Here is a 54750-nt window from a genome sequence, read left to right as displayed (position 1 = left end):
TCAAATTGAAGCCCACACGCTAGGCGTCAATAGAACAAAGCTATACAATTTGCTTTCTTTTTCCATTATTTAGGTTTCCAAAAAAGTGGAAAGCAAGATAGTTTATCGGACCGTTGAAATATAGTTTATTTCTTTTAAATTTTAACATTCACATTTATTTTATGAAATATCTAAACCTATTGAAAATTTGAAATGAAAGATCCAGGGTAAGTAATTTCAAGTCACACAGCACGGAAGAATTCAGTAACTACAGAATATATATATATATATATATATATATATATATATATATATATGGTATTTAGTGAAAAAGGTGTGTTTATATGAGAAATAAGAGCGTTTAATTATAATTATTAAATTTAAATAAATAGTTAGAATTAGACTATAAAATTTAGAGAAAGAATGTATATGATTAATGTGCTTAAAATTAGAAAAAAGAGATTATTAATATTCTTAAAATTAGAGAGAATAATTAATTTTAAAATATATTTATAATTTATATATTTTTAATTATATTATTTAAAACATAATTCAATATATAAAGAGTTACTATGAAATAAATATTGTAGTAGGTAATTTATTTTATTATTCTTTAACAAAGAATGAAAAGTTACTTTAATTATAAAATTATATCCGTTTTATTTTTTTAAATTGACAAACATAAATTTTTTTAAATGATTTTATTTAAAAAAATAGGTCTTAAAATTGCATCCCACTGTTTTGAGGGTTACTTGAAACAGTGATTTGAGTCTGAATTGAAGTTCAGATTCATTGGTAGTGTCGAGGTGCTGCCTGTCCGAGTTTCTCGTGAGGAGGTTGGGTGGTACTTGCAAAAGACTCTGATGCTTAAGTTAGTAGGAGTTTTGAGCAGGTTTCTTAGTAGGGTAGAACGTGTCTTATACCTGAGAGGTGTCAGTGTATTTAGTGTATTTATAGTAAAGTAGATAACCACTTTTATTGGAGTAGTTCCATCTTTTCGGATGGATAACTGTTCCCTTTATATTGGGAGTTTGTTGGGATCTATTTTTTAAAAAAGATAGAGATAATACGAAGGATTTGGAGGTAATTATTTGCCTTGAGTAGGTAGAACTTTGTCTCTTAAATCTGTGTCTAATATCCTTAAAGAAGTTGGACGTGTTGTGAGGACCACCCTTTTGGGTGGACCTTTTTATTTTATTGGGCCTGACTTTTATTTGTTGGGTTAGGGTATAAACACCCACTATAAAATAGATTTATCTATAATTCTATTAAAGAGCGTGAAATACACGGTACATATTATATAGAAGTAACGATGTTGATTTGTGAGGATATATCTATATGTATTTATTGATGGATCGTTTTCACAATGTATTTACAATAATTTTTTGTTTACAAATACTATGTGTACAAATTTTAGTATTATAGTTATTCACATAAAAATATGTAATAGAAAATTGCATGTAATTATGTTTATATAAAATTAATAATTAAAATTTTATAGTTGATTTTTTTAAATATATTAAATTATTTAATAATTATTAGGTATTAATTTTTTATAAAAATAATTTTATATATTAAAAATAGTCATTATATATTTATATATAAATATATATTATTTAACTTATTTTTAATGTATAATTTAATATATAAATTATAAAATAAAATACATTGGTCTATAAATAAATAATATATAAGTAAATATTATAAATAAATACAATTTTACTGCATGATTAAATTTTATGGCATGATAAAATTAAGAGTAATAATATAATGAGAAGTTATAAGTTTAAATTAATTTTTAACTTTATAAAAATTTATGATAAACATTAATTAATGATGAGAATCATATAAAATAACATCTGAAAAATTTACTTGAATAAAATAAAAGAGAGAAATGTTTATTCAAATACAACAATTGTAATTTCTTTATTTGCGTGTCTTGATTCATTATTATCTAAACTGTGGTAAGTTACCACGTTTTACCATATACACATAAACCGCGATAAGTAACCACGGATTATGCATGAATACGGTCGGTGAAAACCGTGCTAGGTTAACACGGTTTATGAGTAAACTGTGTGAGCATAAAAATCTCCTAAGTTACCACGGTTTATGCTTAGAGGTGTATAAATACATAATCCGCGTTAAGTCATGACGGATCTCATATGTGGTGGGGCAAAATTTGCAACTCTGAGAGTTTGAGAGAGAATCCGGAAAAGTCTTTGGGGTGGTTTTCACGGCAAAATTTCTGTTTGTCCCACGACACAGACATCTATACAACCAGGCCAGTGCGGCCGAACCCTAGCTATATCTTCCCAAGTCTTCCATCGATGCCAAATATGGCAACCAGCGAAGGTGAACCCGGTTTGCGTTCTTGTCCGCAAACAACTGAGACGACAACAACATCATAATATAAACACGCGCATAGATACGCACGGTCTCTTCACTCGCATCTGCTGGGAGAACCCGAAACATCTCATGAAAATATGTGAAGTGAACCGTCATCTGCTTGACTTTATTCGGTGGCGGTAACTTGCCAAACAACTCCCGAAATCACTCCCATGCTGGTCTTCCGTTCTCCATCAGATTCTCAAAGTCAGTCAGGCACCTACTAACGACCTCCCCATCGATGGACAAACCTAGCTGATGTGCCACATCTTGCAAAGTGATAGTGCACTCCCCAAACGGAATGTGAAAGGTGTGGGTCTCAGGGCACCACCTCTCAACGAATGCGCTAAGTAGAGGCTCATCAACCCAGAACCACTGATTGTTCAGCCTAGCCAAGTGATACAAGCCTGCGGTCTTCAGATACAGTATAATCCGTTCGTATAAAGGCATATTCTGTTGTCTCCTAACATAGGTAATAACCCTAGTAGGCTGCAACATATGGATAAGGAATTATTTCGACACTCAAAAAATCTCTAAAATGTATGAATCATTAACGACAAAACTAATTTGCCACACATCAAAACCCCAAACAGAGTGGTTCACATATATAATGTAATCATCATCATACTTGCAATATTAATAAGAGTAAATCTAATTTAAAAAATTTAGTATAAACATATAACTTGAGCATATATATTCTTTATCCTATTTTATCTAATAATAATAACAATAATAACAATAACAATAATAATAAAAAAATCATAATAAAAATAATAACAATGATAATAATAATACTAATAACAACAACAACAATAATAATAAGGTAGTATAACTAACCTCTTGGTCGATGTTTCCAATCACGTGCGCAACGCCATTTAATCGGTACATGCGAGTTTCGTCTTCCATGACTCCACCACTCAAAGGCTGAAAACCACCCCCAAAGACTTTTCCGGGTTCTCTCTCAAACTCTCAGAGTTAAAAATTTTGCCCCACCACATATAAGATCTGTCATGACTTAACGCGGATTATGTATTTATACACCTCCATGCATAAATCGTGGTAACTTAGGGGGTTTGTTGCTCATACAGTTTACTCATAAACCGTAGTAACCTAGCATGGTTTTCACCTACCATATTCATGCATAATCTGTGGTTACTTACCGCAGTTTATGCCCATTTTTTTCATTCATAAACCGTGCTTATCTGCCATGGTTTATATGTAAATAGTAAAACCGTAGTAACTTCCCACGATTTACATAATAATGAATCAGGACACGCACGTAAAACTATTACCATTATTGTATTTGAGTAAAAATTTCTCCTTTTTATTTTATTCAAGTAAATTGTCCTAAATTATAAGTTCATAAATTACATAAACACTAATTTAATGATTCGTGATACATTTTTTTTATATTGCCATCAAGAATGATCACAAATTATAAATTTGTAACAAGTCATACAAAAAACATCTCATAACTATAACACTTAAAGCATAAAAAATGCCAACACACAAGTTAAAGTAATAACTCATTTATAATCTACCAAATTAACAATTATCTCCAAACACATAATTATAGTAACAAAATTTCATATCCTTGATTGTTACAAAACAGAAAATAAAAGTAATAATAAAATAAAAAAGTGAAGTATCAGGAAAAATTATATTAAATTAAAACTAAATGAATAATTGATTACCAAAATTTAAAAAGAAGTCTTTGTGGAGATCATGGTTTGCATATTGTTTGCAGGTCTTGCAAAGTCTTATTTTTTTGGTGTTATTCAATTGCCTTCTCTTTTCTGCTTTTAAGTCGTTTTCCACTTTCTTTGGTGTTCGAAGAATCAGGGCAGAAGAATTTTAACTTCTTGAAAAAATATTAGAGCCAATAAAAAACTCTAGTTCACTTTTCTTGGTCGGTATGATTTCATTTTTCTCCTCGGCCAATTGCATCTCAATAGAAGAAGCTCCATTTATAACTAGGAGCAATTTCTCCTTAGATCTTCTAGCCATATGCATATACTTAAATAATTGACCCCATGCAATTGAAATTAATTTGTTCTCATTTTTTTCTTTAGAACGTACCTTCAGCAGCAGTGGTTGATTTAGTCTATTTATCTATTTTATTTATTCTATTATATAAAAATAGGATTTATGTATTTAATGATAAAACTGACATTACATGTTTTTTAAAATATTTTTTGATTTATTTTTTTTAATTCATTGAATATAATTTATTACAATAAATTAATTATATCAACTAATTAATTTAATTAAATATTAAACTATCACATAATTTATTATAAGTTATGTCAATTAATTAATTATAATTTATTATATCAACTATTTTGGTTATTAATTTATAAGTACATGATAACATAGATAATTTGTTATTTATTTTAATTGAATATAATAAATACAGATTAATTTGATTAAGAAATTCATTGTTACTAGATTTTTTTATTTTTTAATTCATTAAATTCAATTAATTATAAATCACAGGCCAAAACTGGTAAGAGTAATAATTCTCCACATACAAGTGATTTTCAATACAAGTCATACAAGTCATTTATGTTTTACGTTTTTTTTTTTGTGCCTCTTTTTCTTCTTCTTCTTCTTTCTCCATGCTTCCTCTTCCTCTTCCTCTTCCTCTTCCTCTTCCTCTTCCTCTTCTTCCTCTGTGTCTCTTTTTCTTCTTTTTCGTAATTTTTCTCTCTCGTTATCATCGTTATCAACACCACCTCTTTTTCTTTCTTTTTTTTATTGAAATTTCTTCTCCTCTTTTCGTTTTCTCTTTCTCCTTCATCAAAATCACCAGAAAAACGAAGAAACATTATTAAAGATACTGTTTTACTGTTCTTCTAGATTTTTTTTTCTAGATTGTCTCTGTCATGTGCCTCATCCTTAACCAGCAAAACATTAAAAGATTTCAAGAAGAAATATACTGTCTCCCCCTATATTGGGTGTATTTCTTAAATCCTTTGGGTGTATTTCTGTAATTCTTTGGGTGTATTTCTGTAATCGTTTGGTTTATTTCTGTAACTATTTGGGTGTATTTCTGTAATCCTTTGGATGTATTTCTGTAATCGTTTGGGTGCATTTTTGTAATCGTTCGGGTGTATTTTTGAAGTCCCATCATCTTCAAAACAATTTCAAAACTTAATTTCAGAAACAATGAAAATCGAAAAAAAAAACAGAAGGAGATCGAAGGCAAAGAGAGAACGCTTTTCCATACAAATCATACAAGTCATTTATATTCACGCTGTTTTCACGTTTTTTTTGTACCTCTTTTTTTTCTTCTTCTTTCTCCGTGCTTCCTCTTCCTCTTCTTCTTTTTCTTCTTTTTTTTCTGTGTCTCTTCTTCTTCTTTTTCGTAAAAAAGAAAACGAAGATAAACACGCGAAGATGATTCAATAACGCGAGTGTTAAACCCAACTTGTAAAATTTGTAAACAAAAATGACTTGTATATATAACACTCCTCAACTGGTAAAATCAAAGGATATTACTTGAATACTACTGTAGGTACATAAAAAAAATAATAAAAAGAGCTTTAGTTGCTAGAATTATAGAACATTGGACACTTCTATCATAATGCACGATTACTCAGGATTTTGATCCGTTAGTCTACCATTTTTTTGAGAGAAAAAATAAGAAAATGATTCTATGTGCTCTGATTTTTTATTTTTATTACAATAAAAAAGTACTACCGAAGAATTTTAAAGAATGGAGTTATCCTGACGTAAGTCTTCTTATAATCTAGATCAATTTAAGTTTAATGAATTTTTTATTGAACTACTAAAAAAAGAAGGGAAAGTATTTCAAATGGTATAGTCTCTTTATATTTAATTAAGAGGTTGTGGATTTGAACTAAAAACGATATCTCTTATTTTAATTCAATAGAATTGTTTGATTCCTATCTTTGGTTAAAAAAAAAAGAATATAATAAATACAAATTAATTTAGTTAAGAAATTCATTGTCTCTTATGTTTCTCTTTTTAATTTTTTAATTCATTAAATTTAATTAATTATAATAAATTAATTATATCAAGTAATTAATTCAATCGCCAATGAATTATATCTTAAATGACATAATCTCCTCATATTCATGTAAGAAATCTTGGATTTGAGTCTATCTATCTTTAGTAAATAAAAAAAATAATTTAATCAACTATTTCTTAATTTATTTTGTTTGAATTCAACAAATCAAATCAAATTAATTATATTAATTATTTGTATCAACTAATTAATTTGATTAATTCTTAAAAATATTTATTTTATTTATTTAAATACATAAATTACAACTAATTAATTATTTAATTTTATTAGGATAAATGTCAAATTCGATTCCTGATATAAAAATATAAAATTTTATTTCTTTAATTTTTATTTTATCACTATAAAAAGTCATATATACTAGAAGAAAATATCATTTTTTTGCCAATTACTCTTTCATTGAGTAGTTTTTTCAGCAATTTTATTCTTTTTATGAGATGTCGTCTCAAAAAAACAACTATCGTGAACACAAGCCATCTCACCCTCCAACTCTCATTAATGAGTGCTTATCATTCGGAACTATGTATGATATGTTAGTTATAAAGCATTCATGGACTATGGTATTATCATGTATACATAAATAAAAAAAAAGTTTCGTGTTTGAATTTACTTAAGTTATTTATCTATTTGTGACTTTGTGTAGTGTATTGTAGTGTAGAATTACTTTCAATTTGTGTTTTGCAATGATATTATGGTCTAATTTAAACTTTTACTTTAGAGCTATATTGTAACACCCTACCATACTTAATCTTATGCTTAAGTTATAAAATTGAGGTGATGAGGTATTACGACCTTTAAAAGTAAAGTAATATAAAATATAGTTAAAAAGGAGGTTTATTTAGGAACCTTGAAGAAAAGTTATTGAAAAAAATACAAGTAGAACAACGCAATACTCACGATAGGATAGAATTAGAAAGGTGGATAAGGTTGAACGGAAAAGATAATATATATATATATATATATATATATATATATATATATATATATAGATAAGAGTTCCAAGTATGCAATTAACAAATTCTAGACTCGGCCTGCGAAGCAAAGACCGACCAAAGTATACATATACATATATATACACCCCAAAGTAACCCAAACCAGAAAACCGACAACCTGTTTTTTTTAGTCAACCTCTAAGAGGAACAAACATAAAATACAAGGTGGAGAATCTATACACATATATAAATATAAACAAAATACATCCATGAGTCCCAAGAGTTCTTCGCTTCCTCAAAGTCTCTCTAGAATACACAGTGTGGTGTTTCTCAACCTATATCTAAAAAACAACAACACATATGGAATGAGAACCGGAAGTTCTCAGCATGGTAGTGGTGCCCACATACATAATATATAAGGTCTCAAAAAGTCAGAGACAATCTTAGAACTCCGACACTCAGTTTTTAAAACTTAAAGATTTAAAATAGTAGTCATAAGTGGGTAGCTTTCTAATGTTCTTAATCTTAAGTAAACTCTAAGTTGAACCCACAACTATTTACCTTCCTCCACCATCCTCCAAAATACTGGTAGAATCACACAGACAAATAAAACAGACAATGACAAACATAAGCAGGATACAGTTACAGCAGGTAGTGAATATAATAGGTAAGTATGATAATTATATAGGCAAGCCCAATTAAATGCACAATCAAACAACACACGCATATGCACATGATGTATGCCTGCCCTATGGCTGATGATATCATCTGTCGGTTATATAGCCAACCCAACACGTCTTGGTAGCTAATCATGGATAGAAACACCCATCGCGAAACAAGTAGATTTGAGCTACAATCCCCTTGCTACTACCCACTTAACCCAGAGCAAGTGGAAGAACCACTACTACCGCTACAACCCAAGCGGGTGTTTAAAAGCTCAACCTGGAGCAAGTAGAATAATCCACTACTGCTGCTACTACCCAAGCGTCACAATCACTGATGACCTAGAACAAGCGGGACGAACCACAAACCTTGCTACTGCCCAGATATCACAAACATACATCCATTCATTCTTAATCAATTATCATTATTATTACATTTCTGATATTGACCCAGAGTAAAGGGACGAGCCACAATCCTTGCTACTACCCATGTATCACAAACATACATTCATTCAATCTCAATTCATATTATCAACTATAACTCATCAACATTTCGGCATTCTCATTCAGGTCATATTCATTATTCTCAACAATTCGTCGCAAGACTCAGCATTTTCCGCACTTCTCAACTTACATCACCCCTTTCACAATCTTTCTTCACTCGTAAGTTATTATCCTCTTAAGGTTCAACTCTCTCACTATAATTAAAACTAAGTTTTAGGGTCTTAGAGAGTAAAAATAGAGGTTTAAAATCTTGAAATCACGCTTAAATCACAAAAACTCACTCTTGCTGAAAACAGGGTCCTGCATACGCATGCCATGCTGCGCGTATGCGGTGGTATAAATTTTCTCATTCGCGTATGCGACTCCTGCTTGCGTACGCGAGCCCCCTTGGCCCGAATTGATTACTCGCGTCGCGTGCATGTGCCCGCGTACGCGAGTTCTACAGGTTAGGTAAAAATTTATTAAGTACCGCATAATCCACTTTACACACCAAACTTTCAACGGGAATAATTTTTTTGTTAGAAATTATTTTTAGCCCGTTTTTTGAACGACATAAACTTCATAGGCACAGTTTTCATATGAAAAAAGTTTGGAAAAGATCGGGAGTCTAGAAGCCAAGTTATGGCTTGCTGAAGTTGGGCCAAAATTCTGTTTTTTATAAAAAACATCGACCTCTATTTTTACCAAGTTTTCCAACTCAAAACCAACATTCCAAGTTTTTAATCAACGCAAAACAAGCTAAAATCAATCTTATCCCTTCTCATACATTTCACAACCCACCAATATACTTACTCATCAACTTCAACCCCAAGAACTCATAATCATACGTAATTCCATACTCAAACATTAAAATAGCATTATTATTCATTCAATACATCATCTCATCAACCTTCCACTGCACTCATATATTAGCCAACACAACATAACTCAGAATCAATCTTATAATTAATCCTCAACATTCACATTCTTAATCCCGACAATTCAAAATCACACAATATATTTAGTCATCTTTCATAACTCTTCCATATTCACATACATATATCAATTTTCAAATTCATTGCACACATAGACATATTAGTTCCCTAATTACCTCAACAACAAAACATTCAATCCAAACTTATCCTATGGTCATTTAGCCTAAGTTTTCACGACACCTTACATATTATATAGGATAAACCAAAACTATACCTTGACTGATTCTTCGTTAAATCCAGAATACCTCAAGCATTCACGCACCACAAGCTCCACCACTCCAGTCTCTCACCAACAAACCCAACCTCCAAAGTTAACCGTCTAGCTTCCAATTTCTCAAATTGACTCCATTCAACAACCAATTTCAATCTAACATCATAATTGTCACTATAATCAACATAGAGTTCACTAATTCAATAGTACACAAGGGTTTTGAGGGTGCTTACCTAACCTACAGTTCAAAAAAGCTAAACTCGACAATACCCGTAAGTTAATTCGAACCTAAACATCGAAATTACACAAAATTCAACATACTTGTTCATTGAATTTCGAAATTGGGGAGAGAATGACTGAGAGAGAAACCGCGATTTTCTTACCAAATTTTTGGGTAGGTGTTGTATAGAATTCCGTGACGGTCGCTGACGGCTCGTCAATCGGAGCTCCGATCAAAAGTTATGTGAGATTGAAATCTAACCAAGGATTTTGTGATTTTCTTTGTTCCTCCCCCTTTCTGAAATTTCCAGCGTGTTTTCCTAAGATTTGAGGAAGAAAGAGCTAAGCTCTTCATTAATATGAGGTTTAAGTTGGGCCTTGGGCCCATTATGGGCCCGATTTGTTTGGTTCAATCCGCTTGGTTTAATTTTGGGCCAAATTCTTTAAAATTAGTGTAAAAATTCTTATTTTAATTAGCTCGATCTCATTAAACTATAAAATTTAATTTTCCTAATTTTTTTATTAATAATTAATTTGTTAGTTAATTATCTACTAATTTTGTGGGTTTTACATGTATTATGATTTTATTTCATTATTTTTCTTGGATATCAAGTTGACGTATTTTTATTTATTATTATTGAAACGAATGTGATATAAAATTTACAAAAAAAAATCTCACACTCAATTTATTTTATTGTAGTTTATCTCTTTTATTTCTTTTATTTTCTTCTTATTTATTTTATTTTTTTTAAATATCACATAATTTATTATAATTTATATCAATTAATTAATTATAATTCATTATATTAATTAATTTAATTCATTAATTTATAATATGAATAATAAAATATATGATTTATTACTTATAACATTAATTCTTTTAACAATCTAAATTTGGATAATTATATTTTTACTTTTGGTTATGATCAAAATATTGTTAATAATGAATAATAACCACTCATACTTTTAATCAAAGTATTTGGATGATTGTTTTTATATATTAATATTAATTATTGATTCTTTTTTGTAAATAAAGTGTATTATAATTTTATGTTAGTTCATAATTGATTAACGATTAATGTTCATGAAGCTATGTTACTCTAAATTTTGTATTTAACAAATATTTTATTTAAATATAATTTTTAAACATAAAAATTTATTATTTTTAATAATATCATATTTTTACTTCTTTTTTAATTCTAAATGAATATTTTATCGATCGAATACTAATTAAAATCATTCTCCCATTTGCTTTTACTAATCTATTATCTAACTATTATATAAAACTAAAATCGTATTAATGTATTTAATATTAAAGTTGATTTGGCTTTTTATTTAGAATGTTTTTCGATTTTTTTTATATTTTTACTTTTGGTTATGATCAAAATATTGTTAATAATGAATAATAACCACTCATACTTTTAACCAAAGTATTTGGATGATTATTTTTATTTATTAATATTAGTTATTGATTTTTTTTTGTAAATAAAATGTATTATAATTTTATGTTAGTTCATAATTGATTAACGATTAATGTTCATGAAGCTATGTTATTCTAAATTTTATATTTAACAAATATTTTATTTAAATATAATTTTTTAAACATAAAAATTTATTATTTTTAATAATATCATATTTTTACTTTTTTTAATTCTAAATAAATATTTTATCGATCGAATACTAATTAAAATCATTCTCCCATTTGCTTTTACTAATCTATTATCTAACTATTATATAAAACTAAAATCGTATTAATGTATTTAATATTAAAGTTGATTTGGCTTTTTATTTAAAATGTTTTTCGATCTTTTTTAGTCTAATTCACCAAAATTATTCAATTATGAATAGTGACTTCTATCTTATTTTGTATTATTAACTAATTAAAATTACTAAAATTCAATAATATAGTTCTATTTTATATTTTTATATTTAGCCCAATCTATCTAAATTATATAATAATCACTTCAATTTTTATATTTTATAATGTAATACTAGATATGTTAATAGTAAAATAACGTAACATAGTAAATTATCATGTTTTAATATAAATATAAAATTAATATGAACAAAAATTTACACAATTAATTATACACATTTTCTTTTTAAATTATATATATATATAGTCTAATCTTAGTCATTTATTTAGATCTAATAGTTATAATTAAACTCTTTCATTTTTCATATACAAATATCTTTTTCACTAGATACTACTTTTATATATAAGATTTTGCTATCATATGTCCTAAAAGTATAAATTAAGCATACCATAAAAAATATTTTAATATTATTTATTATAAAAATATTTTTTTATATTTTCAATACATAGAAACAATAAATAAAATTAAAATAATTTCTTTTATTTTAGTATTCAAGTGTAGTAGTTAGAACACATAATTTAGAATTGACCAGTTTAGAATTTCAAAGTTAAGACATAAAATTTAAAGATAAGATCAAATGTTTAAGTAGAATGATGATCCTCTTGTATTTGAGATATAGGGTTCAAATTGCAAGACTTGTAGGATTGTTGTTTAAGTATCGTATTTAAAAACTAAGATTTAAAATTTTAGCCTTTAAATACGTAAGTTTAAATTTTAATATTATAGTTTTAGTAAAATTTAGGGTTTAAAATTTAAAGTAAATTTTGTAAATAGAACCTAATGATTATATTTTACATTCTTAAATTTTAAAATGATAAGTTTTGTAGTTTAGTTATTTAAATTAAAGAATTGAGTTTTATATTTAAGTTTTATTATTCAACAATGCCACGGTTCTTTCTATCGTGGCTTGCACACCAAGGATTAAACGGGATAACTTGGCATAGGATTCTTTTCAATCTGTGCAACTGCCTTCTATTTTGTCATCCACACCTTCCTATAACTAGGCTTGAATCTATAGGTTTCCTCAGTAGCTTCTTGTAACACCTTTATTGTAACCGCTGCATCCGCCCTAACTAATGAAAAGATCCTCGCACAAATGACGTGGTGATCGAGCTATCGGTTGTCGCTCGAAATCGAAGTGGCTAAGCAAGTGTGAGGTCCGTTGTACCTTCTAACCTCTCAATTACCCTTACGCTGCCGAAGCGTGATGCGAATCATCCACATGTAACCATTCTCAAACTCCTTGCATCTCCCATGATACTTCAGATGATCTAACTCCATCACCTGATATTCAACTCCACGATGGATGCTATAATCCTTAACACTTAACACAGCTTCCTCCTTAGTTTGGAAAGATTGGCCAATTTAAAATTTTCCAGAAAAATTTTCCTCATGTAATCCTTGACTTTCGAATGTGGGATCTATGTCCAGTTGCTGGCCGACAGTTTCCAAGTTCAACGTCAAAAAATGTGGCGGGTGTTGGTGGGACCCAGAATTGGATAGCCCCTGACGTGCTGGTGGTTCCTAGGAGTAGCATCGTTACTGTCCCTCAATATGTGATCTGCCTCATCGTTTGAATCATCCTCTCGCATCGAATTTTCACCCTATCCGGTTTATCGACACCTAAAAGATCGGGAATCAAATCGGGTGACTTAGCTAACCCAGCTGGAACAGATGAAGGTTCAGCCAACAGACAACTAGGTGCAACAACAGGCATCGAGGTAGAAGCACCCCCACCGTCGTCGACTGAGGATTCGGCGCTAATGCCCCGGAACTGTTGACACCAGCTTCCAACTTGCATAGAGCTCGTATATTTTCACTTCCGAAAAACTGCGCCGACAATGAAACAAAACCTACATGTCTTCGTCCGACCCTATCACAAATATTTCATACTGCACACCATTTGATACAACTGTAATCGGAATTTTGTAGAACACATTCTTCACCCACTGGGTCCCACACAACCTTGCCTTTTGCAATATGCTCGTTTTTTAGCTCTGACAAAGTATTTGTTGACCGGATAAAAACACTCACCGATTTTTTATCATTGAACTAGACACTATGCCTTTTGTTTTTTTTTTTTTCCAGAACAATGGACTAGATCCAAAAAACTCTCCTCACTATCCATTTGTAAAGGTGTGAAAATAACCTTTTACCATCACACCACTCCCTCCTAGTTGGTATATATAGGCGTTTTTTGTACAAGCATAAACCGTTGAACCCCTGTCGCGGTTTATGCATGTTTGACCAAATACACAGAAATTGCAAAACTCTTGCCGTAATTTTTAGCCTTTTTGCATATCAATATAAACTGCTTGAGGAGTCTGAGCGGGTGTAGCAGTTTATGTTCATTTGAAATTTGTGAGACCCTTCTCACGATTTATATAGTTTAATAAAAAATTATATCTATATATGCAATATACAAAAATTGTATTTCGATAAATTTAAAGTCCAATTTTAGTCATTTGTTATATATATATATATATATATATATATATATATATATATATATATATATATATATATATATATATATATATTATGAGAAGGTTATTGATTTATGGATGTACTTCATTCTTTACGGTAGAATAATAAATATTAACTAGTTTTTGTAGCTTAAAATATAAAATAAAATTATATATAATTGATAAGGGTTTATTTATTTTATAATTTAAAAGTACATGTTAAAATTATAAATTAAAAATATTTTATTAAAAATATAAAAAATTTAAAATCTTCTATAAAAGTTAGTTAAACTCAATTGTTAATTCATAATTAGTGTATGTTTCCGTATCTTATATAGGATAATACATAATTATTATTATAAATATTTTATAATTTAAAAATATTAAAAATAATTAATATTTATTTTAATCAATTTGGATTTATTGAATGATAATCTCATTTGTCCGTTTAAACAAGTATTTAGAGTTCGAATTTCGTCTTGTGTGTATAACAATTCATTAGTTAGCGACAAACCCTTAATAAATAGAGCATCAATATGTGGTGGATTAGTTCTCGACTTACCGAATTAAGAAATCCGTTGAAGAAAAATTGTATTTATCTTTAAAATAAAATATTTTTTCATTAATAGCAATACTTATGAATTTTTGTCTTTGTTAAAATTTACTTGGGATAATTTTATTTGTTGGTATGATATTCATTCTTAAAGTCAAAAAAATATGATCAACATTGTTACTTGTTAAAACTTCACATTTTATAAAATAATTTTTAAATTTTCAAATTCATAAACTTATGTCATTACAAAAGTTATTAGATTGATTAATATTTATTGATAACATGGTGTACCGAAACACCATCGTTGAGTATTAGTTAATGTAAAAAAAAATCAATAACAACTTTTGTTATTCAATACATAATTTATTCTATTGAAAAATAAATTAATATTTCTTAAACTTGTAAATATATTTTCTTCTAATTTTTTACACCATTTTATTTGACAATATTTACCATTAAAAAATAGTAAATGACCATACTATTTTACAATATATATGATGTATAAAGTAATTTCTTATCTTGAAATAAATCCTGATTAGTGAGATAAAATTTAAAATATTTTTTTATTTTCTTACTCAAATTTAAATTTAAATTTAGAATTGATTAACAACTCTTCTTTTTTTAATTTCAATAAAAAAATAAATTGGTTAGATACAAAATATTCAACATTTAATAATTTCAATCATTTAAATTTAATTACCAAAAATTGGATTAAAAATTAATTATAAACTCAATAATTAATAATATATATATATATATATATATATATATATATATATATATTATTAGCACGTAAATAATAAGATCCAATGTATTGATTATTTATTTTTTTGACAGAATTAATGTATAATTTATTGAGAATTAATTTATTATTCAAAATATTTTTCATAAACTTTGTAATATGTGATAATAGTGATATTATTTTTTATTATTATTTAAGAAAATTTTTATAATTTTTTAATTATGTAATTAACTTAATTAATAACCTTTATTATTGTTTTTATACTAAAAAATATCAATTTATTTTATTAACATATTTTTTTACTACTAATAAATAAATAAGTTACACTATTATACTTATTGTCTTAGATGATGACTTAAGTTATTTATTTTGTATGTTAAATAATATTTTGTATGTTAAATTTATTAAATATTAAGATGAAAAAATTATTTAATAAATTATACAAATAGTCATTACAGAAAAGAAAAAAATTATATATCATATATAATAATCCTTGATATATATAGTGTCATGTATATATTAAGATTATCTATTTTAATTATGTGAATGATTATTGTTATTTTTACTTTTTCGTTACATTATTAAATAATATTTAAAACTTAAAAAAAGAGAGATAATTAATTTTTTTAATTTGAATTAAAAAATGTCTTGTAAATATATCCGACTTGTATATATACTAAGTGTTATAATATTAAATAGTATAGTATTTGTTATAACAATGACTCAAAATATTAATCCAGGATATATTTGGATCTAGTAAGACCTCAATGCAAGTAAGATCAACTAAAATCCATTGTTAGGGTCTCAAATCCGACTTAGATTCATTACCTTAAAGGTCCAATGCAGATAAAGTCCATGTGTCTGCTCTTAAATTGGCTCAGATTGGATCTCCGTTGCTAGTTAAATATGGTAATGAGTATTCACGAGAGCGTGAGAAGCCCTCTTTCCATCCCTCACACCTATTTAAAACAAAATGTCCCGTTCTTTCTCTGTCATTACAAGTTCCTGTTTAATTACCCCTTAGAAAACGTAGATCTTCTCGGATATCTACGAATATTCTTTGATAATTTTTGAAAAAAATTAACACAAAAAATATAATATAATAATCATAAAATAATCAATTCAATATAATTCAACATAATTTATAACATATTCGTTATGAAAAATAACATTTCAAAAGGAGAAAACATAAAAATATATTCCAATATAATAACATAACATAATTTTTTGGAACGATATTGAGCAACGTAGTGACGAATTTGAGAGGTAGAGAAAGTGAGTTAGAGAGAGAGGATTGAGGCTGAGAATGAGTCTTAAAGAAAAAAATTTTTTCGAATTGGAGGCAGAAAGTAGGGTTACTAAATTCAAGAAATGGATTGATGTATATATAAATTAAGATAAATTAATAATTTTATATTCGCGTATATTTAATAGGTTCCATGGGGCGGGTACTTATGTCTGTGTCCCTATTAAGGGTGACAAACGGGAAAGCCCACCCTGTCTCGCCAAAAGTCTGTCATCTGGTAGGCTGGCCCACCCCGCCCTGCCTAATAAGGCGGTCCTGAATTTCTCTACGCCCTGCCTAATGGTAGGCTGGCGGGCTCTCTTTTTTTTATTATAAATCATTAAATATTAAATAATATATATATATATATATATAATTTCATAATGATTTCAATAAATTTATAATTTCTAAAAATATAAAAAAATTATAATTTGTAAATTTACACACATTAAAGTCTTTATAATTATAAATATATAATAAACATAATTATAAACAAGATTTTTTGAAACCAAAATAATAAAACTAATATTGCCTAAAGTAAAACAAATATTATCCAAAATATATAATTAAACATCTTCAAGTTTATAATCAATCAAACATGAAACATAATCCAAAATATAACTTAGAACATCTTCAATTATCATCTTCATCCTCTTGTAGATCAATAACATCATAGAAATTTGTAAAAAAATAACTCTGATAAAATAAAAGCTTGGCCCAGCAGAGAAGTCTGTCCCACCCCGCAAAGCCCATGGATTAGGCGGTGCGAGGGTAGGCGGATTTTTTATGTTTGGCAGTCTGAAATTTCCAGCCCAACCCGCCTTTTTTGACGGGTTATGCGGGTCAGTCCGACGGTTTTAGCCCGTTTGTCACCCTTAGTCCCCATCTAGCCCCAAAACACGAGTAATCTCTGCAAATACCCGTTTTGGTTATTTTTGTGATCATCCCTATTGCTAGTATTTATTGGTTTGTGACGTAGAGCTATTCTAGCCACTCAATAAATTCTTAGATAATCAAAGTTTAGGTTATATCATTTTTATAAAGTCACATGTATTCTTATTATAACAATATTAATATTAATAAAAGATAAATGGATAAACACTAAACTATTATTTGGATATAAGATGAAAAATAAGAGGAAAGAAAATGGAAAGAAAGAAAATGAGAGGAAAGAAAATGAAAAGAAAATTATATTTTTTTGTGTGTTGTTTAGATGAAGAAAAAATGAATGAAAAGAAAATAGAAAAAAAATTTTCTTTTGCTTGGATAGAAGAAAAAATAAGAAGAGAAAAAATTATAATAGAGAAAAATTATATTAATGTTTTTATATATTATATATAAATTATAATTCAAATGGTAACTCTGTATTTTTATGCATGTTTGCACTTCTGCATTGGCTTTTTTTGCAACTTTAAAGAGAAAAAATTTATATGAGCTTTACATACACTTTTATTTTTTCCATTCAATTTCTTTGTTGATCCAAACAATAAAAAATTGATTTTTTCATCCATTTTCTTCTCCAGTATTTTATTTTCCTACAAATTTTTCTAATACAAACAATGCATAAATAAGTCACATTTTTCATACATATAACAATAACTAATATCACATATTAGGTTAATTTACATTGATAAACTAAATCCACCCCAAAATTACCTGAATCACCAAAATCTAAAAATGTTACCTAGTTGTCTCCATTTATATTTCTATATAAATCGAATTTAATGAATTTGAATTAGGGTAATAAATAGTAAATTGAATCTATAGGATTCGAATTACTTGATATTGTGATTCGAAATTAAATTGAATTTAAAGAATTCGAATTATGTCATCCCCTATTAAATCGAATCTATAAATTTTGATTTATATGGCCCATGCTAAATTAAAGTAATAAGGTTCGATTTATACTCACTTAGTAGCAATCCAGCTCATTATAAATCGAATCTCCTTCATTCGATTTAGTAGAATAGATAGCATCCAAGTAATTCGAATCATATAGATTCGATTTACTACAGAAACACATAATTCGAACTTCATAAATTTGATTTATATAGATATGTAAATTGAGACATGCATGTAACTTTTTTTTACTTTGGGGAATATTCGTAAAATTAGTTTGCAAATAGTTTATAAAGATGATTTATCCCACATATTATAACTTGTGAAATCATAATATTTTGAGAAGTAATGTATAGACAACTTAAATGTTGATAAGTCTGAAAAATTTTAGAAAAAAATAAAAATATAAAAAAATTACATGTTGATCCATAATATTTTTGTTTTAAAAAATTTGTCCATAATCTATGATTAATAACTTTAAAATTATATATATGTTATTTATTTTATATATTTTTTATTTTATAAATACTTATAATTTTGATATCGACGATGTTAGTGGTTATAGAAAGATTTTTACCTTTAAATAAATTATAGAAAAATTAAAAATAAAATTGGTTGCTATTTTTCTGATAATTTTTTTAATTTTTAGTTTAAATTAAAATTAAATTATATATTCAATTTATATTTGTTTGTTTATCCTAATGATTGTATATAATAAATAATATATTTGAACATATTTTGAAAGAAATTATTGAATTTTATATAATTAAATGTAAACTATGAAATTAAAACTAAGATAAAGTGAAATACAATAAACATATGAAGACATGAAAGTAAAATAAATAATTAAAAATAAGGTAATAAAATAATTAAAAAAATAAAAAAAAAACAGAAAAAGAATGTATGTAGTTAATAAAAATAAACTGTAAAATAATTAGTATAATCAATGAATATAAAAGATGAAAGACAAAAATTAAGATATATTTTTGTTAAAAAATTCAAGAAAAACATTGTGAAAAAGAATTTATTAATCAAGTTTTATGAAAATATTATAAAAAACTTAAAATATTAGCAAATAAAATAGTAACTTTTTTAAGAATTATTAACAAAATACATAAAAACACATTCTGATTTCTAGATATAGAAAATAATAAGAAAATAATTCAAATTAAATTCACTTATTTTATTTTTTATTATTATTTATTAAATAATTTAATTTTTATTTAATTTTGGTCAAATCAGATAATATAATTGATTAGTTATAATTAATATTGTTTATCCTAATGGTATAATTGAAATATATTGAAATTCTAAAGGTAAAATTAAAACTAAATATTAAGGACAAAATTAAAATAAAAATGTATTTGCTATCTTGTAAATTTTTTTTAATAAAAATCTCATTTATACATCTTTAAAAGGGTAAAAAACGTTATTAAGCCATGGGAGGATACAATTTACGCAATTCAACCAAAATGAATTCTGATACACTATTCCACCAAATATGACTTTTATATAATTCGAATCAATAAAAGTCGAATTATATTTACACGTAATTCGAATTGAATCACATCGAATTACTTCCAAGCAATATTCGAACGTAGTTCGAATCAAATTGTATCGAATTTTGCATGCATAGTTCGAGTTATATTAACTCGAATTACTTGGAGCACGTGGCCTAGGGTAGTTCGAATCAAATTGATTCGAATTATTCACATTTCGAATCAAATGGCTAATTACACATTGTACAATAAGATATTAGAAAAAATACTATATAATATAAAAAATATATACTAAAAGAAGTATAAAATAAGATTATAGTAAATTAATTTTAGTATAAAATTATTAAATATAAATTAATTTTAAATCCTATTAGTACATTGAATTAAAAATAACATATAAAAATGTACTTGTATTTATTAAATTTTAATAACATATAAAAATTAATGACTTTTTAAATATTTTTTTTATAATAGGAGTACATTTTTATATACTTTAAATACTTTGTATAAAAATGTACTTTGTATTTATCATACAAAAATAAAGGGAAAAACAACCATTTGTACCCATGAACTTTACGAACGCTGACAAAAGTACCCATTAAAGAAGGAAATTAACGTTGTATCCATCAAAGATGGATTCCGTACGACAAAAGTAACCAAATCTTAAATTTATGTTGACTTTTTAATAAAATTCCAGAATTACCCCCACCATTATCTTCAACCCCTTCTCTCTTATTTCCCAAATCTCAAATACCTCCATTGCCTAAAAACCCTAATCTCAATACCTAAAAATCCCAAATTATCATTTTTCTAACCCTAATCTCAATACCCCTTTCAACAAATTTCAACCCTCTCTTTATTCTTTTCAATTTTACCACCTCCTTCACCAACACGTGTTGATGGTGTATTGAGTTTGTGCTTCCATCACTGCCGCCGGCAGAGCCTTCTCCTCCTCCTGCTGTAACTTCCGGCTGAGAGCAGTTTTGGAAGAGGTAGTCTCCCAATGAGTTAGCACCGTAATCATGATGATGATCGGCGAAGGAGTGTCCACCGAGGAAGTTCTCGAGTTTGAGTTGTTGGTGATGGTGGTGGTGGTTGTTGTCAACATTATTATTGTTGTTGCATGAAGTTTTCAATTGCAGGTTTTGGTTGATGTAGTTATTCTCCTTCCAATCTATGATGATAAAGGAAAATTAAAAAAAAGAGTAATTTATAATAATAATAATAATAGAGAAATTAAAAGAGAAAAGAAATTAATAAACCTTGTTGAGTAGAAAGATGATGATAATTGTTGAAGGGTTCTTGATAGATGGGAAAAGGAGGGAGGCTGAGAGTAGTAGCGGCATGAGTGGAAGGAGTGAGATCGAAGCAGTTTCCATCATCACCAACAGTTACATCATCTTGTGCAGTGGGATTGAATAGCCCAAAACGAGTTTGATGATGATGAGTAGTAGTAGTGTGTTGTTCTTGAGAGGAAAGAGAGAGAAACCCAGCAAGTTCATTGAAGCCATAGAAGAAGAAGAAAGGTTAAATTGCTGAATAAAGAGAGGGTTGAAATTTGTTGAAAGGGGTATTAAGATTAGGGTTAAGAAAATGATAATTTGGGATTTTTAGGTATTGAAATTAGGGTTTTTAAGAAATGGATGTGTTTGAGATTTGGGAAAGAAGAGAGGAGGGGTTGAAGATAATAGTGGGGGTAATTCTGAAATTTTATTAAAAAGTCAACATAAATTTAAGATTTGGCTACTTTTGTCGTACGGAATCTATCTTTAATGGATACAACGTTAGTTTCCTTCTTTAATGGGTACTTTTGTCAGCGTTCGTAAAGTTCATGGGTACAAATGGTTGTTTTTCCTTAATAAAGTCTTGTGCCAATATAATAACATTATAACATTTTAAATCAATTTTTTTCTAGGATTTTAGATTAAAAGCAGCACATGAAAAAACATTATTGGTATTTTAAAGCTAACTTAATTAAAAAAGATAGAACTGTAATTTTTAGGATTTTATGTACATAATTAGGCTAATTTTTTTTAATATTGATCAAAGATGTGTGTTACACTATCTTATTTAGTTTCAGGTAAGTTTTACTCTACTATATTTTTTTTTTTACTTTTCAAAAATACATAAATCTAAAAAATTTTATAAATTAATTTAAAAGAAAATATCATTGACGTTTTATAAAATTTTATAAAATTTTATAATTCAAAAGACACAAAACTAAAAAATTTTATAAATTAATTTAAAAGAAAATATCATTGACGTTTTATAAAATTTTATAATTCAAAAGACACAAATCTACAAAATTTTATAAAACGTCAATGAAATTTTTTTTTAAATTAATTCATAAATTTTTTAGATTTGTGTCTTTTGAAAAGTAAAAAAAATATAATAGAGTAAAACTTACTTGAAATCAAATAATATAGTGTAACACACATCTTTGATCAATATTAAAAAAAATAAGCCTAATTATGACATAAAATCCTAAAAAATACAGTTCTATCTTTTTTAATTAAGTTAGCTTTAAAATACCAATAATGCTTTTTCATGTGCTGTTTTTAATCTAAAATCCTAAAAAAAATTGATTTAAAATGTTATAATGTTATTATATTGACACAAGGCTTTATTTTTGTATGATAAATACAAGTACATTTTTATACAAAGTATTTAAAGTATATAAAAATGTACTCCTATTATAAAAAAATATTTAAAAAGTCATTAATTTTTATATGTTATTAAAATTTAATAAATACAAGTACATTTTTATATGTTATTTTTAATTCAATGTACTAATAGGATTTAAAATTAATTTATATTTAATAATTTTATACTAAAATTAATTTACTATAATCTTATTTTATACTTCTTTTGGTATATATTTTTTATATTATATAGTATTTTTTCTAGTATCTTATTGTACAATGTGTAATTAACCATTTGATTCGAAATGTGAGTAATTCGAATCAATTTGATTCGAACTACCTAGACCACGTGCTCCAAGTAATTCGAATTAATATAACTCGAACTATGCATGCAAAATTCGATACAATTTGATTCGAACTACGTTCGAATATTGCTTGGAAGTAATTCGATGTGATTCAATTCGAATTACGTGTAAATATAATTCGAATTTTATTGATTCGAATTATATAAAAGTCATATTTGGTGGAATAGTGTATCAAAATTCATTTTGGCTGAATTGCGTAAATTGTATCCTCCCATGGCTTAATAACGTTTTTTACCCTCTTTAAAATGTATCATTTCAATACAATGATATTTTTATTAAAAATAAAAATTATGATAAATATCTCATATATTTGTTAATAAATTATATACAAATATTTTTTGAAGCATATCACTTTTATTATATGAAAATAACTTAAATACCTTTAAATATGGTTATGATAATTCATTAAATATTATATTTTTTATTAATTTAGATTTAAGAATTTACCTCTAACTTTTAATTATAGTAAAAATGTAAGATATGATGCCAAAAAAAAGATAAGGCGACATAAATTTTTTACTAATTTTTTTTTCATTTCTTATTAGACACGTATCTATTTTTTTAAGTTATACATTTTAATTTATATAAATTAATGACAATTAAATGTATAAAAAAATACTAATTAATAAAAAATAAAATTTAAGATAAACATGTCTTGAACAAATTAAAATAAAATAAAGACTTTTAATTATGATAATTAATTATAATCACATATATTTACTTTAAGATTTATACTTCAAAAACTTAGTATATTAATATTTTGTATTTTTATTTCTCAATTTTAGACTATCACAAACATTAGTTGCTCTTCAACAATGACAATACTTTTAAAAAAATAAACATAATTAAATGATCTTAAAATTCTATAATAATTTTTAAAATAACAAAAAAATATACAATTACCTAAAATATAATATTTATGTAGTAACTGAAATTTAATTACCAATATAAAAGTAACATATAATATCATTTCGTAATTAAATAAGTGTTTAATTAAAGAATTTAATATTTATATAATAATATGATAAAATAAATTAAAGTTTGAGTTTAACCATAACAAGTGCTCAAGTTTAAATTTTCATAAATTAATTTATTTTTGTTAAAGTGAATTGCGCAACAAAAAAAATTCATATATTAAAGTAAAAATAATTTATTATAAATACAAAATTAAAAAATTATTCTTAAAATTTGAATATACAAATAAAAAAATAAATTATAACTTACAAAAATTATCTCTAAAATTTATTACAATAAATAATAAAAGTGTAAAAATCATGTATCTATATAAATTATATTATATTAAATTATAAAATATCTAGATATTTAATCAAACTAATTAATTAGTTTGTAACTAATTTAATTTAATAATTTTAAAAAAATTGAATAACCTTTTTAGAAATATGTCAATCTAAATGATATAGATTGAAGATAAGAATTATTTTATAGTAGATTTAATGCCAAGATATTTATCATCATATGTGGTATAACCTAATTTCACAATTATTTAAACGTTATTTTTATAAAAAAAATTGCATTATTTATTGTGAAAAAAAATTTACTCACTATAATAATTTAAATGGAATATAAAATAGATATTAAATTAATTTCTTTTAATAATTACTTAATTACAAATATCCATCAAGGGCATGAGATTTAAAAGCATACAAAATAAATATAATACCTACAACTTTTACACTATTACAATAAGATGATTATCATAAGTCTTTTTAGCATAAATTAAACAGAACAACATATAATAATAAAGAAATAATCAAATCCAAAAAAGTTATAGAACACCTATCATACACTACGACTGTTAGTATTGAGAAAATTTTAACCATTTATTCTTTTATTAGCTAGTTATATATATTTTTTTATCAACTCTACACTTTATCTACGAATATGTTAAGGATTAAACCTATGCTTTAATCTTTCAAAATTTCATATATTCTTGCCAAACATAATATTATTATGCCTTTTTTCTTTATAGAAACTATTGAATGAAAAAACCATTGGTAAAAAGATGAGGTTCTCTTATAATATGTATGACTTTTTATGATAATAAAATAAAAATAAAAAATATGAAATAATATTGTATATATTTAAGTTAATTTTAATCTTTTTTAATAACCAGATTTATCATAACGTAACTGATAAACAATAATGACAGTTAATATGGATTGGATATGTTTTGAGTATGCTATACATTTTATGATTTTGTGCGAAATAATATTAGTTTTAATTTATATATTTATTATTGGGTATTAAAAATAAAAAAAGTATTTGTATCGTTAGTATTTTTTAAACTTTACTCAACCTTGACAGTGAATAGGCTTAAAAGATCACCTACTTCGTTGGAAATAAATGTAATCCAATCAATTCTTATTTGATAGTGCTATACATTCGCATAATCATAGGAGAATTAACTTTAGCAAGAAAACAATATAGTATTTAGTTACTACATGAGTATTTTTATATATAGAATTATCAATCAATTATGTATGACTTCTGATGAAAATAATATATTCAACATGAATATTGTTTGTTAGGTAAAAAATAACAGATTGACAAAGAAAATTAATTACAATGGGTATATTCATTTTAAAAAGAATTTTTTTCTATGTAATATTACAAAAAATATTACGGTGAATTACTACAGGTTCAACTTTTATCGACAACAGTAGAATGTCTAAATTGAGACATTTTCACACTATAATATTTGTCAAACAAATAATTAATGAAACATTCATCCATACTTTCTCATTTTGAGTACATTTATACATAAAAAAAAAAGAGTTGAAATAGTAAAAGTGATAAAAATGATGATTTTTATAATTTTGTGTGGTTATTTATATATAGAAGACCAGAAGACTATGATTATCTAATAAAATTAATTTTATTTATTGCATTCAATTTGAATAAGTAAAAAATCATCTTATTTTAATTTAGTTATTAATTCACATGATTTAAATTTAACTCAATAAATATGATTTGATTTGATTTAATTATTAGTAAAAAATATCTCGAGAACCTATTTTATATGGATTTATTATTTTAATGATTAATTAATTAATTAATATAGATAATTAGTATAATTAATTTAATTTAATAAATTAAAAAATACTAACAGAATATTAAAAGAAATAAATTAAAAAATACTACTAAATCAAATTGATATAAATTATAATAAATTATGTGATATTTAAATATCTAATCAAATCAATTAGTTGATATAGTTAATTTATCATAATAAATTATATTTAATGAGTTAAAAGAAATAAATCGTTAAACACTCTCGTAAGTATGTCACGTCAACTCCATCATTAAATGCAGAAACCTGATTTTTATATAATAGATTTTTTCTGAATTCTTATTACTTGTTAGTTGCTAATTTTTACGTAATTACTTAATAATTTCTGCCTATAAAACTATCAACTACCTAATATTATGATTTAATTAATAAGAATAATGACATTAATATTTTTTAATAAGTCTTGTTATTATTTATAATTAGAAAATATCCATAAATAAATTTATTTCCTTAATGAATGTTAATTTTGTTACCAAATTCTATATTACCTTTAAAATTTTAGCGTAATTGAGTTTAATTTTTACATTTTGAAATGAATTTACTCGAAAAAAATTAATATGTAAATTACATTATCATTACAAAATTTCTTTTTTAACATAATTAGTAGTGCTTATTTGAACCATTAGATTTAACTTCTAATGATATTAAAGTCAACCTATTTTATTATCTTGTTCTTTGAAAGAATTTACATGACTCACATAAAAATATAACAATTGAAAAAAAATTCATTACAACGGGTATATTCATTTTAACAAATATTCTTTTATCTAATACTATAAAAAAAATACATCGCCCACTTTGAAAATTTGAGATATATTCACCAAACAAACAATCAATAAAACACGCATTCGTACTTTCTCATTTTAGGTACATTTATACATAAAAAAAATTATACATAAAGAAAAAAAAAAGAAGAAAAGAAGAGTTGAAATAGTAAGAGCGATAAAAATCATGATTCTTATAATTTTGTGTGACCATCTATATATGATAGACCAGAAAACTATGATTATCTAACAAAATTAATTTGTATTTATTGCAATCAACTTGAATAAATAAAAAATTATCTTATTTTAATTTAGTCTTTAATTCACATAATTTGAATTTAGTTTAATATATATGATTTGATTTGATTTAATTATTAGTTAAAAATATCTCAATTACTTATTTTATTCATAAATTTATTATTTTAATGACTAATAAATTAATCAAATTAATTAATTAATACATATAATGAATTTAGTTTAATAAATTAAAAAACACTAACAGAATATTAAAATAAATAAATTAAAAAATACTACCAAATCAAATTGATATAAATTATATAATATTTAAATATTTAAACTCAATTGTTAATTTATAATTATAGTGGATAGTAGAGTTAATGTGAATATTATTCGCTAACAGTGTAGTTTCCTTAAAAAATGTTACTACACATGGTAGAACAATAATTAGACATTGACTGCATTGCTAACATAGGTTACTACTCCAGATTTCTTTTTAGTCAACGGCGGTTTTTTTTAATAGTGGTGAAAATAATGATATATTTTAATATTATAAAGTTTTTATATTTTTTAAAATCATAAAAAATACATAAATTAGAGGATTTCATTTTTATACTTGAAGTTTTTAAATTTTTTTAACACGAATTCAATAGTCCAATTTTATATTTCTAACAAATTGAACAATCTAATTTTTATTTTTTTAATTAAATAATTTTATATTTAAAAATAACACCCAACAATCTATGTTTTAAAAAAAATCACTGTAATTCCAATATCAAAAACAAAAAATTCAACTATAAAATATAAAATAATAGTGTGCAGTGCAAGTAAATGAACGGCTCAGATTTGCTGACCGTTGCATTTAAACCCCAAAGCCAACCTTTTGCCCTTCAAAATTCAAATTCGACCGTTGCCCTTCTTTCAAAGCTACTGCCCTTCTTACAAAGTTACACTTTCTCCTCCTTCTTCTACTTCTGTTGCCCTTCTTACAAAGCTCCGACTTTCTCCTCCTTCTACTTCTCTTCCCTTTCTTCTTCACACTCACTTCACACTTATGGACCGTTGAGGATTCTTTTTTTTATTATCTCTCTCTTCACCTTAATTTCCTTCTTCTTCTTCTTCTTCATCTAGTACTATTTCTAGTTCAGTCTTTGATTCAGTAACATGGTGAAATCCCCTTCCTCTCCCTCTCCTGTGACCATAACGGTCTCTTCCGGAGGAAAAGAAAGCGGAAGCAGAAGCATAGGACTAACCAGTCCAGTTCCGCGCGCTTCCATCTCCAATAACCCTAATTCCCCCCTAAGGAGAGCTTCTGGTGGCAGCGGCAGTGTTGTAAGGAGGTTATCAGGCGGAGGAGCCAACAACTATTCCTCAATTTCAAATACTACAGAAGAATTCAACTCAGAGTACTACACATACACTGTTCAAATTCCTGCCACTCCTGAACGCCAGCCATTGACAACCTCACAGACAAGCCTTCCCGAATATGGCAATAACACCGGAAAACCCGAGACAAGCTACATCTCAGGAACAATCTTCACCGGAGGGTTCAACTCCGTGACCCGAGGGCATGTCATTGAGTGTTCCATGGAGCAAGAGGAGCCAACAAAGAAAACTAAATCCATGTGTGGAATGAAAGGCTGCGACGAGAAAGCGATTCAAGGAAGGTCCAGCGGTGGTCCTTGCGAGTGCGGGTTCAAGATATGCAGAGAGTGTTACTTGGAGTGTGTTGGAAATGGAGGAGGCAAGTGCCCTGGTTGCAAAGAGCCTTACAAGTATGTGAGTGATGATGAAGATGACGATGGCAAAGACTATGACGACGACGACGATGACGAGCGTGTTTCTGAGGCTGAAGATCAGGCTCTGCCTTTGCCTTCCATGGCTGAGTTCAAGCTGGACAAGAGGCTCTCTGTTGTGAAATCTTTTAAGGCGCAGAATCATCCGCCGGATTTCGATCACAACCGCTGGCTATTCGAAACGAAGGGAACTTATGGCTATGGAAATGCTGTGTGGCCTAAAGATGGACATGGAGCTGGTTCAGCTTCGGAAATCCGTCCGGATTTCGGAGAGAAAGCCAGAAGGCCCTTGACACGAAAGGTTGGAGTATCTGCTGCCATTCTCAGTCCATACAGGTTGGAGTTTATACAAATATAGAAATATTTCATTTCATTTCAATTCAATTCAAACAATTCATTCAAGATTCAACTGTGTTTGTTTCAGGTTGCTTATTCTGTTTCGTCTTGTTGCACTTGGATTGTTTCTAACATGGAGGATTAGACACCCGAACCGCGAAGCAATGTGGCTGTGGGGAATGTCCATAACTTGTGAGCTATGGTTTGCATTCTCTTGGCTTCTTGATCAGCTCCCTAAGCTCTGCCCTGTAAACAGAGTCACTGATCTCTCTGTCCTCAAAGAGCGCTTTGAGTCACCGAACCTTCGCAATCCTAAGGGGAGGTCTGATCTACCTGGAATTGACGTTTTTGTTTCCACGGCAGACCCTGAGAAGGAGCCTCCTCTTGTCACAGCAAACACCATTCTCTCCATCCTCGCCGTTGATTATCCGGTGGAAAAGATTGCTTGCTACCTGTCTGATGACGGTGGAGCTCTGTTGACATTTGAAGCTCTCGCCGAGACTGCTAGCTTTGCTAGAATTTGGGTTCCTTTCTGCAGAAAACACAGCATAGAGCCTAGAAATCCCGAAGCATATTTTGGGCAAAAGCGCGATTTTCTCAAGAACAAAGTTAGATTGGACTTTGTGAGGGAGAGGAGAAGAGTAAAGAGAGAGTACGATGAATTCAAAGTGAGAATAAACTCCTTGCCAGAGTCAATAAGGAGAAGATCAGATGCTTACAATGCTCATGAAGAGCTAAGAGCAAAGAAGAAACAATCCGAAGCTGGTATCACTGCTTCCGAACCTATCAAGGTTCCCAAGGCAACATGGATGTCCGATGGTGCTTATTGGCCAGGAACTTGGGCTTCAGCAGAACCAGACCACTCCAGAGGGGATCATGAAGGCATAATCCAGGTAACTTATTTCACTCAAATTACTCTAATATATTGTAAGAATTAGTGTTAACAGATATAGATACAGAGTGTTTTGAATCATATGGAATTAAATTGTGTAAGTATTGTGTTGGAAGTTGAATATGCATATGAATTATATAATTTAGCTATAGAATGTTTGAGTCATATGGCATTAAATTATGTAATTGTTGTGTTCTGTAGTTGAATCAAAGGGTTTAGCTATGCTAGATGTTTGAATTATGAGGTATTGGATTCTGCAGGCAATGTTAGCTCCTCCAAATGCAGAAGAAGAATTTGGATCAGAAGCAGATGCAGAAAATTTGATTGACACAACAGGCGTAGACATTCGATTGCCAATGCTTGTGTATGTGTCAAGAGAGAAGAGGCCTGGATATGATCACAACAAGAAAGCAGGAGCGATGAATGCACTGGTTCGAACAAGCGCAATCATGTCGAATGGACCATTCATTCTGAATCTTGACTGTGATCACTACATCTACAACTCCCTGGCTCTCAGGGAAGGCATGTGTTTTATGCTCGACAGAGGAGGTGATAGGATATGCTATGTTCAATTCCCTCAAAGATTTGAAGGCATTGATCCGAGTGACCGATATGCGAACCACAACACGGTGTTCTTTGATGTGAGCATGAGAGCTCTTGATGGATTACAAGGACCAATGTATGTGGGAACTGGCTGCATATTCAGAAGAACAGCACTTTATGGTTTTAGTCCTCCAAGAGCTACAGAGCATCATGGATGGTTTGGAAGAAGGAAAATTAAGCTGTTTTTGAGAAAGCCAAAGAAGTCCAAGAAGGAAGACGATGAAGTTGCTGTGGCGATCAATGATGATGATGCTGATATTGAGACATTGCTTCTTCCAAAGAGATTTGGCAACTCTACTTCTCTGGCGGCATCCATCCCTGTTGCAGAATATCAGGGAAGGTTGCTTCAAGATTTGCAAGGAAAGGGAACACATGGAAGGCCAGCAGGCTCTCTTGCCGTGCCTCGCGAGCCCTTGGATGCTGCTACGGTTGCAGAGGCAATTAGTGTCATATCTTGCTTCTATGAGGACAAAACTGAATGGGGGAAGCGAGTTGGGTGGATATATGGTTCTGTTACAGAAGATGTAGTAACTGGTTACAGAATGCACAATAGAGGGTGGAGATCAGTGTATTGTGTCACCAAGAGGGATGCTTTTCGAGGAACAGCTCCGATCAACTTGACAGATAGGCTCCACCAAGTTCTCCGGTGGGCCACCGGATCGGTGGAGATCTTCTTCTCAAAGAACAATGCACTGCTGGCAAGTCCTAGAATGAAGTTCTTGCAAAGAGTGGCATACTTCAATGTTGGAATGTACCCTTTCACCTCAATGTTTCTGATTGTGTATTGCTTCCTGCCTGCAATTTCTCTCTTCACTGGAAAGTTCATAGTGCAATCCTTAAGTGCAACATTCTTAGTCTTCTTGCTTGGCATCACAATCACACTCTGCTTGCTTGCGCTCCTTGAGATCAAGTGGTCAGGGATCACTCTTCACGACTGGTGGCGAAATGAGCAGTTCTGGTTGATCGGTGGAACCAGCGCCCACCCTGCCGCCGTGCTGCAAGGCTTGTTGAAGGTCATAGCCGGAGTGGACATATCATTCACCCTCACTTCAAAATCAGCCACCCCGGAAGACGGAGACGAAGAATTCGCAGACCTTTACGTGGTGAAATGGAGCTTCCTAATGGTTCCTCCGATCACAATCATGATGGTGAACATGATTGCTATTGCTGTGGGAGTAGCCAGAACTATCTACAGTCCATTTCCACAATGGAGCAAGCTGGTTGGAGGTGTGTTCTTCAGTTTCTGGGTTCTCTGCCATCTCTTCCCCTTTGCAAAGGGACTCATGGGAAGAAGAGGGAAGGTTCCAACCATTGTTTATGTTTGGTCTGGATTACTCTCTATTATCATATCATTGCTTTGGGTGTACATAAGCCCACCTTCAGGAGCAGCACAAAATTACATGAATTTCCAGTTCCCTTAGTTTTCTTCGTAAGAAAAAAGATGAAGTTTTTCCTCTACTCCATCTTTTTTGCATTGTGCCAATCATATATGTCCTAGTGTATTTGTTGTACTAAATTGTACGTGAGTAGAAGTATATCTTAGTTTTCTTGCTATTCTGAATATGCATGTGAGAAAAATATATTGCAGTAACGTTCATTCAGTTTTAGCTATCACCTTGCGAGCTTTGTGTATACTATGTTGTACGAGAAATTGTCCTAGATATTTGATTTGATTATCATGTGTATTATATTAGTTAGCGTAGATCACGAATATGAACTTTGTCTCTGATATTGGATGCAGACTCAGATGGTATAAACCTTGATGCCATGTATGATTCAACATTGTTCAATGAGATATTGATTAGGAGTCACACAAGATGAACGTGATGGAGCCCATTTTAGAAACTTGATAGATTTTTCTTCACTATGTATGGTCCCCCACCTTCTGTCACGGTCGCGTGAATTAGAGAAACCATGTCACTGACAAAGGGCATTCATGTATTATTTTGTCCCTCTCATCTAACTGATGAAAAAACAGAAAAAGAAAAAAGAGAGAAGATCTTAATTAATTGCTTCTGGTGTGCGTGACCAACCAGAGAGAAAATTTTCCATGTCTATCATAAATACCCATCAACATTTAGGTCCATAACATTTCAAACACTTGGGGGGATGCCCCAAAATCTATTCCAGTTCACATAAAAGGCATAGCATATTCCAATGAAAAGTTGAAACAAGTGTGTAACACGTGAATTGGAAGGCTACCCTTAAGCTTCCATCCAAGGAGAGGGACTTTGTAGCAGCTTGCAATGTAGGACAACCTTAGATGCTGAGGTGCCAACTTTGTGGACCAAGGAGCGTTTGTTTATGGTCCCATGCCCCCTCCCCTCTTATCTCTTTCACTGGCTTCTACCTCTAAAGCCTCCAAAGTGATACTTATATTCTTTGTTTCTTTTCTCCCTTTTTCTTCATTGTTCTTCATATTACAATCACCAATCTGGATTATAGTAAGCGTGAATTAAAAAAAAGAGATGTCTTCTCCAAAGGCTCAATGATTATGTCACTAATTAAAATTGGTTGAACAAGCTAATAATAGTAATAATAATAACAAATGGTAAATTACAAAAGAAAAAGGGTGGTCAAGTTTCACCAACTTACTTAATATGAATTTTTTCACGTACTAGTAGGTGGTTTGTTAAACATCTTTATCATGAAATTGGTTATTGGTATAGCACCTCGGGAAAAAAATGACGCTGATTTGAAAGAGAAAAAATTATTAATACAACGAACTAATGATTGTAGAATTTTATTTTGGAATGGAGGCGCCTCGTGTAGGAACAAGATTCCACCGACACCTTACCAAATTGTGATAGGAATAACCGAATAAAGCATTAAAATTATTTTTCATTTCATGCTTATTATTATATTATGATTGATGTAGTTCTGTTCAGTGTTGACACCAAATACAAAGACGTATTTGTCCTTGTATGAGGCAAAACCCTCACACACTCCATGGAACAAACATCGTGTTGTTTACTTGTTTTGCACTGTAAATAAAAGTTCAGGTAGTTTATTAAAAGGTAAAAATTCAGTTATGTGAAGTCGATAATTGAAAGTCGTTAGATGATTTGATTGATTTAATTAAATTTTCATCTAACGACTCTCAGCTATCAACTTCACGTGAAGTTGACTGCACTTGAGTTTTCACCTTATTAAAATTGTATTTTGAAAAATATAAAAGTGATAGAAAATGCTATTTGTACAACAAAATTCAATTTTTAGTCAGCCTTTAATATTATTTAATTATTTTTTAATTAAAACATATTTCTATTTTTTAGATACATATTGGTAATTAAGATTAATTTAAAAACTAAAATTTCTCTAACTCTCTACCAATTTTATAGTTAGTTATTATTTGCTTCTTTTACATTTTTTCTCTTCCTCGGTAACACGGTTTTCTTTTATCTCGTTTTTTTTACAAGACCGCTTCTTTTACATTTTTTACTTATGCTATATTATTTTATTGGCTTAAATGAATGAGTTTTAGATGTGTACAGGAACCAATTTAAAAGATGGAATATTATTTTTAATGTGTTGCAAGTCAATTTAGTTAGCGTTTGAAAAAAATTTTACTTGCTATAACTAAGTGTAATTTATGCACGATGAATAAACAATTAACAAGTTGGACACACCGTACAAACAAACAAAAACACGGTATATAGAATAACCAATTACATTGTATAAATTACTTACCTGATTAGTAGTCGGAGTAATAACTCCACCTTAAGAATTTGAAGACGATACTTCAAATTTATTCCTATTACACATTCCAAAATTTATAATATTACACGTACAAAATTATACGTTTACACAACCCAAATCACAAACTTGCACACTAAATAACTAATAGTCAACAAAAATCACCAATAAAAACAAATTAATTCACAACACAAGTATGAAAATAGATCCGTTGTAGACAACTAAAACTCACGTAAACACATCTAAAACTCGTGAAGAACGTAAACACTTCTAAAATACAGAAATTGCACGTGCAAAAATAATTTAACATTGCAATATATATATATATATATATATATATATGAGAATCTCTTCTAACCATTTTAATCGATGTTTACTTACCAAAAAATAAGAATATTGCAGAATAATAAAAAAAGTAACGGTGTCAGAGAATGTGCAAAGAAAAAATCTATGAATAGAGATTAGAAACTCATCCAAACTTTAGGTATATTTTCGGCGCAGACGAATGGCGACGCTGATGCGGACGAACGGCGAGGAGGAGGAAGAAGGCGGCGACGAAGATGAGCGCAAAGGAAGAGGAATGCGGCGTTGTTTGCCAAGGAGGAGGAAGGCGGCGTCGAGCGCCAACGAGAAAGGTGGCGCGGATGAACGACGGCGAAAAATGACGAATCACGAACGACGTGCGCCTCTGAAATAATTAGATAATTAGATCATTAGTTAATAATTAGATAATTTAAAGTTTACGATTTTGTATGATATTAGTTAATAATTAGATAATTTAAAGTTTATTTTAGAATTTTAAAATCAAAATTTTGAATTTTAATTAATTTGATGTTTTTATGTGTATTTAAATTATAATATATTAATAATTAAATATCTTAAATCTGAAATAAAAATTTAAATTTTAAATTTATTTAGTTTATATTTTAAATGTATATTTAATTTTAAAAAGACACTAAATAAATCTATTCATAATTTTTAGATGTGCTTGTTTTATTTATTTTTTAATTATTATAATAAAAGACTTAATATTATATAATTTTTAAAAGATATTAGTTGAATTGAAAAGTTATCTTTATAATCTTTATCTTTATAATAATACAAATAATACAAATGGGGAGCTCATTTGCTGACGTGACGCTCATATGTTGAGTTTGGGAGTTTATTTACTTACGTGTCGTCACTAGAAATTTTTAGATTTATATTTATAAATTATTAATTATTATTTTCTCAAGTTGTTATTTTCAAATTTTAAGTTTGGGTTGTTTTAGTTAAGTTGTTATTTTTTAAATTTTAAATTATTTTATTTGTTTGGATTATTTTACTTAAGTTGTTATTTTTTAAATTTCAAATTATTTTATTTAAGTTGTTATTTTTTAAATTTTATTTAGATTTTACTTAGATTGTTCTTTTTTATATTTTAACACTATTTTTTAAAAATCTGTTAATTCTTTTTAGCATTATTTTTAAAAATTTTGTTGATTTTTTTTAAATTGCAGCTACATAAATTCTTTTAAAGAAATTTAGAGTTTTAAAAAATTTTACGTTAATTATTCTTCGATTGTTACATACTAATATTACAATAAATAAAGATTTACGTTAGTTTAGAATTTTTAAATTATTATTTGTTTAAGTTGTTATTTTTAAATTTTAAATTTGGGTTGTTTTACTTAGTTTTTTATTTTTTAAATTTTAAATTAAAGTCAACCAAATTTAAAAAAAAATTAGTTATGATGCAACTATAAAAGGATAAGTTATGAGAGATGTAAAGCACCACAATTTAAAGTACATCAATCCCTTTCTTTACATATATCCAAAATCTCCCTACTTATTCCAATGGCTGGTATTCACAAAATTGCTGACATCAATCCTACAATCTTGTGTGTACGTATACGAGTAATATGGTTATGGACACTATCAAGTTACGAAAATTCTCCATTGCCATACTCAATTGAAATGGTTTGACTCGATGAAGACGCCAGTTTTCTACTAATATCCTTTTATCCATGACTCCAAGGTTATTTATTTATTTATTTAAATTAAAGTCTATGTACATTGGATTAGATATTAAATAAGTCTATATTTAACTTTTTTTATGTTATTTTTTTTTAAGCAGGTATCGAATAAAGCTTGGTGTCATTGATGATTCTGACTGTGCATGTTATGTAGTCTTTGACAAGGAGGCAAAACAAGTTTTGGAAGAGAACTGTGTAGAGATACTTGATCCACTCCTATTGGTAAGATCTAACCAATATTTATTTCTAAAAGCATTAGTGAAAATATTTTTATTGGTACTTTTTATATTATTTATTATTAATATATTATGTAATATCCTGCAGAAAGAGGATCTATCAGATACATCTACACTTTTGCTCAACCTAATTGATAAGATCTTTCTCTTCATCGTTGAAGTTCAAATATCTGATAATCCATATTTTTCACCTTCTTATAAAATTAAGAAGATGACTAATAATGTGGATCTCCTAAATCCTAAACCCTAAATTCTAAACCCTATTAAAAATTAATTTATTTTTTGCTTCCTTGGTCATTAGTAGTATCTAATTTATAAATAATAATTAATTATAATTTTAGGATATTGACTACACCGGTGGTTTGCTTCCAATTTCAAAGACATCCTCAATCATTGAAGGGGAGAAAGTAGAAGGTACTAAGGTATTTGTTCAAAAAATAATTTTTTTGTTTGTTCTCTTAAAATTAGATCTTAATTTTATTCAAAAAATATTAGTGAGATAAAATCAAAGGTTAGAAAGAAGTCTTTAATTTAACGTGGTTTTTTGTACAGAATTTGTTGCTTGAATTCTCCAATGTTGCGGCCAATGATGAATCTGAATTGTTGGAAAATGATATTACACCAACTAAGCGTCTATCCTCGGAGTCGGAAGATTCGAAGGTGGAAGGAGATACTTCAACTTGCAAGAAGATCAAGATTGAGAACAAAACTTGAGAATTCGGATGCACGTGTTTTAGAATCTCTTTTAGAATCTATCTAATAGAACAATGCCAAGCATATGTTTGTTTTGGTAGAAACATTGTCTTTTCTTGAGTTATTATTTTTCTTTTGGTTCTTTTCGATTTTTATGTTTGGAATTTAGAATTTTTTTAAATATAAATTGAAATTATTTGGTTATTACTTGCGGTTTTATTTTTAATTTGATTCTCACCGTTGATATTTTGATAATTTTTAATTTAATATTTAATGTCATAAAGTTATAAATTTTTTCTTTGAATTATTGTTGATACAATTAAGTTAGTTATTAATTTTTAATGTGTACTTATTTAAAAAAAAAATCTAATTATAATTTTTAATTAAAGTATTATGTTTATAATTTTAAATTTAAATTCAAATATACTTTTTTTTGAATTTTTACGTAAGCAATTGGGTTTGAGAATATTTTTGAAAAATTTATATAATTTATAAGCTACTATGCTAATTACAAAAGATTATAATAAAGTAAATAGAATTATCAGTCTTATTAAGACGTGAAATTATTTATACTATTTAAAAAAATGTAATACTGTTTAAATTTTAGAAAAAGTATAATAAAGTTAATACTGTTTATGATGAAACTAAAAAAAATTATTTTTAAATTAACAAATTTCTATATTCCTAATAGACAACGGACGTTTGATTAGAAAATTTTATTTAAAAATTTAAAATTTATATTAGCTAATTAGAAAATTCTATTTAAAAATTTTAAATTTGAATTTCTAATACTAATTTCTAATTAAGTAAGTTTTTAACCATTTCGATTTTTAAATTTAAATTTTTTTACTTGCCACATTTATAAATTTTTATTATTATCTTTTAGATTATCTCTCCACAGTAGAAGTACTTTCATATTTTTCTCTCTTTTTAAGTATTTTTTCTAAATTTACGTAATTTATAAGGTTATTAATTTTTAGATTGTATTTAATTTTATTTATTTTTATCGATAAATAATAGGATTGATACTATTTATGACGAAACTAATAAAAATTGTAAAAAAAATTAAAGCAGCCATTGAAATTAAAACCTGTGCGATTTTACATAGACATAAGAAGACACTAATTTCATATTCTATTTGGTAAGTTAGACATGAGAAAAAATTGTAAAAGAATTAGTGTCTCAAGTTAAAAATTAGTGTTTCAGCATTTTAGAGAGACACAAAATACATGTTTTTAATGGGTGTTTGTGTATGACTATGTCTTTTATCATTTTTGTCTCCGTAAACAAACACCATACGTGTACTCCTGTATACTCTTATGTCTATGTTTTGATGGACATGTATACCAAAAACAGACACTGTCATATGTGTACTACTTTATTTTTTTTAATAATATAAAAAATTTGATAATAAAAATATATTATGTATAATGTATATATATTTTTAATTGGTTAAAAAATTTATTTATTTGATATTTTTAGGTATATATTGAAAGATGTAAGAAGTCCAAAGAGAAGTAAGATTATATTGAAAAGAAAATTGATATTAAAATACAAAGAAAATACAAAGCAAAACACAATTCAAGGTAGATTTCATATAAAAAAAAATAAATTAATTATTTTATCATTTTTGGTTTTAGGTTAGAATAATATATTTTTTTATTTGGTATTTTTATGTATGTCAGTTCTATATATTTAGTTTTTATTGGGTATACAAAATAACTAACATGCCATGAGTATTTTGGCCGAATGAAAACCCATGAAATACAATATTTTCTATATATTATTTAGCTATTGACAAGTAATAAATTATTAATTTACATTGTCTTCGTAATATGTTACTAAATTTGTTTATGAAAAAATTACAGGAAATTCGAGTGATAGTTCCAATGGTGTGCATTTTCAATCGGTGTTGTCGAACATTACAAATAGCATTAATACCGATTTATTTTTGGATGATTTTTTTTGGAACTTGCTTATGGGAATGTACATGCACTTTATGTATTTTAATTTTCCTACTATTTATTCAATTATAAACTTTAACAGAAAATATGTTCAAAACTAATATCTCGAGTTATCTTATTAGGTAATAACCCAACACCATATCGATCAAGGTCTCTAACTACTAATCTATACTCTATAGATGAAAAAGAACGATATTCCAATATTAGTGATATTAGTAATTCGGATATCACACGTGAAGCATATGATAGGCCATGTCATCAGACAAGTCAACAACATCTTCAACAAACATCAAATAATATCGATCAGTTACTATATTAATATGCTTTTATTACTTAAAGACCAAACATTTAACTTTTCAATTGGTCTATTAAAAATAATCATTGGTATATGCTAAATAATTATTATAGATTCATTGGAGTACACAAATCGAATTAGATTGCAAAGGGATGCAAGACTGAATAGAAAGACTATGCTACTTCAAAAGAGACATGGTAAGATAAGCATGATAGATTGTAATTATCACAAAGCTAAAATTTTACTTCTTTTATCTTTAATACTACCTTTATAATATATATTCATAATTCAGCTGATTCAAACATTTAACATATATTCATTTTTCTTTTTTTATAATATAAAGTACTTGATGTATTATCTCTAATGATTACAGGAGCAAGTACATCTAATTCAAATTTAGATACTAAAGAATTAGAAGAAGTGTGCATAGCTGAAAAAGAAAGACACATGATACAAAGAGAAACATTCTTGAAGGAATTGACTACAAATCTTTCAAAAAATTTTGAAGAAGTTGAGGATATTACTGAAAATACGACTATTTTAGATGTTTCTGTGCAAATTGAATACTCAGCCATATTCGATGTTGCTGAGAATACAGGTAATTTAAAAAGTAGCAATATCAGCACTTTATTATTTACTATTGTTATGCTTTTTATAAACAAAAAAAAATTATCATTTAGTGTTCAAGTTTTAAAATTCAAACTAAGATATGTTTATATATTATAATTTTTGTATTTGAACATTGATTTATTGTAAAACTTAAATCTTGAGGTTGGCACAATGAAATTATATTATATGATCTCATCTTTTTAATCCATAAATTGCATTCTTCGGTAATCTTTTATAAATATTATTTTTATACTTAACATGGTGAAAGAAAGGTATATTTTTATATAAAGTATTTGTTGCAGATATAACTAAAACAATTTATTATCTTGGTGATTATTAGATGTGATAGATATTGGTGACCCATAATTTTTTTGTCGGCATTGCGACTCCATGATGTGGTATGAGGAGAGATCAGAGAAGTCCAAAACAGGATCCAATTTTGAGTTATCAATATGTTGTATGCGAGGAAAGGTACAACTGCCATTTTGAAGCACTTGATCGGACGCTCAGGAATCTTATGTCAATTACCGATCAACATAAGACACATCAACTATTTGGTGGTAAGGTTGTTGTTCTAAGAAGTGATTTCAGACAGATACTTCCGGTGATTCCGAAAGGAAGTAGACACGATATATTGGCATCCTCTCTTAACTCATCCCATCTGTGGTCATTTTGTAAGGTTCTGAAACTGCATACGAATATGAGGCTTCTAATGTCTTCTTCGGATCAAGATGAAGGTGAAATGAAGAGATTTGCTAATTGGATACTTGATGTTGGAAATGAAAATATTGGCTCTGTTGTTGGTGATGAATCAGAAGTTGAAATTCCAGATGATCTATTGATTACAACTACTGATGACCCTCTCTCTCATTTGGTAGACTTTGCATATCCAAATTTGTTGCAAAACATGTCAGATTACAAGTATTTTTAGAGTAGGGCAATTCATGCACCCACACTTGAGAGTGTCGAGAAGGTAAACGATTTTGTCTTGACAATCTTTCCAGGGATGGAAAAGGAATATTTGAGCTCTGGCACAACATGTCAAGCTGATGAGAATGAAGATGTAAAACAAGAGTAGTTCACACTAGAGTTTCTAAATGACATCAAATGTTCGGGATTATCCAATCACAAGTTGACTTTGAAGCCAGAAGTCGCTATAATGCTACTGCGAAACATAGACCAGACTTCAGGTTTATGCAACGGGACAAGATTAATAGTTAACGAACTTGGCAGTAACGTAATTGAAGTGACGGTAGTGACCGGTAGAAATATTGGAGATAAAGTGTACATTCCAAAAATGAACTTGATCCCTTCAGATTCAGGATTGCCATTTAAGTTCCAATGGAGACAATTTTCATTAACAGTATGCTTTGCAATGACCATTAACATGAGTCAAGATCAATCATTATCACATGTACGGCTTTATTTGCCAAAATCAGTGTTCATCCATGGACAACTTTATGTTGCTTTGTCAAGAGTTAAGAGTCGCAGTGGTCTCAGGGTTTTAATTCTAAACGAAGACGGCAATCCAAAGTCATCAACAACAAATGTCGTGTTCAAAGAGGTTTTTAATAATATTTAGGTAAGAATAATATTATTTTTATTTTAATAGCATGTTATGATTTACACTTTTGTACAAATTTTTACTATAGATATAACTAATTTATCTATAACTATTTTTTCAAATTTGAAATGAAATGTGTAACAAGGAGCACAACATCCAATGATTTTCTAATGAAGTTAGTAAGATACTAGGTTGTCGATAAATTTTTATTAGCTTTTTGATATAAAATTTAGGGTAAAATTAACATGCTATTATTACAGTTATATATGTTCTTATTTTTTTATCTCTCTCCTTATGGTTTAAGAATATTATAAACTTCAAACTCTTCTATTTATATTTTATTTTGAATAAAGATAAAACAACATATTTAACACGTTTATTATATAACGATGATAATAGTGTCATACTAAATTTAAAAAATATATAGTTATAAAATATTATTTTTAATTTAACTTATCAAATTTAAAAATAAACCCGTGCATTATTTGATAAATCGAAATAAAATTAACTTCTAATAAGAGCAGCAGGTGCCGTTGAAAACTTAAATTATAAAAGCTTAGTACAAATACGTCGTTTCTTTTTTTAATTTATCAAATATAAAACGAATTTTTAAAAGAGGCTCATTTGATATTTAAAAACTCCTCAGCAACTGTGGACAAATAAAAAATATTGAGATAAACTAAAACTTTGAATAGGGTCGGAAATTTTAAAAAAATATATTTGATAAAGTTATTTCTAATAAAATAAAGAGTAAAAATAAATATAAATATATAATATTATATTAAATTTTTTATTTTAAAATATATAAATTAATTTTAAAAAATATTTTCATAAATATTTTTAAAAGCATTTGAATTTTTAAAATTAAAATATCAACATGTGGGTTATTTATTTTAAAAATCTTCATATTTAAATTTATTTAATAACAAAAAAAATTATACACAGAGAAAATTTTATTCCTGCTCCATCCACATGAATGAACTACCTTTACCCACAGAAAATTGGGTGGTAAACGGTTTTATTTTTTCTTAATATAAATTCGTCATTTTGTTTTCCATAGTAGGAATTGTATTATTTGTTTCATGCTAATGAAGTCGTTGCATAGTTCTAAGAGCTACAATTACAAGGTAAAAATTAAGAATACAAGATCATTGGAACTTTTAAGTGTTCCTTTCTAATTAAAAATACTTGGTCTTTCTTAATTAAGCCCAATATACAACAAGGCAATTGATAAGAACACTTTTGATTTCTCAATTTTACATATCAAGTGACATTATTTTAAAATTGAAATAGGAGAAATTTACTAAATTTATATAAACTTTTCAATTTATTTTAAATCTATATAATTATTATATTGAAATCAATAATGTGTGAATTATGTTAAAATTAACTACTTTTTATTAAATACTTGTTTATAACAGTTCAATATATATGTATTATGTTTCATTTTATTGCATTGCATTAAATTCAAATTTTTTTTATTTCAAAAAAAAAGCATTAAATTCAAATTATTTATCATCAAATATCTTTTAATTTAAAAAGTGTATTCTATTAGTTTTTAATGTGTCTCACTTCAACTCGAATAAGAATCTTTTAATACTTTTATGTCTGTAATATTTAAAAAATATAATCATCTCCAACTTGAAAATCCACGGCAATAATCAAATTTTTATTAGTACATTAAAATACTCTATTAAATTCTACGTTTTAAATCTATCAATAAATAATATGTATAGTTTGGATTTAACTAAAATATTAATGCCCAATTTTTAACATTTGAAAAGTGTCCAAACTTTTATTAGAGGTCACCATGACACCATAAAAGATGTTCAAATTGAATAGAGTGAATTAGTCACACAATTTTACTAGATCCTATCTAAGGGAATAAACACCTAGCGGCACATCGTTTGGTATCATCTATCCACCTCTTATCTCTATTTCTATATTCTAGATGTGTTTTAAAAAGAAAAGTGTGAATATAAATAAAATTATTATATTAAGATTGTATAAAAATTGCATCAACTAAGATGTCTTTGTCATAAATTGATCTTTCAACCATATGTCGTGGCGTATGCACAAGCATGCGTTACCACGTCCTAATCCTATATTACCAGTATATTATCCTTAATCCACTCCAAAGACTTTTTTTTTTTCTACTCCATAACCTACTTCCGCAATACTATACAGCTAATCCTTAGCAAGGTTAGAAGCTAGCGATGATTCTCACATAAGCATAATTTATATCATTGTTCACAAAGTATTATAAGCTCCAAGACACACAGACAAAAAAAAAAGAAATGAACACCCCTCTTAAGTTTAAATCTCACCCTTAAAATTAACTATTGGCAATAAAATAACATTGACCCTGCTCGACTTTATTCGATTTAAAACGCATACACTGACCTGAAAAAGAAATCGAGAAAAATCAATATATCAAATATAATATACGAATAGCTAAAAAGTTGCACCAAATCTGATCTCAACAAATTTTAGTTAGTCCACTTTGCAAAATATGTAACAATGTCCTCTTGCCCAAAAAACATGTGATGGGTGGTGCTTGGCGGTGTCAACAATCGATCATGGTTTTTGAAGAAATAAGAGTTGTAGCCAAATGAAAAGGATGGATATAAAATAAACTCACAAGCAGTGTTGGAACTGTATAGAAAGAGACGAAGCAGCTGGCCACGTGTGACACCAAGGGGAAGAAGAGTTGGTCCCCGAAGCAAACAATTAAAAGCAACAACGACACGAGGACCCCTCCCCCTCTCTCTCTCTCTTCAAATAGTAAGAGCAGAAGTAGAACCATTGAATTTGATATCGTCCGCACACCGAGTAGCAGATATCACAAATCACAATCTTTTAAAATTAAAAACAATCCAACAGTGTCAATCTCAGGATTCGTGGAATTAGACACGAGTTTCATTTATTGTATTAAGGGAGAAAATGAAGAAGCTTAAATCCAAAATCTAATGGTGGAACTGAAAGAGTAAAAACAGAAACACAAGAACAATTGCTAATGCCAGCTATGCATGCGGTGGGTGCAAAGGACAAAAAAATAATAAGAGTATATATCCTCTATCTATCAATTTATTTATATTTCTGACCCCATGTCACAAATTTCCCGCCGCTCGCGGCCACCGAAGAACACATTGTTTCCCCTGAGAACCCCCGCCAAGTTTGCTTAGCTGCCACCTCAATCCACAGAAACAGATTGCTCGCAAGATTAGATATGCATATGCCCTTTGATGAAATGACCCCATTTTAAACACACTGCTTTCTTTGAGTTGATTGATTGTAGCCCCCCTTCCTGGCCCTTCGCTGCGTTCACTTTGGACAACTAGACAATCCTTTCAAGCTGTGCAACATACGTGTCTTCCACCTTCTCTGCTTATATATAATTAACTATCAAAAATAAAAAAAATAACAACTAGCCCCTTCCCCACACACAAAACAAAGTTTGAACAGGAGACAAAATGCAAATTTTGCACATGGACAACCGTAACCAGCACTCTAAAAACCATTACTACTAACAACTAAGGTTTGGTGTTTTACTACTACAAAAAAAGAGCTCGCAGATGAGTCAACAGTTAGGTTGAGATATAGGGTTGCAATAAAAGTCACTTCCAGAGTTGGACAAAATTGTGGAGAATCATACAACCACCCAGACAGAAACCAGCCACAGTCACTAATGAAACCACATTAAAAATTAGTTATTGACCGACCGTTGCAGTAATATAATTTAATTCAACAGGAATAACAATCATCAATCAATATTATATAGTAAACCACGTATTTTCCTCTAATCTCAAACACTATTTTGGAAGACTAACAGCATTAGCATAAGCTCATCTGAGCTGATGGATTCAATTGAAAACAAACGGAAAAAAAATCAACAATTTCTTAAAAATCATGCTACTTTTTCTTTCTATCAACCTTTTTTATTATTTGCAGAGCAGGAATGGCACAATAGAATGGGAACATATATCAATCAATATAAGGTACAAATGGCATACAAATCGCCGTCTAAAATATATGGAAAATAAATCTACTAAGAATCTGATTACTGAATACTGATATATCTGATTCTGATCATAGTAAATAAAATAGAAAAATGAAAGGAATGATAACAAAAAAAATGAAAATCAAATGAAGACAAATAATAAAAAACAGTGGTGGAGTTTACCGGCGCAGAAATGATTCATCTTCATTTTCACAATCAACAACATCGTCAGTGAGTGTATCCGTACAAATCAAACGGCGCCCAAAGAGCGTCAAGGGGGCAAGGCCGCTTGGAATCGAGGCGAACCCAGGGCTTCCCGCTGCCGGACCAATGCAGGAGGCTCACCGGGCCAGCGTGGAGGTCCCGGCAGCTTCCCTTAACGTTATCACCTCCCAATCCATGTTGGTTCCACCGATGCTCGATGGGCGCCACGTGTCCCGCGAACACAAGAAGGAACGGCGGCAAGGACCCGAGTTCGTAGATCCGTGCGCTCTTCTGAACCTCCATCCACCTCTCTATTCTCTTTGTGTACCCTTCCCTCCTCCACCTCACCAGATCCATCACCATCACCCCCGTGTTGAAGTAGCAGGGCCTGCGCCCTTCAAATGTCCCCGCGAAGCGGTGGTCCGACCAGAACGCCGCCGTGAAATACTTGCTGAAGTTGGCATGGCAGTACTCGGGTGCTCCGATGGTCCTGGAGCCCAGGCTGGTGCTCCAGAGCTTGGATATGTCGTCAACGACAACCAGATCGGAATCGAGATAGATGACTCTGTTGACGCAAGTTTCGAGAAGGTCAGCGAGGTAATTTCTGGCGTAATTTAGCGGTTGCTCTAGGGCTTGCCTGACGGAGGTTGAGATCAGGTTGCGAACGATATTGGGATCGAAGTAGTATACCTTGAAGTTCAACTGCGGGAAGGTGGATTGAACGAGGGAATCGAGATTGGTGTCGGAGACAAGGAAATGGAAGAAGATGTTCTCAGGGCAGAGGGAGTGCTGGAGGATGGAGTGGACGGCGGCGATGGAGCCGCGGAGGTACTCGAGGTCGAGGGTTAAGGCAACATGGACAAGGGAAGGGTCGCAGACGGTGGTTAGGGTGCGGTTGTTGGGACGGCATTGCTCGGCATTGCGGAATGGAGAGGCCTTGCGGAAGGAGAAGCGGTTCTGTGGGTCTGGCTGGCGGATGTAACCGTCCAGATGCGGCGAAGATCGGATTGCCTCCGCTGGGTGGAAAGATTGCAGGGAAGGGGAGAGGATTATCATCAGCATTGCGGCTGAGAAGAACCCGGAGAATCTCATTGCCCACGACATGTTGCTCCTCTTCCTCTTCCCCCTCTTAGAAAATGGGAATTCGAAACTCTAGGGTTCTGTGTTTGAATTCAATTGCGGATGGGATATTATTGGAGAGATAGAGAATGTGGTGCGTAATATTGAGTGTGAATCAAAGCAAGGATGCCGTGGGCACGAAGAACAGAATTAGAGGCGGAGGAAGAACAAGAGCAAGGGAGAGGAATCCCATTGGAAAGGCGTGGTGCTAAAGTGCGCACCCTTCTGCCTTTCTGTATTCTTCCTCTCTCTATCTCTATCTGCCTCTGCTAACCCTTTTTTATCTTTTACCTTTCGAGGGTTTTTCTTCGTTTTTGCTTCCCCTTCTCTTCTCCTCTCTTCTCTTCTCTTCTCTTCTCCTCTCCCTCCAATGTGTGTTGTTGGTTTTGCAGTGGCAAAGACTGAAGCGCAAGCGCACACCGTGCTTTTCTTTTTTTATTTTCTTTTGCACCATTCAATTATGCACTGTACGCTCCCCGAAAACATAATTATTGGCATTTACTAGGGTGAAATTTATTTATCACTTAATCTTCTTATTCCTAATTTGTTTATTTACCAATTAATTGCTTGCCAAATCTAAGCAAAAATATTATTTACTACCTTTTTTCGATTGAGTGGCAGGGTAACAACCTACAAATAACAGCTGTGGTTGTCGTCTGTTTCCCAAAATGACAATAGTGTCCCCTGACCCACGCTTTTGTTCCATTTTTGCCCCTACACTCTGTTTCGCTGCCCTTCCTCCTAGTTCCTTTTCTTTCTATACCCTATTAACACTATACACTACGCTAGATACCCGAATGCCCTATACTCTACGGTACGTTTTTGTACTTGGTGGCTAACTATGTCTGCTCTCAAGTATCAAGTATGCACTCTACAGTCTACACTCCAAAATGAACACTCCACCGTCCGTGGTTGTTAACAGTTAACACTTACTTTGGGAACATTTTTGCTTTCTGACTAAAATTAGTAAACAATAAAAATTAACATACAGTTTATCTTCATGGCTAATACTTAATAGAAGAGAGTTATTAGATGACCGTTTTTATCTTATTAGATTATGAAAACTATTTTTAGATTAAATATTAAAAAATACTACCAGAATAATTCTAAGCAAAGTTCATTATTCAATGTGTATATCCTGCAGTAAACATTATACAACTAATGCGTATTAGAAGCAGGTGATACGTATTCAATTATTAATTATTTTTTATTAGTGTAAACTCTAGAGTTCAAACTACAAATCTCTTTACAGGCGAGCCATAAATACTTTGAAACTTGAAAGCAAAAGCTTTAGAATAATAAATTTAATTTTGGTGTGTTGTTCTTGCTCTTTGCAAACCTTTTTCTAGTTTGTTACTTTAGACATCTACCCTAAAGTCTGCAATTCACACTAAAATTCAAAGTGCAACATTTACTCTCTCTTGGTTCCAATTTTACAAAAACTTCCAACAATTTTGAGATTTCACTTAAGAAAAATAAGTGTTATATTATAGTTAGTTGGTATATACGTTATTTTAATTTATTATCTATATAGTCCCTCGACTTAGTGTTAAGATTATTATTATATGTGTTTGTGTGGGTGTTACGGAGCTTTGATGATAGGGATTGATAACTAGTGAATACCTATAATTGCTTGGAGTTTATGTTCTGTGACTTGCTTTTGTTGGGGTTGTGTCTCTTGGCTTGTCTCTTGTGTTGGTTATCAGCCTTGCCATTTTGAATTAACAAAAGAAAAGGATAGGCCCTCCTATCTGTTACTTTTTTTTCTCCCATCTGGGGGAACTATTGAAAAAAAGGCGTATTGAAAACTAAGATGAACCCCAATCAAAACTTGATCGGAAATGGAATAATTCGGTGTTCTTTTTTTTTCATTTTAGTATCAACGGACGTGCGTATTAAGAGTGTTTATGATTTGACTATTTTAAATTTTATTTGTTTATGATTTTTTTTACCAAGTTTGAGTTTTAAATTGATCAAGTTCATTTTCAAATACGATGAAAAAGATAATATCATGATGATATTTCAGGAGTAGAATGAGACAATAACACTGAAAAAAAAAAACAGACTAAACAAAAAGAGAAAATTAGAAGAAGTCGTCTAAAAAATCGAAAAAATGTGTGTACAACTATTTTAAAAATAATTTTTTCATCTTGGAATGTTAGGGGGTTGGTGGGAATTGAAAAATTGAATATGGTAAAGAACTTTAAAAAGAAATTTAATTTGCATATGTTAGACTTGATAGAGACAAAAAAAAGAGGTTTTAACGAAATTTGATATCATGCAACTGTGGGGTAATGATGTAGTGAGTTGGGAGTTTGTGGGAGCGGAATGTGCTTCTGACGGTCTATTGTTGATGTGGGATGCAACGGTGTTTAACATAAGTAACTGTTATAAAGGAGTTAGATGGTTATGTGTGGATGGAGTGCTGGTAAAAAATAATTTTCGATGTGTTTTTTGTTTGGTGTATGGAGAGCATGTCAGGGAAGAAAAGTTTATTGTGTGAGAAGAGTTAAGTTTCATGGCCGGATTATGTCAAGTACCTTTCTGCTTTATGGGGAATTTTAACGAGATTGTTCAAATAGAGGAGAGGAAAGGGACTACTTCTCTGCCGGTGTCTGCAATAGAGTTTATCTCTTGGATACAAAATATGGAGTTAGTGGATCTAGCTTTATCTGATCGCAGGTTCACATGGTTCAGGGGCCAGTCATGTAGTCGTATCAATAGAATTCTGGTTAATTTGGAGTGGCTATAAGAGTTTCCTGAAACTAGGTTATGGGAAGGACCAAGAGGCTTGTCAGACCATTGTCCAATGATTATGGATGTCACAAGGATGGGAGAGGGCCCAAGGCCTTTTCGGAGTCTGAATTCTTGGTTTATTCATAATGATTTCTTGAGGATGGTGAAGGAGGAGTGGAGGAGCTTAGGGGAGGCTCAATTCTTGGACAAGTTGAAGGCTATGACGGTTCCACTACGCATATGGCATAGACAGAATTTTGGAGACATGGACATGAGGATTAATAGGTTTGAAGAGGAGATTAGGAAAGTCGATGATATGGTGAGCAACGAAGTGCATGATGGAATAGCAGAAGCAAGGAGGAAGGCGCTTGTGAGTTCTTGCAAGCTATGGTATATCAGAAAGGAGATACATTGGAAGCAGATGTCACGATCCAGGCATGCTAAGGAGATGAACAAAAATACTAGGTACTTCCACAATATAGCCTCGGCACGGAGGAGGAACAATCGGATTAATGCCTTGAGGATCCATGGAAGATTAGTGAGGAATCAATCCCGGATTAAGGTTGCTATAAGAGACTTCTATAAGGACTTGTACCATCAGGAAATCTCCCCTAATATAGGTTTTCGGGATGGGCTAGTGAGGCAGATTACTGAGGAAGAGGCAACAGGAATGGAGTTGATGCCAACTGCTGAAGAAATAAAAAATGCAGTGTGAGATTGTGAGTCAACAAAAGTACCAGGGTGTGACGGGTATAATATAAACTTCATTAAGAAGTGTTGGGACGAAGTTGGGAAGGAATTCATTGAAGCAGTGATGGGATTCTTCCGATCAGCTAGGCTACCTAGGGATTCGAATGTTACTTGGGTGGCATTGGCACTGAAGTTTGTTGGAGCTACTTAAATAAAAGATCTTCGGCCTATTAGTATAATGAGTTGTGTGTATAAGGTCATATCTAAGATGTTGCTTCGGAGGATGCGGCATGTGATGCCAGGCTTAGTAGGCGAGACTCTGGGTGCTTTTGTGCAAGGTAGAAAAATTCATGATGGAGCTTTGATAGCCTGTGAAACTGTGCAGTGGGTTAAGTCAAGAAAAAAGAGCTCAGCGATAATTAAACTAGACTTTCAAAAAACTTATGATAGGGTCAAATGGAGTTTTGGATATAGTTTTACAGAATATGGGATTTGGCCAGAGGTGGCGGGGTGAATTAAGGAGTGTGTATGCTTTGCGTCTATGTCGGTGCTTATAAATGGGTCCCCATTTAAGCCTTTCGAAATGGAAAGGGGCCTACGTCAAGGAGATCCTTTGTCGCCCTTTTCTGTTTGTGCTAGTTATTGATGTCCTTCATAGAATGATCGAGGAAGCGGTGAGAAATGGGCGCATCTCTCCGCTGTTGGTTGGACAAGATAATATTGAGCTGTCACACTTACAGTTTGCGGATGATACTATACTTTTCTGTCATCCAGAGGAAAAGACTATCAGAAATTACAAGCGTCTACTGCGCTGCTTTGAGATGATGTATAGGTTGCGTATTGATTTTGAGAAGTCCAGTTTCATCTCAGTTAATTGTGAACAGTGTTGGACGCGGCAGATGTGTCATTTGTTGGGATGCAAGAAAGCCTCTCTGCCAGTTTGATACCTAGGCATCTCTTTGGGAGCGAATCCAAGATTAGTTAAGACTTGAAAACCAATGATTGATAAGGTAGAAGGAAAGTTGAGTTTGTGGAAGGCAAAGACCCTCAATAAAGCGGGTAAGCTAGTTCTCATTAAAGTTGTTCTCAATAGCCTGCCTATATACTATCTCAACTTGTACAAGATGCCGAAAGCAGTAGCAGATAAGTTGATCTCGTTACAAAGACAGTTCTTGTAGAGTAATAAGGATGGGAAGGTTGGGATGCCACTAGTGAGATGGGAGGTAGTGATGGCTCCTAGAAAGGCGGGTGGATTGGGAGTGGGAGATGTAGTGATCAGGAATACAGTTCTTCTGTTTAAGTGGTGGTGGAGGTTTTCGAAAGAAGATTGCCCCTTGTGGAAGAGAGTTGTATGCTCTTGTCATAGCATGAATCCTTCTGAGATGCTATGTGGCCAGCCTGTCCCTATAAGAGGGGTCCTTTGAAGGATATTTGTCAGCTTCAAATTAGAGAGCCACAAATAAGAAAGAAAATGATCAGAGGCTTGTCGATGGATGTAGGGAATGGCAGAACAATCTGGTTTTGGGAGGATGCCTGGTTACCTAGTGGTATGTTGAAAGATAAGTTTCCAAGACTTTTCTTGGTCTCAAACTTTAAAGGATCTGTTATAGGGGATTGCGGGTTTTGAGATGTGTTAGAATGAATATGGAGCTTCCAGTGGAGGAGAGAGTTATTCCAATGGGAATTGGAACTTTTACACCAACTCCATGAAGTCTTACAGTCTGTAAAGCTAACAACTGAGAGAGAGGATAGGGTTGTCCGAAAGTTTGATAAAACTGGTATTTTTTCTACTAACTCCTTTGTGCAGGTGTTGCAGGAAGCAGTTCTCACGGAAGAAATAACAAGCTATAGTTTCACTAGTGCTATTTGGAGGGGTTTCGTCTCGCCAAGGGTCGAGTTATTTTCTTGGTTTGTATTGGTTGAGAGGGTGAATACTAAGGAACGACTATGCAGATTAGGTGTTATTGACCAGCATGATAATATGTGTATTTTATGTTGTAAGTCTATTGAGTCTGCTTTTCATCTATTTATTGGCCGTGAACTCACGTGGCAGGTTTGGTGTGCTTGGCTTTTCACTTTTGAAAGGACATGGACTATGCTAGGTATACTAAAGCAACACTTTGAGAAATGGACGAATGCTTCACAAAAAAAGAATGAGAGGAAGAGATGGCTCGTGGGATTCTTTGCTGTCCTTTGGGTAATTTGGTTAGAAAGGAATGGTAGAATCTTCAATAATCAAGCCTCAGGTATGGTGAAAATTATAAACAGGTCCTTTATGCTATCAGACGAGTGGTTTGGTAGTGAACCTTTTGGTTGTTGATGGCAATACTGAAGATGACCAGAGGGTCCTTTACTTTTTGAGTTGTTCCATGTAGGTGTGTACTTTGAGTTGTCTTTTACTACTAGACTTCCTATTGCTCCACCCTTGATGTGTTGAGCACTTTTTACTTCAAAAAAAAAGATGTTTAAACAAAAGTCTTGATAAAATTAGTTATAGATTTTAACTTTTTTATAACTTCATTTAATATTGTTTAGGGAGTATTTGGATGATAAAGAGTTAGTTTGAATTGGACTTGAAATTTTTGAAAACGTGAGATGACTGCCTATCTTATAATATATATAAAAAAACTTCAACTTCAAGTTAAATAGTCTTATGATGAGATAGAAATACAGATTTGTGAAGTATAGGAATATTTGATCATACTTAAGAACTAATTGCTTCCTTATATATAGTGAGATATTTGATTTGTATATTCAGTTTCATTTTTTTCTTAGAGATAGAATCTAGTTTTGGGTTTGTAAATCTGTTAAGATTTGCTTGTGAGATTTTGGAGTCAGTAGATTGAACTGGTTGTTGAGTAACTCTAAAAGGTCAATTTAAAATATGAGGAATAAATATGTTTTATATTACCTGAAATTATTGTTTTAACTTTTTTATGTCTAAATTTTAATGATATTCGAGACAAATTAAAGATTAATCTAAAAATTGTCAAAGAATTTTTTAAGAGTTGGATTATATTAGAGTGCCTAGTAGAAATTTTGACCATAAGAAGAATAAGAAATGGTTGATAGAATTTTTTGCGGTTATTTAGAATATTTGGTTGAAACATAATAGTAAAATTTTCTAGAAGTAGTGTAGTATTGATCCATTCAATTATTAATAGCAATGTCGAAAATGACAATAGATTATATTCTATATTTTTATTCTGTTTATTGTGTCATATTATTTCTTTGTTTTATTTTATTGTGTTGAACTTTTTTTGCTAAAAAAAAATTAATCTATTACGAATAAATTATATACATATTAAGAGAGTGTGAGTATGTGAAAAAAGAAAAAATTTATTAGTATACTTTAGGGTAAAATAATATTTTAATTTTTAATATTTATATTAAATCTTAGTTTTGGTTCATAACATTTTAAATATTTTATTTTAATCTTAAAAATTTTTAGATAAATTTAATATTGTTCTTCAGTTAAATTTAATACAAACAATTAATATATTTTAGAGTCAAATAGAACACTTTTAATTATTAATGTAAATATTTTTTGGTTAATTATTCGAATAAAATTTAATAATAAAATAATATTAAATTTATTTAATTTTTTTTAAATACAACATTTAAAATATTAAAAATTAAATTAAAATTTAACATAATCATTCAAAACTAAAATAATAATTTACCTTAGTCTTATAAGACTCCGGAGGTACTAGTCTAATTATTAAATGGGTTGTTATTTTTAATTTAAGAGCAAAAGGATAGAATAAATACAAACATATGAAGATTATACTAATTAAAATAAATAATAGATTGATTTTATAAAAGTGGAATTTATAGAGAGGGCCCGGCAAATCTATGGAGAGCTGCTGTAGTTAGCGTCGTTTAGCTAGAAACACACATAAAACGCAACATACGTAGGACGATGCTGTGAAAGACACAACACTGGAACAGGCATAGGAAGGAAAAAAAAAAGAGAGAAAGAAAAGAAAGAGCAACTTTAAGTAGTTCCGTACGGTGGAGTGATGA

The 54750-nt window shown here is 29.7% G+C and overlaps 5 protein-coding genes across 5 annotated transcripts; 4 read left to right on the top strand and 1 right to left on the bottom strand.

Moving 5' to 3' along the window:
• Window positions 1-28280: 28280 nt before the first annotated feature.
• Window positions 28281-32466, top strand: LOC130935830 (cellulose synthase-like protein D5). The gene is made up of 3 exons (XM_057865736.1): window positions 28281-29408; window positions 29497-30301; window positions 30561-32466. The coding sequence occupies exons 1-3, from the start codon at window positions 28441-28443 to the stop codon at window positions 32322-32324; spliced, it is 3537 nt and encodes a 1178-aa protein (XP_057721719.1). The 5' UTR covers window positions 28281-28440; the 3' UTR covers window positions 32325-32466.
• Window positions 32467-40811: 8345 nt separating this feature from the next.
• Window positions 40812-41342, top strand: LOC130933629 (uncharacterized). Its single transcript, XM_057863253.1, has one exon. It carries the CDS (start codon window positions 40812-40814, stop codon window positions 41340-41342), a length of 531 nt encoding a protein of 176 aa, XP_057719236.1.
• A 228-nt stretch (window positions 41343-41570) lies between these two features.
• Window positions 41571-41993, top strand: LOC130933628 (uncharacterized). The gene has a single exon (XM_057863251.1). The coding sequence runs from the start codon at window positions 41571-41573 to the stop codon at window positions 41991-41993; it is 423 nt and encodes a 140-aa protein (XP_057719234.1).
• Window positions 41994-44815: 2822 nt separating this feature from the next.
• LOC130935707 (probable galacturonosyltransferase-like 7) lies at window positions 44816-47761 on the bottom strand. Its single transcript, XM_057865581.1, has 2 exons — window positions 46159-47761; window positions 44816-45359 (listed from the first exon to the last, which is right to left on the bottom strand). The coding sequence occupies exon 1, from the start codon at window positions 47281-47283 to the stop codon at window positions 46204-46206; it is 1080 nt and encodes a 359-aa protein (XP_057721564.1). The 5' UTR covers window positions 47284-47761; the 3' UTR covers window positions 44816-45359; window positions 46159-46203.
• A 2055-nt stretch (window positions 47762-49816) lies between these two features.
• Window positions 49817-50749, top strand: LOC130933627 (uncharacterized). Its single transcript, XM_057863250.1, has 2 exons — window positions 49817-49980; window positions 50068-50749. The coding sequence occupies exons 1-2, from the start codon at window positions 49817-49819 to the stop codon at window positions 50747-50749; spliced, it is 846 nt and encodes a 281-aa protein (XP_057719233.1).
• Window positions 50750-54750: the final 4001 nt, after the last annotated feature.

The sequence above is a fragment of the Arachis stenosperma genome, chromosome 6, assembly GCF_014773155.1.
Source record: "Arachis stenosperma cultivar V10309 chromosome 6, arast.V10309.gnm1.PFL2, whole genome shotgun sequence".
In the NCBI taxonomy this organism is placed as follows: Eukaryota; Viridiplantae; Streptophyta; class Magnoliopsida; order Fabales; family Fabaceae; genus Arachis; species Arachis stenosperma.
The sequence above is the reverse complement of the archived record's forward strand: the minus strand, read 5'-3'. Positions and strand labels throughout refer to the sequence as shown.

Excerpts from the sequence above, each read along its gene's own strand:
- LOC130935830 (XM_057865736.1), top strand. The coding sequence starts at position 28,441 with ATGGTGAAATCCCCTTCCTCTCCCTCTCCTGTGACCATAACGGTCTCT. Across the intron at positions 29,409-29,496 it reads GCCATTCTCAGTCCATACAG|GTTGCTTATTCTGTTTCGTC; the intron begins GTTGGAGTTTAT and ends TGTTTGTTTCAG. Across the intron at positions 30,302-30,560 it reads ATCATGAAGGCATAATCCAG|GCAATGTTAGCTCCTCCAAA; the intron begins GTAACTTATTTC and ends TGGATTCTGCAG.
- LOC130933629 (XM_057863253.1), top strand. The coding sequence starts at position 40,812 with ATGAGGAGAGATCAGAGAAGTCCAAAACAGGATCCAATTTTGAGTTAT.
- LOC130933628 (XM_057863251.1), top strand. The coding sequence starts at position 41,571 with ATGCTACTGCGAAACATAGACCAGACTTCAGGTTTATGCAACGGGACA.
- LOC130935707 (XM_057865581.1), bottom strand. The coding sequence starts at position 47,283 with ATGTCGTGGGCAATGAGATTCTCCGGGTTCTTCTCAGCCGCAATGCTG.
- LOC130933627 (XM_057863250.1), top strand. The coding sequence starts at position 49,817 with ATGGCCGGATTATGTCAAGTACCTTTCTGCTTTATGGGGAATTTTAAC. Across the intron at positions 49,981-50,067 it reads CTAGCTTTATCTGATCGCAG|GTTATGGGAAGGACCAAGAG; the intron begins GTTCACATGGTT and ends TCCTGAAACTAG.